The sequence below is a fragment of the Arachis hypogaea genome, chromosome 8, assembly GCF_003086295.3.
Source record: "Arachis hypogaea cultivar Tifrunner chromosome 8, arahy.Tifrunner.gnm2.J5K5, whole genome shotgun sequence".
Lineage (NCBI taxonomy): Eukaryota > Viridiplantae > Streptophyta > Magnoliopsida > Fabales > Fabaceae > Arachis > Arachis hypogaea.
The window spans coordinates 39321837-39382784 of NC_092043.1; the positions used below are offsets into that span (position 1 = coordinate 39321837).

General features: G+C 32.8%; 6 protein-coding genes across 18 annotated transcripts in view; 4 read left to right on the forward strand and 2 right to left on the reverse strand.

Annotated features, from left to right (window-relative positions):
• LOC112707392 (plant intracellular Ras-group-related LRR protein 6) overlaps positions 1 to 2230 on the reverse strand; it is a 7182-nt gene extending 4952 nt beyond the window's left edge. For both annotated transcript variants that reach the window (XM_025759108.3, XM_072201277.1), the window contains exons 1-6: positions 1716 to 2230; positions 1581 to 1644; positions 1350 to 1486; positions 640 to 726; positions 446 to 521; positions 1 to 21 (exon numbers count right to left, since the gene is read on the reverse strand). The exon at positions 1 to 21 is cut by the window's left edge and continues 54 nt beyond it. In XM_025759108.3, coding sequence (XP_025614893.1) covers positions 1 to 21; positions 446 to 521; positions 640 to 726; positions 1350 to 1486; positions 1581 to 1644; positions 1716 to 1780 — 450 coding nt within the window. In that variant the 5' untranslated portion in view covers positions 1781 to 2230. The remainder of the gene's footprint in view (positions 22 to 445; positions 522 to 639; positions 727 to 1349; positions 1487 to 1580; positions 1645 to 1715) is intronic.
• Positions 2231 to 7214: 4984 nt separating this feature from the next.
• Positions 7215 to 12459, reverse strand: LOC112707393 (sodium/calcium exchanger NCL1). The gene is made up of 9 exons (XM_025759110.3): positions 11824 to 12459; positions 10892 to 11083; positions 10588 to 10763; positions 10098 to 10243; positions 9736 to 9997; positions 9432 to 9580; positions 9010 to 9262; positions 8430 to 8711; positions 7215 to 7557 (listed from the first exon to the last, which is right to left on the reverse strand). The coding sequence occupies exons 1-9, from the start codon at positions 12272 to 12274 to the stop codon at positions 7309 to 7311; spliced, it is 2160 nt and encodes a 719-aa protein (XP_025614895.1). The 5' UTR covers positions 12275 to 12459; the 3' UTR covers positions 7215 to 7308.
• A 6151-nt stretch (positions 12460 to 18610) lies between these two features.
• On the forward strand, positions 18611 to 21872 carry LOC140174731 (uncharacterized). Its single transcript, XM_072200236.1, has 5 exons — positions 18611 to 19292; positions 19681 to 20333; positions 20423 to 20510; positions 20624 to 20782; positions 20890 to 21872. Exons 1-5 carry the CDS (start codon positions 18611 to 18613, stop codon positions 21870 to 21872), a joined length of 2565 nt encoding a protein of 854 aa, XP_072056337.1.
• Positions 21873 to 32381: 10509 nt separating this feature from the next.
• On the forward strand, positions 32382 to 36632 carry LOC112707394 (nuclear/nucleolar GTPase 2). The gene is made up of 11 exons (XM_025759111.3): positions 32382 to 32822; positions 32931 to 33064; positions 33215 to 33344; positions 33548 to 33708; positions 34088 to 34189; positions 34299 to 34403; positions 34565 to 34693; positions 34890 to 35030; positions 35175 to 35275; positions 35363 to 35420; positions 35763 to 36632. Exons 1-11 carry the CDS (start codon positions 32585 to 32587, stop codon positions 36147 to 36149), a joined length of 1686 nt encoding a protein of 561 aa, XP_025614896.1. The 5' UTR covers positions 32382 to 32584; the 3' UTR covers positions 36150 to 36632.
• A 4923-nt stretch (positions 36633 to 41555) lies between these two features.
• LOC112707395 (MLO-like protein 11) lies at positions 41556 to 48756 on the forward strand. 2 transcript variants are annotated; one of them, XM_025759112.3, is made up of 16 exons: positions 41556 to 41758; positions 41934 to 42877; positions 43272 to 43329; positions 43444 to 43679; positions 43779 to 43895; positions 44092 to 44152; positions 44249 to 44343; positions 44833 to 44907; positions 45101 to 45186; positions 45519 to 45568; positions 45859 to 45899; positions 45999 to 46169; positions 46281 to 46316; positions 46611 to 46678; positions 46772 to 46832; positions 47746 to 48756. In XM_025759112.3, exons 2-16 carry the CDS (start codon positions 42752 to 42754, stop codon positions 48142 to 48144), a joined length of 1680 nt encoding a protein of 559 aa, XP_025614897.1. In that variant the 5' UTR covers positions 41556 to 41758; positions 41934 to 42751; the 3' UTR covers positions 48145 to 48756. The 2 variants fall into 2 exon arrangements, with proteins under 2 accessions (XP_025614897.1, XP_072057379.1); XM_072201278.1 differs by lacking the exon at positions 41556 to 41758 and having other exon boundaries at positions 41781 to 42877.
• A 2411-nt stretch (positions 48757 to 51167) lies between these two features.
• On the forward strand, positions 51168 to 57455 carry LOC112707396 (putative nuclear RNA export factor SDE5). Of its 11 annotated transcripts, XM_072201284.1 has the most exons (13): positions 51393 to 51511; positions 51740 to 51823; positions 52291 to 52842; positions 53556 to 53620; positions 54134 to 54211; positions 54540 to 54577; positions 54687 to 54901; positions 55344 to 55429; positions 55642 to 55698; positions 56070 to 56137; positions 56239 to 56342; positions 56429 to 56496; positions 57172 to 57455. In XM_072201284.1, exons 3-13 carry the CDS (start codon positions 52317 to 52319, stop codon positions 57292 to 57294), a joined length of 1428 nt encoding a protein of 475 aa, XP_072057385.1. In that variant the 5' UTR covers positions 51393 to 51511; positions 51740 to 51823; positions 52291 to 52316; the 3' UTR covers positions 57295 to 57455. The 11 variants fall into 11 exon arrangements, with proteins under 11 accessions (XP_072057382.1, XP_072057383.1, XP_072057389.1 ...); XM_072201281.1 differs by lacking the exons at positions 51393 to 51511; positions 51740 to 51823 and adding an exon at positions 51168 to 51326 and having other exon boundaries at positions 53556 to 53581; XM_072201282.1 differs by lacking the exons at positions 51393 to 51511; positions 51740 to 51823 and adding an exon at positions 51168 to 51326 and having other exon boundaries at positions 53556 to 53581; positions 57175 to 57455.
• Positions 57456 to 60948: the final 3493 nt, after the last annotated feature.

Sequence of the window (60948 nt, forward strand, 5' to 3'; positions counted from 1 at the left end):
TGCAATAAGATTGTTTGATCCCTGGAAAGAAGAGTATCATAAACTCCATGTCATCAAAGAGCATGAGGATGCCAAAATTGCACTAACTTTGGTAGATTAGTGCAATGCTGTTGTTACTACATTAAAAGTTCCATCTTCAATCATACACCCAAAATACCATACTGTTCTTAACTCTTTAAATTACAGCATGTACAGAAATCTCATGGTTTTTTCATTGTTAACAGTCAGTGTATGCTTTTAAAATTCAATACACACAAACATGCACTCACAGAAACGAAGTCCAATTATAAAAATCAAGAAAGATAAAGCCAACAATATTCCAAGTTTGAATTCACAATAACCATAATTTAGGCAATCCATCTTTCATGTTGGACCCAAGTAGCATAACCTAACCATCCAACTTAGATCCACATTTAGTTTCAGCAATTAGCAACATGACAATTACCTTTAGGTCGGACAATTCTAAGCATCTGCCAAGTGAGCTTGGAAGTTCCTTGAGCTGATTGTTTGAACAATCAAGCCTAAAAAGAATCATACAAAAAGATTACTGATTCTTGTAACAAAGGTAGATCAATTACAAAGGAGATCACAGGATGTGAACACTTTCATTTCTGCATAAGGAAAATGAACACAACGTACTTAACAAGTGATGTTGCTGAGCCAATTTCCTCTGGTATTTTAGATATCAAATTGAATGAAACATCCAACAGCTTCAACTGGGGCAGCCTGTCAATCAGAAACAACAGACAAGTTTGGAACTTGAAAATTGCAGATGCCTGCAACGATCTTAACCAAAAACAACTAAAGAGAAGGTATCCACCTACTCTAGGAGTAAGTCTTGTTACATATGGAATAACTGTAATTAAATATTCAATACTATCACTCTATGTGTACATTGTATTTATGATTAAGCATACAAAATTTTAAATTAAAAAATATTAGGTGAAACAGCCATACATTCTAATCTAATAATAGATATTTACTTAAACTTTCAAAAATGTTCCATGTCAAAACCTCAAAACAAAGTGCCACAATGAAGTATCCCCTGTTCAACTGATATCTATCACTATCACCTTCCGATACCTCCTTGGATCCATTTTGGATTATTTCATGCACTACTTGATCCCGTGACAATGACATGTAAAGAAGAACATTCAGAGTAATAAATCACTTTAAGTCATGAGATTCCATATGAGCTATATATTTACTGATCAACCACCAAATCGTCGCCGAATCAACTAAATTGATTTAATGCCCATATAAACTAAAACACTATTCAAGGTAAAGTAAATATGGCAAGAGATTTCCTCGCAAATAACTAAGAAATGAAGAGATTTGTAAGAACTCACTCTCCGATAGCAGCCGGGAGCTCAGAAAGCCTGTTGTGGCTAAGATTCAAGACAGCAAGGCAAGGCAAGTTGCGAATATCATCCTTCAAAGATTCAATGCTATTGTGAGCCAAAATCAGCTTCTGAAGCTCCACAGCCTGTAACAAAAACAACAAGAACAATGTATAAAACAGATTGCAAAGCTTCATTCACAATCCAATGAGAGAGAGAGAGAGGTGTTAGTGGTGCTACCTCCCACCACTTGTCGTCGCCGCCGAGGCCGTCGAGATTGCGATACACCTCATCGGGAACGTGTCTGCAATAATCGCGAAATCAATAAATGAATGGATAGAATTGGGAAATGGAGTGAGGGAGTGAGTTAGTTACCGGAGGTTGCGATTTGAGAGGTTGAGGGAACCGGAGGCACGCGCCGCCCTCAGAACCCGATCCATTAATGATCCTATCCAATGTTTTCAGATCCGATTCACATAAAAAAAAAGGATTATATTATATGTTAGGTTGAAGAGTGATATCGACGGTTTCACAGTCACTGCTCGCTACTCATTACTCAGCTTCACCATCACCATCACCATCACCATCACCATCACCGTCACCGTCACCCTAAGTCCGTAACCTTCACCATTCTGCTGCTACAAACAAGATGCAATCTTCGCTCTTCACTCTACTTACTAAATTCCAAAATTTCAAACTACAAAGTAATTATAATTAAAATTGAAATAACAGCTATTAAAATCAAACCGGCGATCAATCGAACCAAATTACTGGGTCATTGAAAATAAGCTAAATAATATATAATATATAGTATATTTTATACAAATATATTTTTTTTAACATTTGTTTTCATGGACGTGCAGAAAAGCGGGAGATGTAAGAGCAAGTCCAATGTTAAATTAAAATGGAGTCTCATTTATTATTGGTATTTTTTTTTAATAAATTTATTGGTACAATAAAAATAAGATAAAGTATATTTTGGCAAAAAATTTTAAAAATATCCTGCTAAGTTTTATTTTATTTTATTTTAATTTTATTTTAAAAGTTTTTAATTTGTATCAAATATATCTTTGACGACTAAATTTTCAAAAAATTTAAGATCAATCTAACAATAATACATGAAAATTATGTTTGATTTGCTTGTGTTGATGGATTATTTTTATGAAATTGTTGTTGAATCGGTCTTAAATTTTTTGAACAATTAGCCGTCAGGAATATATTTGATGTAAATCAAAAATTTGCGATCAATAAATTTGTTGGTATCTAAGGAGAGATTAGAGCTTCTTCCTAAGTCTTAGTCAAATTTAATAGTATTAAAATCGCTGCCTATACACCAAGACCCAATTATAAGGTAAGCAAATTCCTTTAACATAGACCAAAGATCCTTTCTGATAGTTGGGTTAGGGCTGCCATATATAGCCATAAGGAACCAAAGTCCCTCTTTATTCCAAGAGACCTTGTAATAGATTAGTTGCTTGTAAATGTGTAGCACTTGGACATTTCAGACATCTTTGTCTAGAGATACCAAATACCTCGAGAGAATTATTCTGCCTCACTGATGGTCCAAATGTTAAAATTAAATATTTTAATATTTTTCTATTTTAGAACCTGAAATGTGGGCTTTAAATAAGCAAATAAACAAAGTATGATATCTAAAGCTCATATCTCTAATAATGGTAGAGAAACTTTTAGCTGAAACTCCTATACTATTTCACCGTAAAATATTTTTACTAATCATTTTGATAAAAAAATAAAAAAAGATACGGAGGCATAAAGCCTTAGCAATTTGATGATCCTTCTGTAGTTCTCATAAGGTCAGCAAACCCTGTCACCATATAGTTACTTGGTTGATCTTCCACCATATGTTCAGATCCTGAATTGTTATGATAGGAAAGGTCTCCTGGATCGAAAGAGTGATTTGTGATAGGTTGAGGATCAACTCTCGAAGAGGATGAAACTGCTTGAGGTGTCATTCTTTCTTCGAAAATAATACTTTGAACTTCTCCGGCAATGGATACATACCCTCCCTCTTTGTGGACTTTTGCTTGTTCTTTTAGCATGTAGCTAAAACTCCTCCAATAGTCTTGATGATCACCTTGTTTATCTATTTTTTATTGTTGAACTATCTCCTATGAGGTTGTGGCTATGTTTGAGCTGGCCTTAGAGTGGTTAACTTGATTTTTTCCTTTTGAAGTAATTGGTGTATTCTTCTTAGACTAATTTGCTAATTTCTCGCCACTTTAACTTGTGACAGGTTACTAATTTTTTTATTTTTGGACGTTGGAGATACGGTCCTGATTTGTTCCAGATTTTTTATCTTGATTCTTCGATATTTTTTTTCCTTTCATGGAGGGATTATTGTTGTTTCTTAGGGGTGAGCACGGGTAGTGAGTATCCGATTACCCGTTCGAACTCGAACTGAATCAATTAAATTGGTTCTAGAACCAACGGGTAATCGGGTCCAACTCGAACCAAATCGATGACTTTTGTTAGTGATTGGTTCGAGTATCGATTTTGAGGGTGTGGAACTCGAATATATATATATATATATATATATATATATATATATATATATATATATATATATATATATATATATATATATATGGCTTTTAGTGGTTTTTAGTGAGATTATTTACTATTAGGTGAAAACTCAAGTGAAGTTCACTTCACGTGATAAAGTTATACCTAAGAGCCGTTAGATGAAAATTTAGTCAAATCAGTCAAATCATCTAACAGCTCTCAGGTATCAACTTCACGTGAAGTCGACTGCACCTGAGTTTCCACCTTACTATTAATATGTTTGGATTTTAATGAGTTTAGTTTTTAATGTATTTAGTGTTTAACATGTTTAGATTATTTATATTGATGTTACATTTTATTATACTTGTTGAATTTTTAAGATAAAAATTTGATTTTTTTTTATGAATTTCAAAGTTATCAGATACCCAATTACCCGAACCGATCCAATCTATTCTTAATCGGTTTGGTTTGGTTCGGATACATGTACAAAAAAACGTAAATCCGAACCAAACCGAACTAATTATATTTTGATCGATTCGGTTTTAATTTCACCTTGAACCCGAACCAAATTGATCCGTGCTCACCCCTATTGTTTCTGCTATGATTCATTTGGTTTGGTTGGTATTTTCTTCCTTTAAATCAGATAACACATTAAAGTGAGATGGTTGATCTGTTGCATATTCTTCCTTTTTTGGCTCCTGATTTAATTGCTTACCTCTTCTAGTATTTTTCCTAACCACCATCCAGAAACCAAAAGGAGAACATTGTTGCTGATCCTCAATTGCCATGAATTGTGGTGTATCTTTGCTAATATCTTGGCCATTACTTTCCTGATTTGCAGTGAGATTATCGTTCTCTACCAACTCTTTTCCTATCTGACTTTGATTTTGATCCTCCTTGGCATGTGGCTATTCTAGCCGATTGCTGGTGGAGTATTCTGGTGGGTCTGTGGGTTGGCTTTCTGGTACAGAGACTGCATTTGTGCCCGATATACTCAACTCTGGACAATCTTTCTTTCTGTGGCCATATCTCCCACAGTTAAAACAGATTAGATGAAGACCTTCATATTCCAGGTCAAAGTCCTTACCTGGAGCAGAGAAAGAAGGAACTAGTTGCTGCCTAAGGTCCACCTCAACACAAATTCGAGCGAATTTTTTTCTGGAGTGTATAGACGTATGGCCGTCGATTTTCAGCATAATGCCTAGAGAGTTACCCACTTTCCATAGAAAATATTTATTGTAGAGTTTTGCTGGTAGATTTGGAATGCGAACCCAAACAGCTACCTTTTGGATTCCCATCTCATGAGGGAAGAACAGAGGTCTCCACCTTTGGACTAAAAGATAGTGATCAGCAATCATCGAAGGCCCTTCAAAGAGAGCGTAAGCATAGTCCTCATGAGCATAGAAACGAATTAAGAAAAAGTTTTCTTCCAGATCTGTTACGTTGATGGTGCCTTACTTCGCCCATCTTCTAGTTACCCATCTCTTCATGAAAGGGAGACTGATTTTTTTGTCCAGCAATTTCATAATAAGAGAGAATTTTCATGGCCTACACCATTCATCGTATTTCTTTAGGGACACTTCGATAATAGGTTTGGGATTGAAGGGAGCTAAGGTTCCTCTTTAAATCTGTCCTTCTCGAAATCAGATTCATAATTTTCAGAAACCATCTGAACAATTTTTTCAGGATTCAAGCAGTCTCCAGGCTGTTAGCCATCACCATATCCTTATAAGAAGCTTTAGTATTCTTATTTTGATCATTTGATTTATTAAAGGCCTTTAAATTCTTTGCCGTTTCTATTTGCACACTCTCCATAGTTGAGTCTTCCTCTAAGATCATTTCGATTACTTCTTTATAGGAGCACCCTCCTCTTCATTTTTTTAGTACTCCTATCTTTTAGGTCCTCCTTCTCTTGTTAGCGCTTCTTAAATTCGTTCAGAAAATTTTCAGTACGCATAATGTTTTTTAAAAATTGATGCAAATATAATTTTTAAATGAAAGATAGATGTTTTAGAAATAAATACCATTAAACTAATGTAACAATGACAAATTATTATATGGTAATCCTTTTTCTTTGAACATCTAATAAGAAGGAGCATTAATTTATTTTGATAAAATAACATTAATATAAGAGTAATTATTTAAATTATTCTCTAAAGATTTAAAAAAAATTTACATAAATCAATTCTCAAAGTTTTATTTCAGTAAACAATAAATTAGTTTTCAGTTTATTTTCTGGCAGAATAATTACCCAAATCAATTTTCAAAAATTTTGAAAATAGACATTTTAGTCCCAAAAAAATTAATACATAGATTAATCTCCAATGTTTTTTTTTTCCGTCAAATATAACAATTTTCCGTCCAAAAAAGTAAAATAAATTATTATTATTATTATTATCATCATCATTAATTACACAATAATACTATACCATAACTTTTTGTATTTTTTGGATAAAAATAATGATAAAATTCTTATATATATATATATATATATAATAATAATAATAATAATAATAATAATAATATTCAATAAAATTATTAGAGATTATTCTAAAAAAAATAAGATTGAAATCATTTGATATTTTTGTATTTAATATAATCAAAAGATGTCATATTTTAAAAACATGTTTTTATTAAAAGAAAATATTTTAATTTGGATTTCAAAACATCATTATTTACTTTAATTGTTTTTAACGAAAAGAGTGTATTAATATACTAGTGTTATCGTCTACATACACAAAACTAAGTTAATAATAATAAATGTCGACATATAGTAAAAGTAAAATGGATAAGGATTGGTATGTCTGATAGAGAAAAATATTGGAATTGATCTGTGTATTAATTTTATCAGGACTAAAATGTCCGATTTTAAAATTTTTAGGAACTAATCTAAGTAATTATTCTGCCAGAAAATAAACTGGAGACTGATTTGTCTGTTGAGATAAAATATTAAAAATTGAGTTATGTATTAATTTTATGTGAAAACTAAAATATCCACTTTTAAAAATCTTTAGAAATTGATTTAATTAATTTTTCATATAAAGACTTCGAGAAAGATGACCATTTGAAGCCAATTATTCGCTATCATTCGAATCTATTTAAGCATCTCGTTTTGCAAGGAATTCAATCATATCATCTACATTTCTTTTTATCAGATTAAATCGTACCGTATAAGATTATAATCATATTTTTTTGCATGATCTAATACTATTTTCCAATTCTTAGCCACATTTATTAGCTCTGCACAATATGATATTATGTGATTGTCTTTTAATACAAAGCTACTTTAATCTCAAATTTAATATATATATTAAATTAGATAAACGAATCTAACATGCATTGTGGGATACATTTGACAATTCATTCCACTTAATAATACTTGCTCACGAAACCATAGTCAGATAGTTTAGTTGGTCTCACTCCCTAGACTCTAATAGTTCGTTCACTAAACATAGTTGAAGATATCTTTGAGAACAAAAACAAAGAGCAATGATATGAGGTATAAAAGATATGCGGGGATTGATGTCCAAAGAGGGAAAGTGTGGCGGAAACTAGCAGCAATCCCCATGACGGCACAAACAATGGCCACAACAAGAACATCTGCTGAGAATTCCCAAGTTATGTCCCTCACATATATCAGAATAGATATCACCACAAATCCAAGAATGTTGTTCATGAACACTGCTCCATATATCTGCATCCATTTACCCGAATTTCTAATATAAATATCTAGAATTAATAGTTAAATTAGTCTCTAAAAAATAAGATATTCTTTAAATTTGTCCATGAAAGATTTTTTTTAATTAAATTAGTCATTCAAAAATTACGAATTAATCACATTTGTTTTCCAATCACCCCATTAACAATTTTCTTCAAAGATTGATAATATATAATACCTGATATGTCTAATTGGATATCGATCAAATATATTTATAAAAATTTATTAATTTAGTCATTTTTCTCAATTACAAAAATCTTATTCTTAATATGACCTAGTAACTAAAGTGATAGATTTTCGTAAACATATTTAGTTAATGTCTAATTGACATGTTATGTGTCATGTATGCTATCAATTAACATTTAATATCATCAATAGTTGACGAAAATTATGAGTTGAGTAACGGAAGGACAGATGTGATTAATTTGTAATCTTTGAAAAATCAATTTGATTGAAAAAAATTTTTAAAGACAAATTTAAAGAATGCATTTTTTTTTGGGACTAATTTAACTATTAACCTTAACTATCTGGTTATAATTGTGTATTTACCATTTTGACTAGTTCACATTTATTGTGAATGATAAAAAAGCAAAAATATTTGAGAGACAAAAAAAAAAAATAATAAGTGCAAAAGTTTAAAGTTATTTTGTCTTACATTCTTTAGTCATCGCTTATCTTATTTTATATTTCTTTAATTACTCTTGGAATATTGAATAATATTAAATGTAATAAGTGTGTGATTATGGATATTACATGCATAAAATTAAGAATATTAAATCAAATAAAATAATTTTAAATTATTATCTTTCCAAAAAACTTGGGATAAATGGTATAAGAATATTACTAACCTCATATATTGTTTGCGAAGTGTTACTACTCTTCTTATGGCTAGCTTCTCTGATTGCAGACGTTGCTTCTCTAAAATTTGTAGCCAAAGGTACTAAAATAAATGAGATGAAAAAAGAAGAAATCCCTGCTTCTTGGGAGAAGTTCTGAACACTTGCTATTAGAGGCTCTGCAAGAAGGGACAACATGGTAATTCCCAACACCACATATCCTATTGCCTCCATCCATGCAGATATTCCTTTGCTTTGGTTCTGTTCCATAACCTTCTCAACATCTTCCCAAGTCTAAGCCACAATCATTTCGGAATGGTTAACGTTTTTGCCAATCAAAAATTGCTGGACAACTAAAATCTCAAACTAGTCAAAATGTGAGATTAGTTAAGATGGTAAAGAATAAATTATCATTTGTATCATGAAAGATACATGGACTGACAAATGTACCTAAATAAAAATAAAACGACAATTATAATTACGGAAGATGGCCTCCGTGTGCCAAAAGTATCCCGACATTACAATGGTTTTAACATAATGAAAGGAAGAATGAAAGCTTTAAGTTAGTTTAGTAAAGGAAGAGTGAAAATACTTGATGGGTTCCATGAGATGAAGTTTTTGAGTGAGCAGTTTGGCTGGAATTGGAGTTTATCCATTTTGTAAAACCATCAACAAATTCGTCCTTACTGATTTCATTGTCTCTATTAATATCAAGATCTTGGACTAGTTTTGTAACCGCCTCCTCCACGTCCACCACATGACTAAAGTGAATGTTCTTCACCATTCTTTCCAACTCAGATCTCGAAACATGGTTATCCCCATTGCAATCAACTTCCTCAAATAGCCTGTTGTAGTTTGCATCAATTTGGAATTTTAGTTTTTCAGTTTTTGTCTTGCACACATGAAGTGAAAATACAACAAATTACAGTATACAATCTCTTCCGTCTAGAATAACCTCAAGCGACGGGTTATTCTTAGACGAAAAGTATATGCCAAACAATTGCAGAAACTGACCTTCTGATAGCTGCTTTATCAGCTGTGCCTTCATCATTTAGGAGTCTGCCAACCACATCATTCTGAACATGCTTTAAGACTTCGGATATAAGATGTCCCTTTAATTCTCTTTCCTTTCTCACATGTTCAATCCATGGCTTGATAAATGTCTATTCAGAATATTATAAGGATATGCATAGTTAGCAGATTGACTGCACCTGAGTTTCCACATAATCCGAAAGATTCTAGAAATAACTTTCTGTGTTGTCTCTAAAAAAAACAGAGGACAAAATAGTAATATGACAAATTGTGCATTATGCATTACCTGATACACTTTGTTGAGTGATTCTTTTGGGAGGTATTGTCTATCCAAAGCATGTTTTGTTTGGTTAATGTATTCTGTCAAGCCACTCACAAATTCTTCCTTGGTTATAATTTGGTCACCATTTCTGTCAAAAATCTTCAACATGTCTGCTATCTGTTCTTCTTTGATGTTTGTGTCTGTTAATTTGTTCTTGAGCAGTAAGTCTTTTACTTCTGATGCTGATAAATCCTTGCCCCCATGCTGACTAATTTCATGGTATAGCCTGCATAATCAAGAAGATAGTTACAAAAGTAATTCTGTTATGATATGTATAGATGCTAATCAAATTGATTCAAGAAACTGTTCCCTGAGATCTGACTCACCCACTTATGGCAGTTACATTGGGAGTGCCATCCTCGGCCAGAATCTTTTGTAGAGTTTGCTTCTCCACGCGTTCCAAAATCCTTAATATTAGATCATCATGTTTTATGTACTCTAATCTTGTTTTCTCTATATGAGGTTTGAATATCTGCAGAAAATGTAAAAAGTATTTAATTTTCATGACAGTATAAGTAAAAGAGTTTTACATACTCATTTAACAGTATATTGCTACATCAACAAAAATAATTAATTTTTAAATTTATTATTTAAAAAATTATCTAAATACATAAATTTAATTAGATAATTATATACTGTCATTATATTAAAATTAAAATCATATAAAAAATATCTCGTCCATGTTACTATCAACAAAAATATTTAACTTAAAGGACTATTTGATTGACAATGTAAAACTCATTCTGGTAATTCACAATGATAAAGTGATTTTAAGGAGGTAGTCTAAAGGCTAATAGAAAATGTTGGATGAGAAACCTGGTAAATGAAGTATGAGATTAGAAAGATGATAGCTATGGTAAGAGCAACTATCAAGGTCACATAGTGTGAGGTGTGGAACAAGTTGGGAATCTGCATTATGAAGAGTGGAATAACTGATAACGCCATGATTCTTGCCATCTTTCTAGTCTCTACGTCCATACTGATTCCATAACCTATGTAATTCTTTTATGTCAATTTATGTAACTCCAGAGGAGAAGAAATTGTTCTGTTTTTTCTGTTATAAGACAAAATAACAAACATTATGAACTAAAAAGAACTCTGAAAATAACCAAGATGATACCAGTCAATGAATTTTTTATCCTTTCCGTTGTTGAAATCGTTCCATCAAAGTCATTCTTCAACTTTTGCTTTCCAATGATGACACAGGTTCCCCACACAAGAGTGAGAAGCAAAATGGAGGAACCAGCCAACAAGCCAACTCCAGTTGAAGCAGACTCTTGTGCACTCTCCTTATCACTTGAAAGCCCAGTCACTTATATAAAGAAACATAATCCACACAAAAAAATGAAGATTAGCTAAGTACTGCATTGAAAGATACAATAATTATATATCTAACAGGCTTCTTCGTATATAATTATTTATAGTCCGATTTTGTAAATATTTTAGGAGGTAAGAAAAATGTTAGAAGGTCATTAGAATTTATTGTTTTTAGTCATTATTTAGCCATCAACTCAATTCTTATATTTTAGTTCTTTTAGTATAATAATCTAATAATATATATATTTTTTTAAAGTAAAAAAAGCTCAACACAACATGATAGAGTAACAAAGTAAATAACAACTGGCTACTCAATCATAAAACAATTTCTAGTTATCTTCGGCATAGCCATTAACAACCAAAAGATTCACCACCACTCCACTCATCAGCTAGCAAGAAGGACCTGTTTATGATTTTCACCACGCTTGAGCCTTGATTCCTCAAAAGTCTATCATTGCGATCTATCCAAGTTGTCCAGATAACAGCAAAGAAGCCAGGCAACCACCTCTAATATATTTTATCGCATAATTTTAAACATTAATAGCTAACTGATGGTTAAAAATAATAAATTTTGATGGTCTTCTAACATTCATCAAATAATAAAAATCGAACTATAAAATCTTTTAGTACCAGAATTTTGATAATTAAATGCCAAAATCTGAAATCACATAAATTTATATATCTAACCGTTCCAAATAAAGAAACATACATGAATTAAAAGGAAGAAAATCATACCAAGAAGAATCAAGGACTCAGGAAGTGCACCAAGGATATCAAAGGCACTAGCACCAAAGACACCAGGTCCAAGAATCTTGAAGATTTGTTCACCACCAGCAGCCAAGTATGATTCACCATGGAACAACAAGTACTCATACACCAATATCAGGAACAAGTGGCCAAAAATGTTGTTGGAACATGGCAAGAACCCATACATTTGTTTGCAGTACTTCCCTGAAGGAGGAGGCTCAACAACAGAAACCTCAAATTGTTGGTGTTTGAGGTGTAAGTAATTAGTGTTTGCATGTTGAGGATGAACATGATGATCAAGAACTCCATCAGAGACCAATAATAACCCATCAGAGGGATTGTTGTTATTAGTGTTAAGAGTGCGGCATTCAACAACATGATGATCAAGTGTTACAGTTACAAAAATAATAAGAACAACTTTTGAAATAATGCTTCTCATTTTCTTAATGTAGAACAGAGTGAGGACTAAGAGAAAATTAAAATTGTGGTTGGATTGACAAATAAAAGATAAGAATGGCTGCACTATATTATTATTATGTTCAGTTCTTCAATTTATTGAGTCTTCTTTTTTAATTGTGTGCCAGTTGTTGTTGAGCATCTCCATTTATTTATTTACATTAAAAAACTGAGGATTCCCTCAAGACCTTGGAGTTGGAAAAGCGAGGAAAAAGGAGAGGACATACAATTTTCATAAAGATGATTATATTGATAAAAAAAAGAATAATTAATGTGCACTTGTGACATTTCTTTTATAAGAAATTGTACCACTAGTTTTGAATTTTGATAAGATATTACTACGGAGTATTAGTATTTGCATTGTCAACTAATGTCAAGCATCATATAGCATTATAATATGGGAAAATTTTAAAATATTCTAAAAATACCAGTTTTAGCTATTGATCTTAATCATGAAATTATATATTATTTATATATAATTAAAATTAACGGATAAAATTACATAATATATCTGAAACTCTTCCTATAATATAATGATTGTTTGCGACTTTGCCGTATTATCACTTTGGCTATTAAATACTAGGGGTGAAAATATAGGCCAAGTTTTATTTTTAATAAGATTGATATGTAATGTAGTTAATTAGTCTAAACATAATTTATTAATTATAAACAAATTTTTAAGTACTAAATCTAAACTTAGTGTATTATTAAATTTGGTTTGGTTTAAAACTTGTCATAAAGTTTGATATTTTTTAAAAAGTATTTTTTATTACAAAAAAACTACTTATATGCAATATTTACAAATAATATCTAAATTTTTAAAGGAATTAAAATATGCAAAAATATACTTAGAATAAAGTATAACATAATTAAAAAATTTAATAATTTTTATAATTATGAAAAAAAATGTATATTTATTTATATATTAATAGGTTTAGATAGGCTTAACAGGTCAATTAAGTTAATTTGTTAGTTTGATTCTAATTTGTCAGTTTGATTCTAATTTATTGTTGAGTTAAATTAATTGATGATGACAAATATTATTTTATTGGGCTAATTATCCAATTAGCATTGATTATTTCTGATTAAATGTTGCAGGCCAAAATTCATTGTAGCAGCAGCCCAACATGGAACAAGCTGAATCTATCTTTGTGGGCAACAATTTCAAACAAAGCCCAATTGCAAATAACAAAGAAATCAAAGTAACCCAAGTCCGAATTCATCTCTCAAGCCAATCCTTCCAATTTGCTCCCAATAAAGCAACGTTCACCTTTTTCTTCTTCGGTCGGAATTCAGAGAAGTGAGAGAGAGCTTCGTTCCCAAGTCTTTCATCAAAGAAGAAAAGAAAGAGAAAGGTTAAGTAAAAGGTTGAGGTCTAATCACTAAAATCAACCCATCTTAGGCTAAGGCAGAGGTCAAAGGTAACTTATTTTCTCTTGCATGCATATTGCTTTCTTCTCTTCTTCCCGAACTCTCTACCACTCCAAATTGGGATAAATGAAGAAAGTAATCTCTGTTAAGCTCTGCTGCAAATCTATGGTCAAATTTGTGTCTTGGGGACCAAGTAACATTTCAATAGTTCAGATCTGGGTTTACCATTGAAAATATTTTTCTTTGCTGTCCTAAGGCTTTTGGTCAAGAAAGGAGGTCAGAACCAAAGTTTCTAATTTGAAGATTAATGGAAGAAAGTGAAAAAGTAAGTTGGTGAAGCTCACAACTCGAGGAGTTGACCTAGAGAGTAACTCAACATCATGCAAGGAGATACAAAAGAAGATTTTTTTTATCATTTAGAAACCAAGGAGAGATAACCAGTATTTTTGAGATTAATGTTCTAAGAAGAGTTCTTTGAAGAAGTTCATCAATTTGGATAGTGCTTCCTAGTTAAAGGAGCATTCCACCATAACGAGGAACTAAATCAGATGCAAGCAAATCTGGTTTATCACATAGCAAAGAGGCTATTGAAGCATTAATCTTCTTCATGTTTTACAAATTGTAATTTTCTTTTTAATGTTTATCTTTCTGTAATTTTTTGAGGTAAAAGACAGAATGAGAGAATTCAAGTAAAAGCCTAAGAGTTGAAAAAAGGCAGAGTGATACACTTGAGTGAAAAGCCTAGAGTGATTTCATACTTTTTTAGGTTGATTCTGTGTCTTGTATCCTGTACCACTGATGTACCCCTTTCTTAGTTGGGTGAGCACTAAGAGTAAAGAGTTAGGTATTAGCATAACCAAGTTAAGTTAGGTTAGAACTTGAGAGTGAAAGGATTGTGTCAATCATGTAGAATTGGTGTATGTAATACTTTAACTATAGTAAAAATTCCACCACTGTTGTGGTAGAGATTGGATGTAGGTTGCATTGCACAAGGCAACTGAACTAAGATACATGATGGTGTCAACTTCTCTCTTCTCTTCTCTGTTCTGTTTTCTGATATTTATGAGATAAAATGAAATTATCTCATAAATTTTCTGCTGCTGAATTTAAACAGAATCAGACAAAAAGTTTGTTTTAAAAGGTTATTTCATTAAAGTTAAAGAAAGTCATAGATTCAACCCCTCCTTCTCTAAACCTTCTAAAACCTTCGTTTATTAATAAATTTAGAATTTTTTGTGAAAAAAAACATAACTTCAAACCCAACATTATTATGTATTACCAAATTGCCCAACCTACTTTCATACCCACTTTAAATAGTGTAACACAACTCAAAATAACATGTTAATATAAATAGTTATTATACATTATATAGTTATAAACTTTGTTGTAAATTTGTTATAATACTAGAAAATTATAAAGTAATAGATAATATAATATGTTTATTAATTTATCATTATCTCCATTCAATGTGTATAATACAATAAAATTAAAATTAATTAAATATTTTGAAAAAATTGAAACCCTTCTTATTGGATGGCCGTGATACTTCCCAAAAATCGAAATTCTTGATCAATGGAAGAACAATATCACCATCTTTTTTCAATAAGATACCAAAGTGGATGATTGACTCATTCCATAAAAACGGAGGGGGACTGCGAACGCATTAAGAAAGCAAGCCCATGAAGCGCCAGGGAACCATGCATTCCTCCCGGGCTGGGCTCAGGGACAGCAATCAGCCGCTTGACTCCTTCATGCATGCTCCACTTGGCTCGGGGGGATATAGCTCAGTTGGTAGAGCTCTGCTCTTGCAATTGGGTCGTTGCGATTACGGGACCTCTCAGTAGGATTCGAACCCAGATGCAGTTCTGACCATCTGTCAGAGAAAAAAGAACGATTGGCTCTCTTTTTTATTTCTATTTCATTTTTGAATCCAAAGAGATGCATATTCTTTTTTTCTTTTAATCCTTTCGATTACTCGTTCGAGAACTACGATCTTTAGCTATGGAATTGAATCATTTCCTTGAATAAAAATAAAATAAAAAAGGAACTTCATGTTTGTATCACAGAAAGTTTAACGAACTCACTATTTGCTAAAAATTGCCTCTGTAACGTGAAGAAATCGCTAATAACAAAAAAATATCATTCCTAAGAGGGATCCCCTCTTTTTTGCTTCGTGGGAACCCTTATCTAATTTGTAAATATAGTTATCCAAATTTGTCCTGCTACTGTCAATTTCGATAGGGATTCAAAAAATGATCTCAAATTCAAATATCAGAAATTGAATAGTTATTTTATAGTATTTTAATAACATCTAATATATTACTCAAAAAAAAAACAAAAGTTAGATAATATAGTACTGATTTTTTTTTCTTTGAAGCTTACTGTCATTATTATTTTATTAGCATAACTAGATCATTTACTGAAATTAATTAGAGCAATTGTATTTAATTAGAATTCAGTTACTGTTAATTAATTTTTTCCTCCAAATTTCACTTTTTGCTTGTACTTATATATATACATACAATTAGAATCTAGAGTAGAATAATTAATTCATTCCTTTCTCTTAATTATTTGGTCTCTCTCTTCCTCATTCATTTCAAGCAATTCCATCTTCTAATATAGTATCAGAAGACATTTTCAGAACTTTCGCAACCTCCATTTCTTTTTAGAACATTCTTCTTCCTTCTTTCTTTCTTTTCTCTTGTCATAAATTCGCAATCCTCCCAAATAATTTCATTTTCACAGCAAACTATATAGGTATAATGATTATCAGCCCTGAAATCATATTAAAAGATGTTTTTTATGTACCTGAATTTTCTGTTAATCTATTGTCAATTTCTTCTTTTCTAAAAAAAATATAAATCACAATCACATTTGACCACAATTTCTTTGATATTTAGGGCTCCATTTCATTGAGGAAGATTGAGAAGGGTGACTTAAATAATGAACTTTACATTCTGAAGCTTGAGCCACCTTCCAAGACCAGTACACCAGTTTTAGCTCCAATTAATGACATTGTTAAAGTCAATTTCTGTCAATTTGACCTTTGGCATTTCAGATTAGACCATGCATCAAATAAGATCTTGCAAAGCTTATTGCTACCCAATAAATTGTTCAATTTGTCCTTTGGCAAAATTTAAAAAGCTTTCTTTTGAGTCAATAGCAGCATGTATTCAAATGCATTTGATTTAATTTATTGTGATATTTAGGGATCTTATCATGTGCCAACATATAATGGTTACAAATATTTTTTGAGGATCGTTCATGACTGCACCAGGTTTACTATATTTATGTTTTGCATACAAAAGTGAAGCTACAGGTTATCTCACATAGTTCTATACATTAATTGAGAGACAATTTAACATTAAGAATAAGTGCATCAGATCAGACTACAAAAGAGTTGGCCATTATTGATTTCTTGCAAAAAAAGAGAGTCCTCCACCAGTTCTCTTCTCCATACAGACCTCAACATAATGCAGTGATAGAAAAGAAGCACCAACACATCCTCAATGTAGCAAGAACACTCTATTTCCAATCAAAAGTCCTTATTTGGTTTTGGAGAGAGTGTGTCACCACAATAATGTTTTTGATCAATAGGACACCATCAAAATTGTTCAATTTTAAGTCACCATTCGAGACCTTGTTCAACAAACAACCAGTATATGAAAGGTTGAGAGTCTTTGATTAATTGATTGCTTGGCCTATGCAACTACTAATTCAAATGGAAGACCAAAGTTTAATGCTAGAGTTGATCCATCTGTGTTCATTGGTTAACCACAAGGGATACAAATGGTACAATTTAAAATAAAACAATTTTTTGTATCCAGAAATGTTGTTTTCCATGAATCCATTCTTTCATTCACTAACAAACCCAAGTCTGACCTCGATTCTGATCTATTCAATGAAATAGTGCTACCAAGACCTGCTTCAGACCCTGAACCCACCCCTAACATGCAACAAATTCCAAGCATTCCAGAAAATATAGCTAGCCAACCCTTACCACCACCACACCTAAATCAAACCATACCTGGTCCTGAGTCCCAACACTCTCTTAGAAGATCTATCAGAACCCATCAGACCCCACACTATCTTCGAGACTATGTCTACTACACCAACACTCCATATCCAATTTCCAACCACCTAAGCAACCACAGACTTGACAAAATGCTTATCAGACCATCATTGTCAATGTGAAAAAAATTCCTAAACCACAATTCTATTATCAGGCTGTGAGACAAAACTAAAGGCTGATGGCTCTCTTGATAGGTATAAAGCCTGTTTGGTTGCCAAAAGCTACACACAACAAGCAGGGATCGATTTCAAAGACACCTTTATCTCTATGGAAAAGATCTCCACAGTCAGGGTTTTCTTGAGCATAGCAGCTGCAAAGAGTTAGAATCTTCTCCAACTAAACATAAAAACGTGTTTCTGATGGGGAATTATTCGAAGAAGTTTACATGGACATCCCGCTTGGACATCCACCAAGAAATATGTGCAAATTAACCAAATTACTTTATGGTTTGAAGCAAGCTTCATATTAGTGGTTCAATAAATTATGTGCAACATTACTCTAGCATGGGTTCACACAATGTAAAAGTGATTACTCACTGTTTTTGTTTGGCGTGTTGAGGATAAATAAGAGATGAAACTAGCTGTAGTGTGAGGCATGTGATTAGGAGTTAGTTATGCTGAGTTGTCAAGTTTGTTAGAAGGATAATTAGTTGTTAGAAAAATATGTTTCAGCTGTGACTATAAATTCAAGAGAAAACTACTCTGTAATGTAGTTTTTCAGAATCAATGAACTCAATTTCTTGTTCTCTTCTCTTCTCTTCTCTCTTCTCTTCTCTCTGCTCTCTACTCCCTTTCTCTCTCACTCTTTGCTCTCTTTTCAGATCTAACAGAGTTTTCTGATACCTTCTCATGGTATCCGAGTGCTAGGTTCTGATCCATGGCACTACCAAGTGAAATTCCAGCTTCCGCAATTGTGAACCCTAGAACAACGATCAACACCATCGCGTTCAAGCTCGATGAAAACAACTTCGTTCCATGGAGACGTCAAGCACTGGCCTTCATAAAATCGAATAAACTCAAGGAGCATCTCGATCCAAGAAAAGTACCGAGGAGATATGGATTTGAACAAGATCGATTGACAAACACTGAAACGAAGGAGTTTGAAGCTTGGGAGCAAGAGGATCAATTCTTAGTCTCGTGGTTCTTTGCCTCAATGGATCCAGAATTTACTCATCAGTTGGCTGAGTGTGAATTTGCTTATGAGATCTGGTTCAAACTGGAAGATTATTTTGTAAAAAGGATGAAATCAAAAGTAAAGCACCTGAAAACACAAATTAAGACCATCAAACTTCAAAGATCTGTAATTGAATATATGTCCAGGATAAAAAAGGTAACAAACTCACTTTCTGCATTAGGTGCACCTCTTACTAGTGAGAAATTTGTCGAAGTAGTAGCTCAAGGCTTAAATGAGGATTACAGTGCTTTTATTACTATGATAAATTCAAAGGCTGATGAAATAACTGAGAGTGAGGTGGAGGCATTATTAGTAGGACAAGAAGAATTAGTTGAGAGATTTAAAAAGAATGTACTTGGCACTATGCATGTAAATTTGGCTCAAGGTTTAGAATCAAAACTGCAAGAACACCACCACAATTACTCTACATATTCACAAACATGGCATTACTCATAGGCTTAGTTGTCCTCACACTCACCAACAAAATGGTAGAGTTGAACGGAAACACCGGCACATAACTGAAATGGGTTTAACACTATTCTCTCAAGCCTCTTTGCCCCTAAGATTTTGGGATCAAGCCTTCTTGACAGCCACTCATCTCATTAATCTACTACCCTCATACACTACAGATCAGAAAACACCATTTGAGCTCCTCAATCACAAAGAACCAGACTATTTGTTTCTCAAAACCTTTGGATGTGCATGTTATCCACAACTTAAACCCTACAACACTCATAAATTTGATTTTAAAACTCACAAATGTCTTTTTTTAGGTTACTCCTCTCATCATAAAGGGTACAAATGTCTCTCACCTTCCGGCAAACTCTACGTTTCTAGACATGTCTTATTTGATGAATCCGAGTTTCCTTATCAATCTCTCTTCTTCAATCAAACTCCAAAACTGAAATCTGTTGTCCCACACCTCCAAACTATCACATCTGCACCATTGCACCTCATTCCATCCCACACTATTGTCCAACAAAACCATCTCAATGCCCAAGCCACATCTCCAATTAGTACTTCCAACACCACTAGCCCTCTCATACATGAAACACCTGTTCCTAACTCAGATGCCAATTTACACCGTCAAATACTAGACCCTGCACAACAATCCCTTTCCCAACCATCTTCACCGTCCTCCACACCCTTAGCTCAACCTGAGTCTTCTGCCAATATTAGTGCTGCTCATAACTGTCAATTAACTGATGATACTGCTATGACTACTTCTACTTCTGTGTTTCCCTCAAGTAATGCAGGGTTAGCTGAGCAGCTAGAAAGAGGACATGTAGCTCTGCCCACTACAGCGCCTACTCGAACGCATCCTATGGTTACTAGAAGTCAGGTTGGAATTTTTAAGCCGAAACTGTTCACTGCACTGGTTTCGGATAATGTTGTAGACCTCACACAAGTTGAACCTTCTTCAGTGGTACAAGCACTAACCTCCACATTGGAAAGCCGCAATGGATGAGGAGTATGCAGCACTTTTGAAGTGCAAGACATGGAACTTGGCTGAAGAGTCACCAACAGTTGAACCAATTGGATGTCGCTGGGTATTTCGCATCAAAAGACAGCCATATGGGACAATTCAGAAGTACAAAGCGAGGTTGGTCGCAAAGGGATTTCATCAGTGAGAAGGTTTGGACTATGATCAAGTTTTTAGTCCAGTTGCCAAGCCTACAACAGTACGCACATTGCTGTCTATTGCTGTTTCAAAAGGATGGAGAGTGAGGCAGTTTGATTTCAACAACGCATTTCTCAATGGAGATTTACATGAGAAAGTGTACATGGTGCAACCTGAGGGTTATGTACTTGGTTCTGGCCTTGTGTGCAAATTGGAAAAGGCCCTATATGGCTTAAAACAGCTCCAAGAGCCTGGTTTCTGAAGCTAAGCAGCACACTTAAAGGATTTGGCTTTGCAAGTACAACCTCAGATCCTTGTCTCTTTGTTCGACACAGTAAAGCTTCAACAATCTATTTTCTAGCATATGTTGATGACATACTGATGACTGGCACTAATCAAACTGAAGTTGATGGTCTGATCCAACAATTAAATAAAGTGTTCACTCTAAAAGACTTGGGGGAAATGAATTTTTTCCTTGGAATTGAAGTTGAAAGAACTAAAGCTGATATTCTAGTGCTAAAACAGTCTAAATATGTCAAGGATCTGTTAAAGAGAGCTGAGATGTTAGAGGCTAGACCCGTTACCACACCAATGGCTAGTACCTTAAAGCTTGATACAATAGGTACAACATTTGATAAGCCCTTTTTGTACAGATCCATAGTGGGTGGGCTGCAATACGCCACCATCACTAGGCCTGATATTGCCTTCTCCGTGAACAAAGTGTCCCAATTCATGCATGCTCCCCTGGAACAGCATTGGAAGGCAGTAAAGAGAATCCTTCGCTACCTGGCCGGGACAATTGAGTTTGGGCTTGAAATTCACAGAAGCAGCGACTTCAGAATCTTAGCATTTTATGACTCAGATTGGGCAGCAGATCCTGTGGATAGACGATCAACAACAGGGTATTGTATATTCCTTGGGGTGAATCTCATAAATTGGTCAAGCAGGAAGCAAACGGCTGTAGCCAGATCAAGCGCCGAGGCTGAGTTTAGAGCCCTGGCTGATGCCATGACAGACACTATGTGGCTGCAGAAACTCCTCCATGAAATGCACATACCGGCTGGACTTCCTCCAACATTGTTTTGTGACAATCAAAGCACAGTGCTCATGAGTCAGAATCCAATTCTGCACAGTCGATCGAAACATTTTGAAATTGATCTCCACTTTGTTCGACATAGAGTTGAGGACAAGCAGGCATATGTAGTCCATATTCCATCTCAAGATCAAATTGCAGATGTTCTTACCAAGCCAGTGAGTCATGATGCCTTCTTGAAGATTAGATGCAAACTAAGACTAGTTGACCAAGCCAAGCTCAAGTTGAGGGGGAATGTTGAGGATAAATAAGAGATGAAACTAGCTGTAGTGTGAAGCATGTGATTAGGAGTTAGTTATGCTGAGTTGTCAAGTTTGTTAGAAGGATAATTAGTTGTTAGAAAAATCTGTTTCAGCTGTGACTATAAATTCAAGAGAAAACCTACTCTGTAATGTAGTTTTTCAGAATCAATGAACTCAATTTTCTCGTTCTCTTCTCTTCTCTCTGCTCTTTACTCCCTTTCTCTCTCGCTCTTTGCTCTCTTTTCAGATCTAACAGAGTTTTCTGATACCTTCTCATGGTGAAGGTCCAACAACTACTTTTCTCTTGGTCTATGTAGATGACATCATCATAGCTGGACCAGACAATGACACTATCAAGAGAGTTGAAGCAAAATTGAAGGCAATCTTCAAGTTCAAGGTGCTTAGTGACTTGAAGTTCTTCCTTGGTTTGGTGTTGGCAAAATTCAGCAAGAGAATTTTTTGTTTAAACGTAAATACACACTTTTACTTATAAAAGACACAAATTTCTTGGATTGCAAGCCTGCTTCCTCTCCCCTGGTTGCAAATTTAAAACTATGTGCACATGAAGAGTAGACCTTAGCAGATCCATCTCCCTATCACAGACTCATACTCAGATTGATGTACCTTACAATCTCCAAATCAGATATCATTTTTGCTATCGCCAAACTAGCTCAGTTCATGTTTGATCCTCATGTCCCTCATCTTAATACAGTTCACGAAATTCTTCAGTACCTTAAAACAGCTCCTGCACAAGGCATTTTATTCCCAGCAACGAACATGTTCAACCTGTCTATTTAAGCTAATGCTGATTGGGATAGTTGTCTTAGTACAAGGAGATCAACAACTAAATATTGTGCCTTCCTTGGTGATTTGTTAGTGTCATGGAAAAGAAACAAATAAAAAATAGTCTCTAGAAGTTCCATAAAAACTAAATACAGGACTATCGCGAATACATCTTGTGAAATGTGTAGTTGTTTAGATTGTTAAGGTTTTTTCACATTCACATCGACGCAGCCATGCTTTTTTGTCACAATATTTCAACAATTCACATGGCAACTAATTCTATTCTGCATAAACGTTTTAAACATATAAAAATGGATTGTCATCTCATTCATAAAAAAAGGTGACAAATAATACAATAAAGCTAGGATACATTTCTAACAAGCACCAATTAATAGATATTTTAACGAAGGCATTTCTTCCCCCTCATTCAAATTTTTTATGGCATATATGACATATATATTCTACTTTGAGGGGAGATATTAGTATAGCTGGATTATTTAATGAAGTTAGTTAGAGTAGTTATATTTAATTAAAATTCAGTTACTGTCAGTTAATTTTTTTCTCAAAGTCTCACTTTTTCTTTGTACTTGCATATATACATACAAGTAGAATTTGGATCAGAATAACTAATTCATTCCTTTCTCTCAACTCTTCGGTCTCTCTTCCTCACTCCCTTCAAAGCAATTCTATCTTCTAACATAGTTTTTCAATTTAAAATTGCATGAATTTAATTTTTTAATATACGGATGTTGTTGGTATCTAGAAGTTGGACTAACATAAGAAAAAAATTGACAAATGGGTGAACACTACTCCGAGGTGGGTCTTTGTTTTGGCATTGAAATTGAAATGGGGTTGGGTGCTTTTTGCATTGTGGTTTATTATTGTCTTTTTGCTTGTATTACTAAAGTGACGGCTATTTATACTTGCATAATAAAATTATCTTCATATTTTATTGATTTAATAGTAACTATTAATTCGTATACTATATTCAAATTGAGCACTTTAAAATGTTACCTCATACACAATAGTTATCTAAGCTAAAGTTTACTATAGTGTGTTTTCTTTAGTTTCAACAAGGATCATAATGAGTATGATTTTCTTTGAATAATGATATACCAAATGTTACTTTAGAAAATAATATAAGATATTTATATAGAGATTATGTTTATCTTAGACTGATTTCTATCAAATAGTTCAGTTTGTTAATAGGTTATGTAATTTGTAATGGACACTTGTATAGTCGTTACTTCATTTGCAATGTTAGCTTTTGCTTGCAACGTGTTATTTATTACCAAACTCTATATATTAAATTATATTCTTTTTCTTATAGTCTTTATTGGTGTGACTTTATAGAGTAAAATGGGCTAAATAAAATATATAAAATTTTGATTTGACACTCGAATTTTAATTTAGTTTTTAAAATTTTAATTACCTTAATTTAATTCCTAAATTTTTTAAATTTTAATCACTTTAGTCCTTATGGTAGTTTCGATCATAGAGTCAATTAAAAAATTTAAAAACTAAATTGAGGTAATTAAAATTTCAAAGTCTAAATTGAGATTCGGACTTTAGAGATCAATAAAATAAAAATATAATCATCCTAGATGTATATTATTAAAACTATCTATTAATATAGATTATAAAATATATATTAGAATATAAAATATAAATTAAAAATAAAATAAATTATATATATTTATATAAAAATTTACAATAACTAGTTTTAATAATTAATTTTAATGTATAAATTATATTTTTAATAAAAATATTATGGGCCAAATCTTTAAATACAGTATTTCATTTTGCAATGTGATGTGTAATTATCGAAGTCTATAGTCTATTAAATTACATGTCTTTCATAATTCTTACTGGTATGATTATATAGAGTAAAAATGAGTTTAAGGAAGCAATCAGCTTTGCTATTAAGCTAAAGTAACAATGATATAAATTAGAGAGAATATTCATTTCGATTTTTTATAATTTTTTTAAAAGATCATGAGAATTTAAAAAAAAATTCTTTTTTGTTTTTGATCTTTAATTTTGTTAAAATTAGTTAATCCTTTTGTTAATGTTTTTTTCTTAATTTATTAGATCGTGCTTATGTGGTACGTTAATTGGTTGATATGCTTATTAAGTACCAATTAGGATTGACAGAACTTTTTTTAGTTGGAGGCCTAGTTTTCTTTTGGGATAACTGTTATGGGTCGTTTAAAATTTTTCTTTCTCTATTTTTTGTTATTTTTTTATATACATTGAATAATTTTTTGTGTAAAAACTGAGAAATATTAGTAATTTTAAATTTTTTTACTTATAGGAATTGAATATAATATTTACATATTAATAAGAATGACATTACTAATTAATGTTAAATAAGACAAGTTTTAATTAATTTTGGCTAACTTTTTTATTACTAAACTTTTTTGTTGTTATTTTTATTAGTCTTATCCATTTATTATTAATTATTCTAAGGGAAAGTCTAGGGGGCCAGCAATTCTATTGAATTTTGGCCAGCATGTAATTAGTAGAGAAATGTGAGCCATTGGATGAAATCTCATACCAATCTCACACCATCAAATCATCATTGATGGTTAGTTGATGGCTAACAATCACAAAAGTTGCTGTCCCCCTAGCATTGCTCTTATTCTAAAATTTTAAAATTTGAATCTTTAATGTTATATCTACATGATTAATTGACTTATATATTTTTATTTATTGTATTTATTTTAGATAAAATATTATATCAATTTTTTTATTATTTATTATAAAATAGAATATACACTTTTTCTAATAATAATGAATTTATATGAATTATGGTGATTAATTTAAATTGGGTATACCTAAAACTTAACATAACCCAAATTCCATTAATATAGTATCTTAATAACTTTTTTAAACAATAATGAAAATATTAAAAAAAATACATCCTCTATTCAATTTTTATAAATAAAAAATTTAAAAATCACTAACATTTCTCAATTCTTACACAATAAATTTAGTTATTGTATATAAAAAAACATAACAAAATAAAAAACTTAAAAAATCCTTGATAATTATCCCCAAAAGACAACGAAACCTCTAATAAAAAAAAGTTGTCAACAAGACCTTGTCAAGGTCAATGGAAGAGAGGTTGATCTCGAGTGTTAGAACTTAGAATTGAGCCTTTAGATTCTCCGTTAGCTCGTCCATTCCCTCAACTACCGACTCCTCCAAGCTAGTATATTATTCCCTCGTCCTTGCCAAATCCTCTTTCAAATTCAGCTTCTCCCAAAAAATACAGGTATAGCTCTCTTCGACCTTCTTCTGCAACCTCTCGGCCATATAACAAGCCGGCTCGGACTGCTTCGCCCTTTCACGAAGCTTTGACAGGTCAGGAAAAAAATTTCTTTATCGACTTCCAATTCTGACTTGATCACCCGAAGAGAAGCAATTTCAGCCTGAAGGTCAGTCACCTCCCTCTAGATAGAATCAAGCGGAGTTACTTCTAATTATTTCAAAAAGACTGAGCACACCCCAGCAGTCCGAATATCTCCCAAAAAAAATACCTCCAAATATTTTTTAAGAGAAACATCATCCATATTTATATGGCTATAAAGAAGGATAAACTCCTCACAAAAGGCAATCGCATTGAAATCTTTGTCGTGGACGCTGCCCAAATTAGAGGAAAGAGTTTTTCGTTCTCGAGAACCCTGGTTAGAGAAGGGTGGCACAGGGAGAACAGTTTAAGGCAGGGGTTCTGTGTTCAAAGGTGGAAGAGAAGGGAGGACAATTCTTGAAGATTGAAAAGAAGATGAATCCGACTTTGAAAGCGAAGAAGTGTCACCTGACTTACCAGCCTCCTTCAGTTGGATGGCCCGAGGCCCCGAGTAGCGACATTATTTTTGGCCTGCCAAACTCTGTCTAACGCATCTAAACCGTTGGTCATCTTCATTACAAAGGACAAAAACAATAAAAGAAACTTAGGTTTCATAACTCAGACACAACTAGTAAAAGTGTTCGTCAATGAAAAGCTAACTACCTAATTCAGTACGAACATAGCTTCGCTTTCCTATAAAAGAAAATTTTGGTGTCAATATTAGGAGTTCAGCTCCAACACTCATGAAACAGGGCTATTACATACTCCTCTATTTCGTCTAAGTTCTTAAGATTGTATTTGATAATGTTAGGGATCTCCTCCCAGTATAGGCTAAACACATGCTCATCTCTTTCATTTAAGAAAAAAGGTCGGACACCCTCCCCAGATCGAACCTTAAAAAAATAGTTCTTAAAATCATAGAACAAATAGTTAAAAATAGAGAATACCTTCCTCCCCTGAACAGTTCGGAAAGAAATCCAATACTACTTTTTAAAACTAAATGGTTTGGTAATTTGGAAAAGGTAAAAGAAAATCTTGGAAGGCAACGAAAGATAAAACTTCTAACTAATTAGCTGATAGATTTTCATGAAAATGTAGGAGTTAAGTTGAAGTTGAGAAGAACAACTCTACAAATACGAAGGATTTCTAACTCAAAGTAGGAAAAGGGAATACTTACCCCCAACCTAGTAAAAAAGCACTCATACATGAAAATGAAATGACGCTCCAATTTATTAAGTCAGGAAAAGCAAATTCTATCCTCAGGATCGGGGGCCACTATTTCATATTTTTTCTCATCCTCTCTTTCTCTACAAAGTCTATGTTGCCTACAAAATGTCTCTATATACTTCTTATCAACTACGAGGACAACAAAAAGAACAATAATGTCTACCTAATCTAAATCAAAAAGAACTTTAGTAGACGTGTAGAGGACTACTGAGCGAGACATAAAAGGTTATATCTACAAAATAAAAAGAAATTCATCACTGATGGTTTATCAGTGGTTAAGAGAAGAGGGGTTGAATCTTAGCCCCTTTTTTGCTTAATAACTCCTGCTGTCCTTCAGAACACTTTAGGATATATTTTTGTTTTTGTCTCGTGCCTAGCCAAGAGACTTTTTCGTTTTGTCTCGTGACCAGTGAGGATATATTTTTCAGTTTTGTCTCCTATGCAACAGAATCAGAGATGGAGTAGAAGAGAGAGAAAATTACACCAAGATATATCTTGGTTCAGCTGCTAAGTGCAATGCAGCCTACATCCACTCTCCATCACGACCAATGATGGAATTTCATTATAATCATCTTTGATTACAAACATCAATTCTCCCTAAGAACTACCCTTCCTATCTTGGACAAGTCCAGAATCTATTCCCAAAACTGAACTTAACTTGGTAACCCACCAAGCTTTCAAATGCAAAGTGCTAACCCAACTTGCAAGGGGATTCTCACATAATCATGAAACACAACACAGATGTACAAAGGACCTCTAAGGACATCTATGGCTTTTTCTTTTAATTTTGTATACTCTGACTTTTTCCGTTCTGTGGCTTTTTCATACAAACCTCACTGTTTGTCTTTTTTCATGAGACTCAATACAGATAAAACTAAACAGAAAAATACAACATGAAAAACATTGAAGGAGAAAAACTTCTGTTAGCTTGGGTAGATATGAGAACTCTGTGCTTTCACTCTTTTCTTCTTTCTTCAAGCGCTGGCTGTTGTCCCTTATTTATAGAAGGGGAAGCCTCCAAGGTTGAAGCCCTTGAACCGAGTTAAACTTCTTCTTCTTCATGCAAAAATCGGTTCGGCTAGAGAGAGAGGAGAGATAACCGAATGTAAAAACTAACATGCAATTACCTTTGTGTCTTCCCTTCACACCAAACTTCATCAATCCGGGCCATCCATCTTGACTTGCACTCCAAGAAGGATTCCTAGCCCTTGATGCGTTCCTGATGCATGACAGCTCCTCCTGCTCCACTTTTGCTTTCTCTTTCACGTAGACTCCTTAGTTACCTTCTGTGATGAGTGAACACAAAGCAGAGACGAGCCATGCCTCTGAGATCTTCTTCCTCTGACTAAGATCATCTTCCTCTGACCGAGATCATCTTCTTCCTTTTTTGGTATGGAGAGCATAATCTTACTTCACCAAATCTTATCCCTTTTTTGGTGAAGATCTTAGCCACAACATACTTTTTATTTTCTTTTTCTTGCCATCATTACAATAGTCTTTAGCTTGCTTCTAGCTTTTTCTTCATCACTCTGATAGCTTGCAAAGACTTCCATATTTTCTGTGAAGTGACCGAGAGTGAGAGGAGAGAGTAGAGAGAGAAGAAAGAGAAGGAAGAAGATAATTCAATGGATTTGAACAAATAAATTAAACTGAATTAATTTTCTTCCTTTTTTGCTTTAGGTAGCGTGCAGCACTTAATGATAGAAATCAAATCAATTGCTATTTCTCTCTCATGGTTTCAATGCAATTAAAGCAAGCTTAATAAATTTGAAATCCACCACATGATGGAATCCGTTGGAAGCATTCCTTGCTTTCTTTTGTTTTCGGATCAAGCAAGCTAGTTTCTAGCAAAAACATTAACTTGGGCTAATAATAATTTTGTCTAGCCCAATTAGCAAATCATTGTTTCAGCTACAAGAATAAAGAAAATTTTGTATCAATGCTGAAAACATTTTTAATGGGCTTGCTGTATATTTCTTTTCTTTTCGGTCCAACAAGCATAACAATTCAGCCACAGCATATAACAGTTTTGTAACCAAGGCTGATCCTTCTTGACACATTGGACTAGCAATTTTTGGCCCAATAATAGAGTCTGTATAACAAAAAATTATTAATTAGTAAATGTGAATTAAAGATCAAGTTAATAATTTTGCAATTAATTATGTTAATAATGTTTGATCATCATTTATTAGAGTTTTCCAAACTCATCAGTCACCACAAAAATTTATGAGTTACAAATCGGGAACAACAACACCAACAATTGGACACTTAGAGAAGTCGGACCATTCCCAACGATGAGACATTCAAACCACCCTAAGCAAAAACACAAATGAAGCAATTCAAAATCAGCATCATTCCAGGGACAAGGAAAAATTCTTAGTATTCAACAACAAATCCAAATTCTACAAATTCTTGCAAGTTTTCACAAATAATAACGAAGGTTCACGATAATCAAGACGATGAGCATAAATAAAAAAAATGTTTTCACTTCTATGAACATGTATCAAGAAGCCATATCTTTAGGAAAGCAGTCTTTTGCAAGAAACATCAAAACAACAAACAAGGAATATCAATCGGAAATGGCAAAAAATAAAAGAAAGAAAAAACTAACTTTACTGAAGAATAGGAGAAAGTAACTATGACGGCAGCACAAGTGAGCAATCCCCAAATGTTTTAGACAACATGAAACAGAAAATCAAACTAGAATTGAACTCCAAAATAGAGAAATTCTAAAAAAAGATCAATGAAAACAAAGAGCAAGAGAGATTTCGAGAGAAATGACGCAAGTTTTCAGAAGTTGAAGCGAAAAAGAAGAAAGAGAAAGTAATTATGTTATATATAGCCACTAGGGGTAAAATGGTACATTTATCCCTCATTTAATGGCAAACACGATTATCAAGGTAATTGAAAATATGCGCTAATAATTATAAAAAGACGTAACGTTTAAATTCAAAGACACGTCGAGTACCCGACTTAGCCCCAAGAAAGTCGGTATACCCGACATGATGAACTAAAAGCTACAGAAGATCAAGATCAACTTAGAGATGCTTGAGCCCAACCTAAAGAAGCTCGGTCTCAAATAGGGACACTGTTTTTACCCTAACCCACAACTTAACCAGGTCCAAAATGGATAAAGCCCAAACAACACTCTACTATTCAGATCTTCATTACTACTTACCCAACCTTATAAGAGGTCGGACACGGCGACATGGGCCTAGCCCTACTTATCTAAATAAGTAACTAACTCTTTCAATATCTCCTATTAATCTAAAAGGGAGATCTCAACAACCTCCATAACCAAAGAAAACGAGTATCCACCATCAAAGGTGGAACTACTCTAAGAAGTGGTTATTAACTCTACATTTACGCTTCTAAATACTCCGACACCCTCAGGTATTCTTCGAACTCCACCTTACTAAAAACCTGCCTAAAACTCTTACTAACTTAAGTATTAGAGTCCCTTGTAGGTACCATCCTCTACCTCCTCACGAAGAGCTCGGATGGCGGCATTTCGACACCAGAAGACGTCGGATGCTACTTCAAAAGGAGTCCGGACCTCGTGTTCACGCCCAAATCCATCTATTTTAGGTAAACCACGGAACATATCCTTTCTGTCCTATTCTTAATATCTTGTCTTATCCTGTTTTTGAAACCAAATACAGCCAAACTGATGGAATAAGAGCATGAAGAAGAGAACTCAGATCCATGAGCAAGTGTGTGTCTTGCGCTTGAATTCACGGTAGAGAAAAGAGTGACTTTAGAGTCACTAAAAACTAAAAAGAGTAAAGTATTGGTTTTGTCCCCAACGTCTAGGGTAAGTCCTATTTATGTTCTTAACATTTAAATCGTCCTATTTGTATCCCTAATGTTTGTAAAAGTGATTCAATATTATCCTGCTGTCAATTACACATCATGTGCTTTAGTTAGAATTTTAAAAATCTCTTCTTGAAGTTAGAATACAAATGTTTGTCTCAGAATTGATGATCCACTTCGGATAATAACTCATTAAAAGTTGAAACTAATCACTGTAACATTTACATAATTCACTGTTTTAGGGACATAATTAAACCTGAATACAAATTTTGGGTACAATATTAAAATCGAACATATTCAAGTGAGACCTAATCGAGAATGAATACATCTAAGTGAGAATAATTGAAAAATACAATATGATCTATTAGTATAATTGACGGAAGGATAACATTGAATCACTTTTATAAACGTTAGGGATACAAATAAGACGATTTAAACGTTAGGGATACAAATAGGACTTACCCCAAACGTTGGGAACAAAAACAATATTTCACTCAAACTAAAAATATAAACAAAAATTATAAAATTACAAATCAAACGTACTCTTATTTTTTGATAATCACTACAATTGGATTTTTTTTTAATATTTTTAAATTGAACATTTTAATACCTAATAAATTTTTATTTATTAAAAGTCTTTTATCATTATTTTTATTGGATAAATTAATCTTCTACCGTTTCAAAGGAACTAACTTGTCTTATAGTAATATTTTTTGGACTTAATTGTCTTGTAATAAAATTTGTTAGAAATTTATTATTCGAATATACATATTAAAAATTTAATTGAAAACAACAAAAGACCAATCTATTCATTGAGAATAATTCTTTAAAAGTTATAGAAAATAAAAATTTTGTTGGAATCAAAACGCTTCAATAAAATTTCTTAGATTGTGTTTGAATTTAAACATAAAATAAAATAAGACATTGAGAATAAGATATAAAAAATAAGAATATAAAAATTAATATTTTATATTTTATTTATTGATAAACTAAACATAAAAAAATCAAGTCATAGAAATTTAATTTTTACTATTTTTTTATGCAAAAAATTAAAAGAAAATATAATAATAAAAAATTAATAGAAATAATAAAAAATAAAATAAATTAGTGTTAATATATATTTTTTTTTACAAAATATACTAATTTAATATCTCTTTTTAATCTGTGTATTGAATATTCATATTTCCACGATTAAACATTTCACCTAAATTAGATTAAAATTTTTGGTCTTGCTCAGTTGCTTGGCCCTCGTTGGATTTTATATATATATTGGTTTTTTATATATATTGTTTTCCTTTTTTTTGGTAAGGACATATATTGTTTTTTCTTTTTCTACATAATTCACCTTGGGCCGCATTTAAAATCCTGCATTTGGATTTAGGCCCAAAAGAATGTTAAACAAAGCAAAATTGTCCCCAATTCCCACCACCATTTTCCACAGTCAAAACCCTAACACTCAGCTGCATTTCGCGGCACAGTTCGCTTTCTGTTATTAACAGGTAACAACCAACGAACTCTCTCTACATCGGTCCGAAAGAGAGCATCAATGGCGAAGAAGAAGGAGAAGAAAGTGAACGTGTCCGGGAAGCCGAAACACTCCCTGGACGTGAACCGCAACAATGGCGCCGCCACCAAGGAAAACACCCGCTCCGCCTCCACCGTCCGCCGCCTCAAGATGTACAACACGAGGCCCGTCCGAGACCGCAAGGGCAAGATCCTCAGCCACGATCTGCAGTCCAAGGACCTGCCCGCTACTCGCATCCAGCCTGACCGCCGCTGGTTCGGTCAGTCCCCAACTTCCACAATTCATCGGCTACTCGAACCTATCTCTCGTCGAGGGTATTTTAGGGTTTTTAACATGTTTTCGTGTTTGTGAATTTTGTGATGTTCAGGTAACACTCGCGTGGTGAATCAGAAAGAGCTTGAGGTCTTCAGGGAAGAGCTGCAAAGCCGAATGTCAAGTAACTACAATGTTATTCTGAGGGAGAAGAAGCTTCCCTTGTCGCTCCTCAGCGATCACCAGAAGGTTTCTTCAGCTGCTTAATCGTTCAAAAATTACTTAAATTAGCGATTTTTCTTTTTGTTAAAACTTAAGTCATTTTCCAAGCTTTGGTAGATTTTTTTTTTTGATGAAAAATATTCATCGTTTATATTGGGATTTTACGTGTGAATGTAGCAAGCAAAGGTTCACCTTCTTGATAGAGAGCCTTTCGCGAATGCATTTGGGCCAAAGACTACGAGAAAGCGCCCAACCCTCTTGGCTGCTGATTACGAGTCCTTCGTTAAGAAAGCTGATGGTTCTCAAGGTATTGAGAGATGATAATTTTTCTTTGTAACTTGATTGTATTGGCTGCTTAATGGAGGATTTTTGTGCTGTTTTGTGCTTATAATTGAGTATTCTTTAGTGAAAGTGAAGAATATTGACTTTTTGTTTCCATTTTTGGAATGGTTGGTGTGTTTGATTGATCATTTTTTTTTATCCCCAATCAAATGCATATCTGTTTTACAGAGGCTTTTGAACAGAAGTTTGGTGCTAGTGGATCTTCAGATGCTAATGAAGAAGATGGATTTAGGGACTTAGTGCGGCATAATATGTTTGAAAAAGGTCAAAGTAAACGTATTTGGGGTGAACTCTACAAGGTCATTGATTCTTCTGATGTTGTTGTCCAGGTAGAGATTCAGTCTTTGCCTAGATTTCTCTGTAAAACATTTTGCATTATAGTATGTTTATGCCTGATACATTTTGATGTGACTTGCATGCATTTCTTTACTTGAAATAGTATGGGTTTGTATCATATGTTTGAAAGAATGTGTTTTATGAATTATGATGGGCATTTCTGCTGCAAATTTGCATGGACCTTCTGTATCAATGTAATATATTGAATTTTAGTAGGTTTTTAGTGTTTGTTTAAAGCTAAAGTCCGTGGTAGGTTGGATTTCTTTTGACTTCAAGATTCCTTGCTGTTGCATTCCTACTATGCTTTTCTTTGGTTTATGAAAGCATTCATGTAACCTAATTCTTTTGTTGAAAAAATTGTGTCCTATTCAGGTTCTAGATGCTAGGGATCCACAAGGCACAAGATGTTACCATTTAGAGAGGCATTTGAAGGAACATTGCAAGCACAAACATATGATTCTTTTATTGAACAAGGTTAGTTCCATATGTCTGTAACATTTTTCTATGAGTTGCATTGTTGCTGAATACAAATTGCTGTTATATGCAAAACAATACATTATCCAACATTTTTATTTATTTTCAGTGTGATCTACTTCCTGCTTGGGCTACAAAAGGATGGCTTAGAGTTTTGTCAAAAGAATATCCAACTCTAGCATTCCATGCAAGCATTAATAAGTCCTTTGGAAAGGTAATTCCACTATACGGAATCTTTATTTTGTTTGTTCTGTTTATCTGCTATATGAATAAGAAATAAATGAGGTTGCATTATATGCATTCCCCTACACTCCTTCAACTATTCTGCATTTGCAGTTTCTTTGTTGTTTGCTTATTGATTATCATTGTCTGTAGGGTTCACTTCTATCAGTTCTAAGACAATTCTCTCGATTGAAAAGTGACAAGCAAGCTATATCTGTTGGATTTGTTGGATATCCAAATGTTGGAAAATCTTCAGTGATCAATACATTGCGTACAAAAAATGTAATTGTTCTTTCTCCGTTACTGCATCTGAAATGCTTGTTCTTTTTTGTTAATTACGCAGTCATAAATAATGAGAGAATTGAATTTAGAATCGTTATTTCCCCATATTGATTCTCGGGGAACAAATTAGAGTTTGTGCTATGTGGAGTGAGCATTTTAGTATTTTCATTGACGTTGTTCTTTTGCTGTGTCAAAGGTCTGCAAGGTTGCTCCAATTCCAGGGGAAACAAAAGTCTGGCAGTATATAACACTTACAAAGAGGATCTTTTTGATTGATTGTCCAGGAGTTGTTTACCAAAACAAGGACTCTGAAACAGATGTTGTCCTTAAGGGCGTGGTATGGTTTTCATGATTTCTCTTCCTAGCACAACAATATTTCACTCCTGCTTGTTATGGTAGTAGAGCTTAATTGGCATTCAGTTTTGCATATTAGTTAGTGGATACGTTGGACAACCATTCTCATCATTTAATTTGTTTTCAGGTACGTGTTACAAACTTGCAAGATGCTGCAGACCATATAGGTGAGGTCTTGAAACGTGTGAAGAAGGAGCACCTGAAAAGAGCGTATAGAATAAATGAGTGGTATGGATCTATCTACTTAAGATCGGTTTGTGCTATTGTTGTTTATGCACATAACTCTTGGTTCTCAAAAATATCCCTTGTTATCAGGGTGGATGAAAATGACTTCCTACTTCAGCTTTGTAAATCAACGGGAAAACTTCTTAAGGTAACATCTTGAGTGGATCTAGATTCTTGATTTTATAGTAGAATGTTATTTTGTCATCAACTTGTTATGGAGGCCTGATGATCTGCCCTATTAATATATTCCATTCGTTTTCAATATGCTTAAGAGTTGAATATTCAAATATTTGAACCAAGCAACACTTGTTTCAACTCAAGGAGAATGTGTTTTGATTCAATGATTTCTCTCCCCTTCCATGATTACGTAGTGTTTAATGTTCCATTTGGGATTTTGGGTATCCCAGCAATTCCTGAAGCTGTTCGCCTTTGGAAGACAGTGATACATAGTACACTTAAACTGTTTCTAATGGCTGTTTCCACTTTCCAGGGTGGGGAGCCTGACCTGATGACCGCAGCAAAGATGATTCTTCATGATTGGCAGAGGGGAAAGATACCATTTTTTGTTCCTCCTCCACGACTAGATGACTTACCTGAGGAAACCAATGTCAATGGTGTAGACATAGATGAAGCAGTTGATGCCAACCAGGCATCTGCAGCTATGAAAGCTATTGCAAATGTTCTATCATCCCAACAACAAAGAAATGTGCCTGTTCAAAAGGACTTATACAATGAGACTGAGTTGCAAGGAGAAACAGCCGACCAACTTCAAAATATGGAGGATAATTCAGACGAAGAGAACTCAACGTCTGACAGTGACACATCTGAGCAGGATCCAGCTACTGATGCCCCACCTGAGAAGCTTCCTTCTACATAGCAGGTTCCCTTCAAACGAGCCAAAGTTCCAGTTGCAGTCGTAGCCTTTGTGGAATTATGTATCAAATCACAAGTTGCTTGAAAATCTGGAAAGAGCATGCCCCTTTCCCTTCATTTTGATTCTGTTTCCTTGCATAGGCTGGTACTTATGTTGGGAGTTGGGACATCATCTTCTGCGTCACATATACACATGTCAAATGCATCAGTTTTGTTCTCAGCTGTTCTGTTTGGTCATGTAAATCAAAGCTCGAGTGAAAGTCAACGATGATTTTGGTTCATATATCATAGTGAATATTCTATTATATAGAAAATAGGAAATTGCTGGATTTTGTTTCCTTGAGCAGGAGTTTTAGTGGTATAGTTTTGTAATTTGTATGGAAATTTTGTTTAATCTTGTTGCACATTTACTATCCTAATTGTGATTTGTGAACTAGGGAACATTTATTTATTTTTATTCAATTTAATATTATCATATTGCCATCCACGGGGACAAGTTTCAATTGATTTGCAATCATATCGACTTTTAAATGTTGAAACCATGTGAAGTGAATTTCTCACAGCAGTCACATATTCTTGGAATTCTATTCTAGAATATAAGCTTTGGCGATTGATTTTCCTTGCCCCATGTTCTTGATTCATTCACCAAATCCAATTATGTTGTCATATGACTCCTATTATGAAAAATCCTTGAGCCACAAAAGTTGATGTCTTTGTCCCAAATAAATAGTGTGTCCCTGCATGCTAAGTGATGCACTCAAGGGTGGTGGATAAATTGCACGTTCCTTGTTTGAGCCAAAAGCTGGCTTGATGTAAAATTTCGTCTAACATTGAATGTCTACTAATAATAATTCAGTAGATATACTGATATAGATTACTAGGAAGACAATGCAGCTGCGGCTAAGCTAAGACTTTAAAAAGATTTGTGCAATAAGCCAATAATTGAGAAAATCAGTTGGAAAAAGTAGGCCAAAGCTACGGAAACAGCCTGGAGCTGACCATAGTCATAGTAGGACAGTGTATAGGATTTATTTGGTTTGCAATTTTATTGTTGATCTTTTTTGTTTCTAAAATTTATAAAAAAAAAGCTAAGGAAAAATTAAAAAAGATAAAAAAATAAAAAATAAACGCAAAACACAGATTATTTAGGATCTATTGTTTGATTAATCTCAAACCATTAATAAGTGCATCTTGGAAGCAGTAGATTCTACATTGGATGTTGATCCTCAAAATAAAGGAATTCTCTTAGAAGTATCACATGCTAGCTATCATTTTTTTTAATTATTTTATTGGTCTCTATAATTTTATCAAATTTTTAGAGAGAATACTGCGAAAGCTTATAAATGATTTTTCTTTTTTGCAAGTGTATTCCAAACTCAGATGAGAATAAATATTGCAAACGAATAGGCATATATTCCCCAATCATGAAAATAAGTTTTTTCTAAATTTTAAGACGTTGTCTTAGGGAATAAGATTTTATATACTTGAAACAAAAAAATTGTAAAATACTAATTAATATGGATAAATTATATTATAAATAGTAAAAATTCATATGCAGTTGTTTTTAATCTTTATATAAAGTTGATAATAAAAATAATTAGATAATTTAATAAATTTGACTAAATTATTATTTAATGATTATCAACTATTAATTTTATACAAAAAGAACTGTATGTGAATTTCTCCTTTATAAAATTACTCTTAAGACCTCCCTTATAAAATTACTCTTAAGACCAAACTATTAGAAAGAAAAAAAGCTTTGTTGAACATTGGTACTGTGGGCTGATTCAAAGCTACCATCACCAAATTGCGACAAATTTTAATGTGTTGGATTTGCTATGCAATTAGTCACCAGTTGTGTTGGATCAGTGGCTTTTCTATTCAAGCGACATCTCAAATGACATGGACATCTAACCAAAAAATTCCAAAATAAAATAAAGAAAAAACAAACTATTCTTTTTCTTTTGCGTTAAAAAAAAAACTACTTTATGTTGTTGCTACATACTTTAAGAAGAAAAAAAGAATGATTCACTTCTTTCTTATTTTAATTTTGTGTTCCCCCTCCTCTTTTTAGACTTTTTACTTTTTAGCCTTGCTATAAAGTCATAACTCATAATTTGATCTTTACCTAAAAGATTTTGTGTATAATGTGTTTTTGCCTTTTATATTGGTATTAAAATTTGCAATGATTATTTACTAAAAAAGAACAAAAAAAAAAAAAAAATCACGAACGTTAACTTTTGTCAATCAGCGTTCGGAATAAAGCTCCATTTTGCTAAACTTGACTTTAATCTTTTTTTTTTTTGATAATACTAATCTTGTTTATTCTAGTACCTCAACTTCGTACACATAAAATAATATGATTCTAGCTCTATGTGATAAAATAATGGTGTACACCAGAATTATATAAATAAACAAATCATTCAATAATGGTGTTACCATCAGAATTATACAAATAAACAAATCATGAGAATGAAGTTAGTCTTATATTTTAAGTTTAATTATTATTCAATCAGTTTTTATAATTTTATTAAATTTTAATTAAATTTTTATATTATTTTTTTAATTGAGTCTTTATATTATATTAGATTTTGTAATTAAATCCTCATTATAACAAAAATATTAGAATTAATAGAATATTCTGTTAAATGTTAAACATATTCATTTTGTTTAATAAAATATTCTGTTAATTCTAATATTTTTATCACAACAAACACTTAATTACAAAATTTATTATAATATAAAGACTCAATAAAAAAATATAAATATCTATTAAAAATTCAATAAAATTATAAAAATCAACAAAATAATTAAATCTATATTTTATCTATTAAAATAATAAAGAAATTGAACTTTGTTAAATCCAATCTCACAATGGTTTTAAGTGAATTTCAATTAGAAATCTGGGTTTAGATACCAGTATTAAAATTCATGTTATCATAAACAACACCATCCGTATAAAATTAATCCTTTTGTATAAAAATAATAAAATAAAAGACACGTTCTGTGAGAAAAAATAAAGTTTAATTATTCCATTCGTTTTATAATTTTATTAAATTTATAATTAAATTTTTATATTTTTTAATTAAATTTTTATATTATTTTTAATTTTATAATTAAATTATTTTTAGACTAAAAAATATAAAAATAATTGAATATTTTTTATAAATTAAAAATATTTATAATTAAAAATTTAATAAAATTATTGATCATATATTTTTTTAAAAAAAATTAATTATACAAATAAAATAATTTAAAAATTTAATTAAAAAATATATAAAAATTTAATTAAAATTTTGATAAAATTATAAAGGTTAGAAAAATAATTAAACTAAAAAATAATCATACTCTAACTTTATCATTTCACATGATACATGATAGCGATATATGTGACACCGACATATTTGAATGTTTATATGATGGAAACGTTGGAATCAAAATCGACTAGTAATAGTAAGAGCCTTATCATCACCGAATTGACATTATTTTCTTTTGCTTTCTTTTTTTTTATGATTTTGAATTTGATATCTTTGACCAATTGGGATCATCTGGGTAGTTTATTTCATGTGTGATTCATGAAAAAGATCAAACTTATGAGGCATTTATTTACTATACTTTTGTAATATTTATATTATATATATTAAAAGGGTACTATAGTCTATATAGATTCGTTGATAGTGGTGGCAACAAGGACAAGTTGGATTATACAAAAGAAAGAAAGATAACGAGGAAACACGTGCATGCTCCATGAAGATTCAGTTTATGTATATTTTGAGGATACCTTATATTATATAGTTATATCTCATATTATATTATATCCTTGTAGACATGAAAATGTTGTAGTCTTATATTTTATTCATTACATAATTTAATACGTACGTTATTCTATTAAAAAAACTACAATGGAAGAAGTACCAAAATAGTGCTAGCTTTAATTATGACTACATCATATGCATGTTTCATGTCATATTTTGGTTTGTGTAAACTCTAAATTTTCTGTATTATATAAAGATAAAAATATAGAAATAATCAAATACAGAAGAAGTTATTCATCTTGATTAAAACATAAAAAATAGCATACAAACGAAAATTTCATATTGTGAAATATATATAAATTTTGGATATTTTCTTAGTTTTTTAAAAATTTTCTAAAGTGAAAAGACTAATAAAATTAAATAAGAGATTAATTATCATTAACATGAAAGTTTTATTATTTTATTGTGATTAAATATGTATTTTTTTTATCATTAAACAATTTTATATGTTGTCAATTAATATTTTATAATAAAATAATAAAAAATACATATTTTTTTTTATTCGTCCGTATAAGCAAGTATCGGGGGTTTGAAATCTATTAGTCAGCAGCAAGCCCTTAAATGGAGCTCAGATCTACGACAATCAAACTTTGATCTGCTGGGTTGGTTGGGGAATACCATGACAACCAAAAAAATATATATAATTTTTGACATGTTCAATTAAACACTAACCAAATATATTTATGAAATTTTATCACTTTAGTCTATTTTTTCAATTATATAAATTCTAATTTCAATATAATCTAATGACTAAATTGATAAATTTTCTTAAACATATTTGTTTAACGTCTAATTGGACATACTAAGTATCATATATGACGTTAGTTAATATTCTATATCATCTTGATAGAAAGGAGCCAGTGATAAAATGACAAAAATGATTAATTAAAAGTTGACTAATCTTTTAAAGATTAATTTGACTATTAATTCAAATTAAATTCTTACGTAGGATTTAAAAAAGATAGAAACTCACATCCAGTTATTTTTATGTGAAATTAATAATTAAAAATTATTAAATAATAATATAATTAGAATTATCAAATTATTTAATAATTTTTAAATGTTAACTTTACGTAAAAATAACTGCCTGTATGGCTTTTTACTTTTTAAAAAAACTTCTTCCAATGTAAACAATTTAACAAAAAAAAATTGTAGTAATTGATTTAGTAATTTTGAAGTGACACGAAAATAACTTGATCCAAAGAAAAAATCTCTTTCTTTTATTTTTATTTATGGTTCTAAGAATCATACCGATTTGATCGGTTCAATCATATTAATTGAAAATCAATTATCAGATAAGTTCAATTCAAATAAAAATTTAGTGGATAACAAATCTTCAAAGAATAAAAAAACTGGCAAAAAAATATTAACCCATGAAACCAGCTCAGTTTTTTGTTAACAGTTTTACTTGAATATAATATAAGAAAATTTTTAAGTGTATCAATATATCGGTATTTTAAAAATTTTTAATCGTTATATAATATGTATAATTAAAATCAACAATAAAAAATTACTGTATATCGATATATTTGAAAACTTCCCGAAAATGTAATGATGTGGATTGTATTTTGCATTGCATGTTAGGTACATTACATAGTTTGCAATTGAGTTGGCAGGGAGAGAGACAACTGTGGCCCAGTGAAGAAGCAGAGAGAAAGGAAGATTCATGTTACTGACATTGCATTCCGCATTGCCATTGCAGCTGTAATACACGCGCTTTGCCTTCCCCCTTTCATTTTGGAATCTTAAATGTTGTTTTTTCCGTTGAACTCATTCATTGTACTTTAGTTGTTATTAGGTAAGTTGTTTGGTTTTGCTACATTTTCATAGCTCTACTCTCTCTCTCTCTCTCTCTCTCTCTTTCAGCCTTTGAATTGTGACTGTCACTCATAGAAGAGAGAGAGAAAGAGAGGGAGATCTGTGAAGTTTTCATTGTTTTCTTTAGCTGATTTTCTCTTGTAATGGTGAGACAGGTTCCATTGTGTGAGTTTCCTAGGTTCCTGACAGTGTTTTAAGGTGGTGGGGTGTTTGATGTTGGAATAAAGCTGTGACCTTTTCACTATGATTTGAGGATGTTCCCTGACTCCTCTTGCCACTGTTGCTGAACCATGACAAAAAGGGTATCATCTTTTTTCTGAGATACAGAAATAGTATTCCATGTGTTTGATGAAATGTGAGCTTGATTTGGAAATTGGGTTTGCTCTAATAGTCTTAAAGGAGCTTCCTTGAAGAAAGAAGAAGAAGAAAAGAATCTCCCTTTTGTTGTTTTTCTTCTTTTGAAGTGATTGGATTGGTGGAAAACTAAAACAGGCCAAAAGGGTTTCCTTATTTCACCTTGTGTGTGGGGTTCTAAATTTGTTTTTTTAGACTTTTGAATTTATTTGGAGTGAAGAACCACTAAAGTTCCTTTGGGGGTGCTTTGCCTTGATTCTCTTTGTTGGCCATTGCCCTTGGTCAAACGTGGTAGACTGGTAGTTAAGGGTATCTTATATAATCTGTGTTGGAGACATTAAAAATAACAGGATCTTCCTTCTTTGTTATATCTAAATTAGGGATCAAGCTAACTAGCTGCTGATCAAAGACAGAACCAATTAGGATTTCTATTTGTGGGATTCAGTATTATCCCACTTAAGTTATAGTTTGATTAAGCACTGAATGTTTGTACAATTTGCATAGTTGATCTTCAATGAGACCTTTAAATTTAAGTCAGTAAAGTCTGAATAGGTTGGCCTGAGGTTTTTTAAGGCATAGTCATATTTGAGGTTTGGTCTGTAAATTTGGTTACTTCGATATGTCGGATAGTGTGCAAGAAGCGCGGTCGCTTGCCTTGACTCCTACATGGTCTGTTGCCACTGTGTTGACCATCTTTGTTGCTGTCTCTTTGCTTGTGGAGCGCTCCATTCACAGATTAAGTAACGTAAGTTTTCTTCTTAGAAGTTTTATTCGGTTTAGGATTGGTTTTGATGTTAACCTAAACTCGGGAGTTTAGACCAACTTGAATTGTGTAATCAACAAGCAAACTTGAAAGAGTTTGCTTGTAAAGTTGTAAACTTGATCAGGTACCTAAACTTACAAGTTTACGAGTTAACTTGAGAGTTTGATAACCTTGTTCTTTAGTTTAACAAAGATTTGCATAGCGAAATTGGAAGCCTGTTCAAGGCATTAAGCAAACGCAAGCTGTGGAGTAACAATGGAGGAGCTATTGTAGGACTTGTTTTATGAATTGGAATGAATAAGCCAAATTTTGTGTTCAGTTTTGACATGAGTTCTGATGTCTGTTTTTTTGTTCCTCTGGGCCTCTGGGGCTGCAGTGGCTGCGGAAAACTAATCGAAAACCATTGCTTGCTGCTTTGGAGAAGATGAAAGAAGGTACAATGCACTGAATTTTTCTTCACTGTGTTAATATTTTTGTTACATGTCTCTTTTTCACTATTCAACTCGCTTTTTTCTTTCCTTTTGTGTTTTGTATTTTGCTATCTTCAGAGTTGATGTTGCTTGGATTCATATCACTCCTACTAACAGCTACCTCAAGAATTATAGCCAATATTTGCCTTCCATCAAAGTTCTACAACAGTGCTTTTGCTCCATGCACAAGATCTGAGATCGATGAAGAAATGGAAGATAATGGCTCTGAAGGACGTAAATTATTGATGGCTTTTGCTTATCCAAGCTTAACTCGGAGGATGCTGAAGGGCATGAATAGAAGCTCCTGCAAAGAGGCATGAACAGCAGACCCCAATGTTTAACTTTGGCTATTATGATTATTCATTAATTATTGCTCCAACGTGTGTCAAATTTTCATTTGTTATGTTTCTCAGGGTTATGAACCATTCGTGTCATATGAAGGTCTAGAGCAATTGCACCGGTTTATTTTTGTCATGGCAATAACACATATATCTTACAGTTGCCTGACGATGTTGTTAGCAATTGTGAAGGTGAGAAATGTTTCAACATTAATTTGAATTTAAATGGCATTGAACTGAAATTTGATATTACAGAACACTATCACTTAGATGTTTACTTATTTATTTTGGTAACTATGTATTAATGTATGCAGCAAAACATCTAAGTGTTATAACTTTAGATTTCTGATTGGCATGAGAAATTAATAACACCAATAGTTTAAAGCAGATTCATAGTTGGAGAGTGTGGGAGGATGAGGCTCATATGGATCAGCATGGATCTTTGGCAGGTAAGCACAAAACTTCTTAATATGCATTTGTTGTTTGTAAGTGATTTTCTGTGTGTTCTGTCGAGAGTATATTGACTATTTCATGTATTGCTGTAGTAATCACAAGAGAGTTGACAATGCGAAGACAATCATCCTTTGTCAAGGTTCATACATCAAATCCAATGGCCAGAAATAGTTTCCTCGTTTGGGTGGTAATTACATAACTCTATTTTGTTTCCCCATTAACATTTGATTTCATTTAATGTATTTTGTCGAATGTCTACCTTTAAGTTCTTGAATTCGTGTGATGAAAAATGGCATGTCTGAAAATACTTTAAATAAAAATATTCTGAAACAGAAAGAGTTTGATAATCAGATGGTTAGCTGGGCCATAATTTGATCAATTTGCTTTGCTTAATATATTTTGCAGTTGCTATGGCAAATGAAGTAGTAAAATATTGATAATTCACGTTACCTAATTGCATCATTTCTCATCACTTTCAGCAAATTGTAACATCAAAGTCTCTCTGGTTGAATCTTTGATATTTTACCTTATACTCCCAACTGCTACATTCATACGTTATTTCGTCAATCTACTTATGTCAATTGCATATAGTTGTATATTGACTTGATAAACTGAGGTTTCATTTTGACAACTTATTTGGTACTACTAACTAATTCTAAGTTTAATCAAATTGTAGACATGTTTTTTCCGACAATTCGGCCGTTCGGTGGTTCGTGCTGACTACCTTACACTTCGCAAAGGATTTATCTTGGTATGTATGCAATAGATTATCTTGGTCTATGGTTTTGATTTAAAGCAACCTGAGTTTTATTTTACTGTGTAAATTAAATTCTTACTTTATCTCTGTTATGCAGTGCTTGGGTCTCTGAATTTTCTAGTATTCATGCATCGCTAATTTCTTTTTTGTACTCCTTTACTCAGTCTCTTTTCCTTATTTATGGCAGAATCACAACCTCACACTAAAATATGATTTTCACAGCTATATGGTTCGATCTATGGAAGAGGAATTCCAAAGGATAGTTGGTGTGAGGTTAGTAATGGTTGAGCATTTTTTGTTGTCATTATTGAGAAAGTCAATAGTACATGATCTGTTGTGACCTTTACATACTGTGTATGATTTTATTTCAATGTTACAGTTAGCTAAGAAATTTCTGGAAAAGAGTCTTCAGTTTTGCATTTTTAAGCAGTAGTTCAACTTTTCTATTCTGATTCATTGCAATAATCAATGTAAAGAGAAAAGAATGTACATTATTCGTATTAAGCATGTGTGGCATTAAGTTATGGTTATTTGTTTTTCTTTTCCACAAATTTATTTTCATGAAGTTGAGAGCTAACAGTGTCTGTTTGTAAAATCTCTTGCAGTGGCTTACTCTGGGGATTTGTTGTTGCTTTCATGCTTTTCAACATTAAAGGTAGTGTGTCTTATTTTTTTCTTTTTTTTCATAATCTTAATTTTCAAATAATATACACATTCCCTCCATTACTAAAATTGATTTGTATCTTTCTTTTGGCCAAAGCTTTCACTTTATTTCCATTTCTCTGTGAGATTACCTCAAACATAATTGTGGTCAGTTATTGAAGTAGTCAACCCAACTAAGAAGAATAACTTGCTGCTATTATATTGTGGTTTCACTATGTCTTTGTGTTGTCTTAGAATCTTCCAATTGCTAATTCGTTTATCCTTTTTCTCGGTTTACCGCAGGATCAAATCTCTATTTCTGGATAGCTATCATTCCTGTCTCGGCAAGTTATCTTTGTTATTTTCTTTCTTTGTTTTAAGTTATTTTACTTTGTTGAACACTTTCTGATTACCGTGTCTTTTTATTTCGTGTTTATGAACAGCTTGTTCTTTTGGTGGGAACAAAGCTCCAGCATGTTATTGCAACGTTGGCATTGGAGAATGCCGGAATAACTGGTTACTTCTCGGGATCAAAGTTGAGGCCTCGCGACGAACTTTTCTGGTTCAATAAGCCTGAACTATTGCTATCCTTGATCCACTTCATTCTCTTCCAAGTAAGCAACAATAGTTTATCTGCTACTTTTGTGTTATTTCTAAATGAAATTTGTTTGTTTTTTCCCTCCCAACTCTAGATGCGTGTTCATTTCCTGGTTTTGTTTTCGCAGAATGCGTTTGAATTGGCTTCATTCTTTTGGTTCTGGGTACTTCTCTACTTCCTTATCCATCTTAAGTCATAATTATTTCCTTCAACAAATAAGACAATAACTAGCTATATATTTTCGATAAGCAAATGTTATAGCCTTATTCAAATTTTCGATGATAGACACGTTGATTTTAGTATTGCTTAAAAGCTTCTTTTTGGCAAGTTATTGCCACCTTTTTTCAGGGTTATCAGAATGAATTACTTTAGATATGATGAATCACTCCATAGAATAAGATACTGAAGAATGGCATGAAGTTCTGTATGTACTAAAATGTCCTTTTTGTTATTGCAGTGGCAGTTTGGTTATAATTCCTGCTTTATCAGGAATCACATGCTTGTGTACTTAAGGCTAATCTTAGGGTATGCTGAAACCATGAGATCCTTAATTCCATTTATTTAAGATGTTAAAAAAGCCATGTGCCATTTTATACCTTTTCTGTATAAACTTTGTAGGTTTGCAGGACAGTTTCTCTGCAGTTACAGTACCTTGCCACTCTATGCGCTCGTTACACAGGTAATCCACGACCTAAATCGGTCGATTTCTGTTGTATGTTTTCTGCTTTCAGGATTTTGTTGGTGGAAAATAGTGGAAAACAAGAAAATTTGTTTTCCAAATTTTTTAACCTCCATTATTTACTTCACAAAATTCAAAAAACAAGATAACATAAGTCATGCTGACCCTATAGATCTGTTTAATTCAAGAAGATATTTTCTACTTTCATTCTTCAATATTCATTGGCAAAATATCAGATTGTTTTCATTCAAATTAGTTTTTGTGCATCGACATCATAGAAAGTTCCACATTATACTAAGTTGGCATTTTTATCCAATTTTGTTAGTGGGCATGTAAACAGTGAGTGAGAAATTAGTTCCTGATCAAACCAAACAAAATCATTATGATATATCCGACTATATGACATGTTTTCAGTTGTGTGTGTCTCAAAAAGTCAATGATGGCACACCTAATTCCAAGGCTTCATTATGAACCATGTGTATGTGATGCTTTTAAGGCATGGAGTTGGTTTAGTGAATCATTCAAGTTCAATTTCGATGTACTAAGTTAAAAGAATTTTATACTATTGTCCAATAAACTTTTTCTTTTGGATCACAATTCGCGTTAGTCGTAACGAGTGTAAAAGGAATTACTTTTACACTATGGTGAATGGTGTTTTTCAATGAAGAGTGAAGATTGTTCTTTTTACAATAGGAAAAAAAAAATATTTAAAAAATAAAGACATCATATGCAATGCACACTCCTTTAAAAAAATTTTGTTACAATATTCACTCTTCGCCAAATTTCATTATTCACCATAGAAATCCCCTTAAATATGTGTAACATTTTAAACTGCATAAAGTTAAATTTGAATCACTGGATTCTTGCCACTTTTATTTCTCATGCAATAAGATCTTTCTATGTTTATTTTCAGATGGGAACAAACTATAAGGCTGCATTGATTCCACAGAGGATAAGGGAGACAATCCATGGATGGGGCAAGGCAGCTAGGAGAAAGAGAAGGCATGGTATGTTTGCCGATGATTCCACCATTCACACGGACACGAGCACTGTACTATCTCTCGAAGAAGACGATAGAATGGTCGATATCCCTGAAACTGGTACTGACCATGTCACTGGAACTGAAGTAGAATTACAACCCGTAGCAGCTGCTACGGCTACTCCTTCGCCGCCAGCTGCAAATGAAGCCTCAAGTAGGGCTGCTACACCACTCCTTCGACCATCGGCTTCAATATCTTCGTCGGGACCATTCAGTTTGAGAGCAGAATCTATTCCAAGATGTTCTTCTATGCCAATGCCAAGTGGAAGGTAATGAGCAATGAATGAAAGGAAAAAATAGCAGCAGCAAAGAATAGTAAACGGGTACATTAATAACAATGGCTTCGTTGTATAATTCAGAAGCTAAATTATAAGGTGATTACTTTTGGTTACAAAAAAGATGCAATTTAGAGGGTTAGGTATCAGGTCTCTTTATCTCAGTGTTTGGTTTTGCTAATCATTGTGCTAAGGGCATAGGCTAAAGAATCTAGAGTATAATACTTTTGAAGGAAAAATAAATTTCCTAGAAGTTTCAAATGTGTTAATTGCCTTAGAAATTTTAAGAAAACTTACCCTTTATTTTTTAGTCTGCCCTTAGAGCAATTCTTTCCAAAACCTTTTACCATTTACTAATTTTGTGTGAGACAAATGTAGAATGGGGAAAGATTTGTGCTGTTGATGATGCCATGTTGCGACTTTGTGGAGTATATGGACCAAGTATATTTGTATATTTAACCCTTTTTATTATGTTTTGAAAGAATGTATATTAAGCTTTAATAGAACTACAAAATGGGAGTAAGCAATCTTGAGATTAGTGTTTGTAACTTAGTTTTTGTAACTTGGGAGTAAGCAATCTTGTATGTTAGTGTTTGGTTCAGTGGCAAAATATGGTGCTTAATATGGCTATTTGTTACACTTCTAAAAATTTATTTGTCCAAGTGAAAATAATGGATCTGACAAACGTATGGCGTTTGGTTTTGAAAACAAGACAAGAACAATATACAAAAGATAGAGACAAAAAATTTAGTATTTTTGTATTTTGTTTAATGATAAACTAGATCAAATTATGAAAGTCTAATTTATTCTCATTTTTTTATTAAAAAAATTTGAAAAGAAAATATAATAATAAAAATATTTTTTGACAGATAGAAATAGACTATCATCAGAGTAAACAGGCAGCTGTCGATTGACTTTTTTCTTTTTCAGATTGTAATTAGTTATGCTTTTGATGATGAAATTCAGAACATGGGCTTTCCAGATGCCCTCCTTTATTTTGTCCATCTTGAAAATTGGTACTAGGTGCACAGGAGAGATTTTGTTTATTGTGGTTGGCAGTATATAGAAGATGAAAATCCTCTTGAACATGAGGTGATCCTGTTCATTTCCAAACACCAATACTCATCATTTCATCCGTCAGACTTTTTTGAATCTTTCCCTGGAATCTTCTAAAACCTGTTTGTTCTCTTCAGAAAGCTCTTTATAACTGACTTTCTCAAGAAATAGATCTCCTACAAAAAAGAAAACAACTTAAACTGAAAATCACCTGAAATACACCAAAACATCACTCATATACACCCCAATACCACTCATATACACCCCAACATCACTCATATACACCCAAACATCACTCATATACACCTATATTTGTTTCTTGATTATATGATAGCAGAATAATATATTACAAAGAATGGAAGTATAGAGGTTTTCTGTAATGAGTTACCTGATGCGTTGAGGCGAAGCGCAGCCCCTATTGTGCTGGGTTTAACTCTAAACGAACCGTAGCTAGTTTCGAGTGTGTTTTTCCCCAATTTAAAGGAGTTAGCCAACTCCTTTAATAGTTTGTGATGCATCCTCATTGGCGGGATGTGCATCAGTCTACCGAAACCTAAATCCCGAACAATTACTCTCTTTTCCTTGCTCATATGTTCAAATTTTTTACTCAACAAATGGGCTGCACATTTTAAGTCTTTGGTTTGCTGTAAACAAAACAAAATTAAAGTCATTAGATTTAGATATATTTGTATTAGAAAAAATTGACTTGCTCTAAGACATATATTTGTGCTTACATTGTATTTTTTCACCTTGGTTTTTGCTTGTCATTTTTACTGCAATAAAAAAGAGATGCTGTCAATAGATAATAAATATACCAAAAAATCAGAGACATACACCCATAGATTAGTTAGATACACCCCATAGTGCAATGAAAATGAGATATTGCCAATCGATAAAAAATACACCAAAAAATCAGAAACATACACCCATAGATTAGTCAGATACGCTCTAATATCAGCCACATACACCCAAACCCAGTCTCATATCCATTTTTTTTTTAATTAAACGAAATTAAATCAGTTCAAGATCATATTCAATTCATCCAAACATCCATAAAATGACACTACAAGGTCAACCACAATTAGAATAGTAACTATTAGACTTCAAAACTCCTAATATATATATATCACTCCCATACACTTCTACATTTTTTGGATTATATGACATTATATGAGTTCAGAAATATATTTAAGTTCAAAAACCACTAGAAGTAACAGTCGCATGCCAAGTCCGAGATATACACCCAACAATCGGCCATATACACAAAAAAATTTGCTATATACACCCAAAAATCAGTTAGAAGAGGAAGAGTCTTTCATGTAAATATGCACAAACCTACTTAAAAAACATGTAAACATGCATAAAATATGTACCAAATAGATCAAAATACACGTTAAAGCATTCACTAGAAGCATGTAAAATAGCGTAAACGAAGAACAGTTTCATCATAATAGTAATATGAAATCTAAAACAAGAACAGTAAAACCTAGAAGAACCTAGAAGAAACAGAGCGAGAAATACTGACAATATAGTGTTTCGATTTCGAAATCAGAAACAAAAATGTGAAAAACCTTGAAGAATAGTAAAACAGTACGTTACCTTGAATAATGTTTTTTCGTTTTTTCTGCTGATTTTTTATGGAGAATTGTATCTTTTGTTCTTGATTTCTTCTACTTTTCACGAGGAGTTAGAACGTTTCTTCAAAATCGTAATTTATTTTGAATATGGCTTGAAAATTGACGGTTTGCGTTTTGTTTGAGGAAGAAGAGGAAGAATGTGTCATAATGAGTGTTTTGGAAAATGCAACCGTTGTGTGAGACGCTTGCGTTTGATGCTCCATCCTAAAGAGTGAGTATGCGTGATTTTTTTTTTTGGCTGGGCCAACTTGTATAGCTTGTAGGACAAAAAGATTTGTATGTGTAGCAAGTCTATTTTTATATAGTTAAAATGTAATAAAATTTTATTGAAAATAAAATTTTCTGAAGATCTATTTTTTTTGTCGGATAGATTGGACAATCCTGATTCTAGGTAACCAGATGGATTGGACAACCCGATGCTAGCCCAACACACAATCAATAACATGCAGGAAGCAAAGATATTCCATGGAATTTCCTTTTATTATTGGTAATTTTCTCCGTATACTTTTACGTATGCTCGTGCATATATATGGCTTACATACTCATACTTGCAGTTACATACCTGCATATCAACCACTTTCCACTTAACGATTTGAGTGTTTTGGTCGCTTCGTATTCTTCCACCGGAACCATCACAACTCACAAGCTTCTGCTACCTAAAATAGTCAATAGGTTATAGGTTCTCCTTTAAACGCTGCCGTTTCATTCTCTTACATTTTCTTCCCTCTTTCTATTTCTTTTTTAATTGAAACTTGAAATTTTATATATCAACTCGCATTTTTGCGTTTCACTTGTTCTGTTTGTTTGGCCGCCGAGAAAATTAAGGAAAATTTAAGTAAGAAATGTTTGATGAAAAATCAAGGACTTAATGATACTAATATTTTCTATCACTGACGCCAGCATTTCCAAATTTGAGTTGCGTGAAGAATAAGGCTCCTGTATCGTAGTTTGCAGCGTAATCTCTGGAATCTTTTTTTTTTTAAGGTGATTATTATCATTTTCCATGTGCTTTCATTCTTCGCTTTTGCTTGTTAGATTGCTCGGAAATTAAAAGAAAATTGTAATGAACATTTGACGAAGGTTTGAAGCCTTACGTAATTGATAAAGTCAAATTGTAAGCTGAGTTTTTTTTTTTTTTTATTTTGTAATTTGTATGAACTTGCATTCTTCGGTTGTTTGGTAGCAGAGAAAATAAAGGAAAAGTGAAGAGACATATGATGAAAATCGAGAGACCTTAGCTGCTAACAAACACTCTAGTCTACTGCATTTTCATGAGTTACTTAAGAGAATAGTCATTGTAATCTCTCTCTTTCTTTTTTTAAGAAATTAAGTTTTCTTAGAAAAAGTAGCTCCACTGTGATCATTGTTGCTTCTGTTCAAGCTGTTCTTGACAGACATGCTAAGTGCATGATTTTCCATTTCTTTTTGCTTGCTGAGATTTTCTATTACAGTGGCTGGAGAGAAGAACATTTTGAAAATGCCTCCCTACTCTGATGCTGAAGAAAGGGACCTCAGTGTTCTGCTTGAATCTTTTGGTTCTTTATTTTCTCTGGAGGATATAGCAAGTGCATATTGTGAGGCGAAACGCAATGTTAATATGGCTGCTGAGATCCTCTGTGCCTCCTCTAATAGTGATGAGCTCAAGGGTACAATTTCTGAACCTGCTAAAGTGTCTTCTGCAAGTGAATTTCCGAATTCCCTTCATGGGGAAAGGAACTCAGGTGCAGTGAAATCAAAGCCTCATCGTGTATCACTTGGCACTGTCTCTGGTGTTGTTGGAAAGGAGTACATTCACCCGAAGAAAATGCCGACTCAAGGCGTGAAGAGCAAACCTTCGAAGATAGATGCAAAGGAGCTGCCAGAATCAGAGATATGGAGTGAAAGGGATTCACTGAAAATTGAAGCAGCAAAGGGCAGCATGAGGGATGATGTTGTAAACTTCCTCTTTCAGATGCTTGGAGATGGCTTTGAGCTTGACAAGGATAAGATACATGATGTTCTTGGTAAATCTTCACTCATCATAAATGGAGAATGAGTTTGATGCTTATTGCATGAAGACTAGTAGTAATGATTGTATTTTAACTATTTATACTCATTTTGCATGGCAAACCATATTGATTCCATCAATGGATGGCTATGGGTAAACTTGGATTTGGATCCTCTAAAGTTTAAATTTCACTTTAGAGAGTAAAGTGTGATCTCTCACCATTTATTTTATAGGTGGGGCCAAGAGTAAATATGAGAGAGAAACTATTTAAGGTAGAAGATCACAATTTACCCTCTAAAGTAAAAATTCAAAATTTAGAGGATCCAAATCCGGTGAACTTAGGTAATTGATGATGGATGAGCGGTATGGAGTTCCATGCAAAATGAGTACAACCACCATTTCTCTATTAGAACAGTGGGTTACAAGTTGTCATGATTGTCTTTTACTCGATGCATCAATTTGGGGTAACATCAACAGAGCTTTTGTCATATTTTCAGTGTCCAGTTGCTTTTTTACTATGACCTTTCATTTTCATTCTACCTATGTCCTGCTTTTGGTACGATAGCGCTCTGATTTTAGTCTAGACTTGACCATACTATATTTTGCAAATTTATTTCTTGTGCAACAGTCACATTTTTACAATTTCATTATATTAATAACTGCTCTTTGTTAATATTTTTGTTTGACTATGTGGTTGATAGATGACAAATTGATCTATGGTATTTGCAGGCCTCTGTGGATATGATGTGAAGAAGGTACACGTGATTTTACCTATTTGCATTTTGGACAATTTGGTAATCTCTTTTGGGCTTAGTTACATGAACACATACTATATTTTCATTGAAGTTGCCACTAAGTATCGCATTGCAAAGAGCATAATCTTTGACAGAAAAAGTTGTTTTTAACAAGCTTAGAAAATAGTACTATATGTAGTTTGTTCTGTTGGTAACTAAATAAGTACAGAACAACATAGAATAGGTTTTAGCTTTTATTTTCTTCCATATTTGATAATGTATCTCTTTAAAGTTCAAATTTGCTGAAATATTTTCTATTAAGCAGTGTACCTTGTGATGACACTGATTAAAATAGGACGTGCAAAGGAAGTGATTTTTGAGAGAATGAGTGGCAACATATGATATGTATTGTTTTGGTCAATAACTGAGTTGTAGAATAAGTCCAAATTCTACGATCAAATATCATTTTCTTATGATCATTTAGGTCATTTTCTTCCAAAATCCTCTCCATTATTTTAGTTAAGTGAAAAAATTTCTCTATGATACAAGAATTGATTTGGAGTCGTTATGCAGACAATGGAGGAGCTGCTTGACATGTCAGCTTCTACATTGGAGAAAGGTGATGACGATCACGGTCTGGCTGGTGAAAATGTAAGGATTCGGCTGAAAACCTAAAGTATTAAGTTATACTTGTATGGTTTGCATTATTTGATTGTCAATTGTGATTGGGATTATTGATGACCCTGCACCGGCATGGGCTAATTTCAGCTATTCTCGTGTATTCTGTTGTAATGCTTCTAATCTTTAAAATCAATCTACCCGCTTATTTGGAGCAAAATCCATCCTGTAAGAAGTTAAAACACATTATGCTTATTGACAATCCAATTGAAATTTGATGTGCCTTTTAGGTTTTAATATGAACATTCATTCTAGTTTTCTTATTTGGTTTTCTTTTTTATTTATTTGTCTCTTCTGACAGTTAAAAGATCAGCATCCAGATGTAAGCTCTGAATCCAGGTGCATCATTGTCAATGCTTGCTTAGTGTTTCATCTTAAGTAATTGCTTTCTGCTTTTTATATTTTTCATGTTCCAACGTGCTTTACTTCATGTGGACATTCTTTGCAGCGAGAAAGAATGCAATTCAATTGATAAAGTAGGGCTTCAGAAAGAAATCTTAGGATCATTATTTTCTTTTCCACAAAGGTCTGAAGAACAGCCAAAGCATAGGCTTCCAGTGAGATCAACCCCATATCGTTATGGTAGACGAGTTGTAAGAATTCCAGAAGATACCCCAAAAGTTCAGCAAAGTACTACTGTAGTGCCACAAGTTATAAAGGAAGGTGTGTTGACGATATATGCTTTACCAAAATTAAGAAATGATGAGAATATAATAAAAATCTGGTATTAGTTCAATGATTATTCTTTGGTGTTTCCAAGACTAGGACCCAGACAAGATAAATATCTCTAAGAATTTCATATGATTAACTGAGATGCTTTCGTAGATGGAAAATTAGTTTCGTAAAATAATAACGTATCCTTCAAGTCACATGCCACACCATATCACTCACAACATATACGTTAAGCTTTGTGCCAAGATCTTAGGTCAACTTACTCTTTCTCATGTTAGCATTGTGGTTTTGTAACATTGCTGCAATACACGAACGACTCTTTCTATGCAAAATCCTTTTCTTCTGTATTGATTCATTGAATCTTGTTTCTGAACTCTGTTTAAATGTATTTATTCTGTTGTCAATTCTCTTTGCCACATTACTTCAAATGCAGAGAGCGACGAAGATGAGAATAGCTATAATGTGCTGCGTAGAGCAGTGAGGGAAAATTGGGCTACCATGAAAGAATACTACAGTGCTGTAAGATTCTTTCCTTTGCTTTTCCTTGATATTTCTGGACACACAAAAGTAAAAAATGTTTGTATGTAATGGAACTTGTGGACTTGCCAGGATCAATAGTTGCGATAGCAGCTGCCACTGTTTTCATATAGGAAGATGTCATGGCCTTCTTTTCTGCAGAAAATGCTAAATGCGGTTGGTAAGTAGTGTTAATTATCTCGGCTGTTTTGTAGGCTGTTGATGCATTTGCTAAGGGTGATTATGCACGGGCAGACAGACTTATGGAACAGGTATATATGAATCTTGTGATATGTTCGTTTTTATTTTGTCCTTTTCTTGCATTTTATTTTGAATCTGGTATTTTCGGATATCTCCTGTTAATAATTCAATTCTTTCTTGTGTCACTGTGTGTGTTTGAGTGCACGCTTTAGAGGTTTATAGGATGCAATTATATACAGAATGTACGTTCAAACTGTCTTGTTCTTTTTCAAGGTGTCTAGTTTGTGTTCTATGGGTACTTTATTAGTGGCTATCTCAAGGCAATTGGGTTTTATTTTCATATGCCATTGGAGCTATATGTCAGTATCATAGATGATATTTACTCATCATCCATGCATTTGTTGTTGATATTCGATTGTTTACAATCTTCTTTAACGTACAGGGACACTTTTATAACAGAATGGCTCGAGAAGCAGATGAAAAATCTGCACAAAAGCTTCTTCAGTCTAGGTAAGTAGCCAAAATAAGTAAATAAAAAGCGATGTCTTAAATCATGTGTGCTTTGGTGTCTCATTGAAAGAGAAAAAGCATTTGTTGAATTTTGATGGCAGTGAATCCAATGATGATGCTATACCTCTTGACTTGAGCGAACATGAACCAAAGGAAGCCCTTCGTCTTGTCAAGTTTCATTTGACTACTCTCTCTGGCATTCATTGTAAGCTTAGGCAACTAACTCTTTCCTTCCAAGTTATTTGATTTTCAAAGGGGTTTCATGACTTGGTACTTGTTTGGCATTTCCAGCAATCAAGTACCTTAAAGTCATAGTTGGGACAGGAGATGAAGATAAGAAAGGAACAAGGAAAAAACTGGTAAGAACTTGATAAATTTTCTCAATTTGAGAAGTGTCTAAGTAGACATGAACTTTTGGAGTTCAAAAAATATTTTTGCTAATGAAAGAACTTATCACTCTTAGCTTCCTACACATTTTGGTGAAATTAATCTCAAATTACTCAACTTATAAAATATACATTGTCATCCTGAGGTTCAAGTAACATTATATTTGATATTCTTATATTTTGAAAGGCGTAAGACAAATTGTTTGACAATTAAGTATTAAACTCTCCTAAAAAGAAATTTGGAAAAAAATAATTTGCTTGAGGTGAATTTCATAAAATTTTGAAAAAGTTAAGTATAATTTATAATTTAGTGTCTCTAAAGTGATGTGAGGACTAATATATCAAGTTTTGCCTATTATTTGATTGGCATTGATAAATTTATAAAGCAGCATCATTTTAATATTGATAAGTTTTAAAATGTTCGATAATAGTGCTATCATGCCATAAGGGAACCTAAAATGCATATGATAAACTCATATACATGCATGATACGCGTATATCTTAGGAATTTTTAAACCTCCTAAACCAAGTTAAATAATTCTTTTACGAGGTAGATATTGAAAATTGTTTCATTTTTGACGAAAATGCTTTGTGGAGCATTTTGCTCAATCGATTAAAAATTAAAGATATTCGTAATTTATGTTGTAGAAGATTATTAAGCAGCTGAGCACGAATTCCATTCAATGGACCGAGGAAGACAACGGTAGGATCCTACGCCTCAAAGTGGACGAGATTGATCGTGAGACCTTGAATTTTGCCCAAAAGAATTGATATTTATGAATTTAGCTTAGTCCTTTAAAACTTGAAAAAGTATATTGATATCAAATTGTAGTCTTTCGTAACCGATGATATCAGATTATTGTTAAAACATTCAGCTAGTGTTTGCACAATCAAATCAATGAACATGACAAGGTCATGTACTTTTTTGAACATGTGAGAACCCAGATTCTATGCAAAAAATAAGAGAGTTCAACTTGATAACTAATTATTTTTCAACTAATATCAACTAACTTTTTTAAAATTATATTTTTATTACAAATTTTACCTTAAATCTTAAAAATAATATCTTCTAAAGTAAAAAAAAAAAATAGTAAATTAAGAAAGTAAAAGTCTAATTACTCTTGAATCAAAGTTGTGAAATTCACACATAATAGAAGTTATAAATCCTAAATTCAATTTTAAATACTAAATCTTAAAAAAAAATTAAAAAATTAAAAATAAAAAAATTAACTAATATTAATTAATTAAAAATTAATTCTCTATGCATGTTACCAACTTTTTGAAAAAAGAACCAATAACTTTACAGTTTTACTTGGAAATCGATTAGGATTGTAGACAACTAGAGTCACCTAGTTGAAAAATAGGTTTGTTATAAAAAACAAAAACAACTCTATGTTGTAAAATAATTAAAGAAAAAGTAATAAAATAAAGTATAAATAGAAAAGCACTACTATTAGTATTTACCAATACTATTATACTACTATAAAGATAATATGTTAATATTATATTAGTAGTATACGAAGAGAGAAAGTGCTTTGTAGTAAGAAAGAAAGAGAGAGAATATTTGTTTTATTATTGCTGTGTATTGTTTCGACTCATAGCCCCCATTTAATATTTATACATGTATAGGGTTCATATTTTCAACCTTCATTAAATGTAAATTCTTTCTTGGTAACATGAATACTAAGTCACCCATGATATTAATGGGCATCCATATCTTTTGTGCTTATCACAACACTCCCCCTTGGATGATCATTTAGGATTATGCCTCGTTAAAACCTTACTAAAGAAAAACCCAATAGGAAAAACTTTAGTGAAGGAAAAAGAGTATAAAATCCTTTATGATCGGGACTGCCTCATTAAAAACCTTGTCAAGAAAAATCTAATGGGAAAAAACATGACCAAGCAAAAAATAGCACAATCTCCCCCTCTTGTCGACATCAGTTGATGTCTCGAAATCGGCGCATCCCAATCTCATGCACCAATCTTTCAAATGAGAATTTTGAGAGTGACTTTGTAAATAAATCTGTCAGATTATCACTTGAGCGGATCTGTTGGATATCAATTGTCCTTTAATTTTGAAGATCATGAGTGAAGAAGAATTTGAGAGAAATATGTTTTGTTCTATCACCTTTGATGTATCCACCTTTAAGTTGAGCAATACATGCTGTATTATCTTCAAACAGGACAGTTGGAGCTATCTTTTGATCAATCAGTCCACATGATGACAGAATATATTGGATCAAACTTCTCAGCCAAAAACACTCGCGACTAACTTCATGTATCGCTAGTATTTCGGCATGATTAGAGGATGTTGCAATCGTCTATTTCGTGGACCTCCATGATATAACTGTACCACCATATATGAATAGGTATCATGTTTGAGATCTCCCTTTATGTGGATCAAACAAGTATCCAGTATCTGCATAGCCAACTAATTGTGACTTGGATCCATAGGGATAAAATAATCCTATATCAATCGTTCCATGAAGATATCAAAAGATTTGTTTGACTCCACTCCAATGTCTTCTGATTGGAGATGAACTATATCTTGCTAGTAAATTCACAGCGAATAATATATCGGGTCGTGTATTATTAGTAAGATACATTAGCACTCCAATGGCACTAAGATATGGTACTTCAGGACTAAGGATATATTCATTTTCTTCTTTAGGATGGAATTGATCTTTTTCCACATCTAAAGACCTTACGATCATTTGGGTACTTAATGGATGTGACTTATCCATATAAAATCTCTTCAAGATCTTTTCTGTGTATGTTGTTTGATGAATAAAGATCTCATTTTTTGTATGCTCGATCTGTAGGTCGAGACAAAATTTAGTCTTTCCAAGATCTTTCATCTCAAACTCTTCTTTTAGAGTTTTTATAATTGTTGGAATCTCTTCAAGAGTTCCAATGATATTTAAATCACCAACGTACACAGCAATTATAATGAACCCTGATGTAGATTTCTTTATGAAAACACATGGACAGATATCATCATTCTTGAATCCATTTTTGGCCAGATACTCAGTAAGACGATTATAATACATTCGTCCAGATTGCTTTAGACCGTATAAAGATCTTTGCAATTTAACTGAGTATAACCCTTGTGAATATTCATTGGATGGTTTAGATATCTTTAGTTCTTTAGGGACTTTCATATAGATATCCCGATCTAATGAGCCGTATAAATAGGCTGTTACCACATCCATTAAATGCATATGCAGTTTATGATATGCAGATAAACTGACCAAATAACGCAATGTTATCGCATCCACTACAGGGGAATATGTTTCTTCATAATCTATACCGGGTCTCTGTAAAAAACCTTGTGCTACAAGTCGAGCTTTGTAGCGTACAACTTCATTTTTCTCATTTCGTTTTCTCACAAATACCCATCAGTATCCAACAGGTTTTACATCTTCTGGTGTATGGACTACAGGTCAAAAGACTTCACATTTTGCAAGTGAGTCTAACTCAGCCTTCATGGCTTTTTCCCATTTTGGCCAATCATTTTTTTGTCGACATTTTTCGATTGATCTTGGCTCAAGATCCTTATTTTCATGCATGATATTTAATGCCACATTATACGCAAATATTTCATTGACAATTGTCTTATTCTGATCCCATTTCTCTCCTGTAAAGACACAATTTATCGAGATCTCGTTATTTTCAGAATTTTTAGGTACCTGAACGTCTTCTGGCGTTAAAATTATATCAGAATTTTGGACAACTGCATTTGTCTTTACTATGTATTTTTCAACAAGAATAATATTTACCTCTTTTTTCTTTCGATTATTTTTGTCTTTGGAACCGATAGGCTTGCCACACTTCTGGCGTGTATTTGCTTCGGTGGCAATTTGTCCAATTGGGATATCAATTCGAATTGGGGCATTTTCCGCTGGTATATAAGATTTGGTTATCCTCTTTGTATCAGAAAATACATTAGGAAATTCATTTGCTATTCTTTGCAAATGTATAATCTTTTGAACTTCTAGTTCACATTGCCTTAATCGAGGATCTAAATGCATCAAGGATGATGCATTCCAATTAAGTTTCTTTTCAGGAAACTTATTCTTTCCCCTTCATGTTGAAAATTTTGATTCATCAAAATGACAATCCGCAAATTGGACTTTAAATACATCTCCCTTTTGTATCTCAAGATACCTCACTATAGAGGGAGAATAATGTCCAACATATATCCCCAATTTTCTTTAGAGTCCCATTTTGGTGCAATTAGTTAGTGCAATGGGAACATATATCGCACACCCGAATATTCTTAAATGGAAAACATTTGGCTGTTGACCAAAATCTAATTGCATAGGAGAGAACTGATGGTAACTCGTTGGCCCCAATCGAATAAGTGTTGCGGCATGTAAAATAGCATGCCCCCAAGCTGAGGTTGGGAGATTTGTTCTCATA

Bases quoted from the DNA above. Each gene is read 5' to 3' on its own strand.
- LOC112707393 (XM_025759110.3), bottom strand. From the start codon at position 12,274: ATGAGAAGCATTATTTCAAAAGTTGTTCTTATTATTTTTGTAACTGTA. The intron at 10,764-10,891 runs GTATCATCTTGG...AGAATTACATAG, and splicing joins GATAAAAAATTCATTGACTG to GTTATGGAATCAGTATGGAC. The intron at 7,558-8,429 runs GTTAGTAATATT...AAATGGATGCAG, and splicing joins CTTCGCAAACAATATATGAG to ATATATGGAGCAGTGTTCAT.
- LOC140174731 (XM_072200236.1), top strand. From the start codon at position 18,611: ATGGCACTACCAAGTGAAATTCCAGCTTCCGCAATTGTGAACCCTAGA. The intron at 20,334-20,422 runs GTACAAGCACTA...ACTTGGCTGAAG, and splicing joins AAGTTGAACCTTCTTCAGTG to AGTCACCAACAGTTGAACCA. The intron at 20,783-20,889 runs GTTTCTGAAGCT...TCTATTTTCTAG, and splicing joins AAAACAGCTCCAAGAGCCTG to CATATGTTGATGACATACTG.
- LOC112707394 (XM_025759111.3), top strand. From the start codon at position 32,585: ATGGCGAAGAAGAAGGAGAAGAAAGTGAACGTGTCCGGGAAGCCGAAA. The intron at 33,065-33,214 runs GTTTCTTCAGCT...GTGTGAATGTAG, and splicing joins TCCTCAGCGATCACCAGAAG to CAAGCAAAGGTTCACCTTCT. The intron at 34,190-34,298 runs GTTAGTTCCATA...ATTTATTTTCAG, and splicing joins TGATTCTTTTATTGAACAAG to TGTGATCTACTTCCTGCTTG.
- LOC112707395 (XM_025759112.3), top strand. From the start codon at position 42,752: ATGTCGGATAGTGTGCAAGAAGCGCGGTCGCTTGCCTTGACTCCTACA. The intron at 42,878-43,271 runs GTAAGTTTTCTT...CTGGGGCTGCAG, and splicing joins CCATTCACAGATTAAGTAAC to TGGCTGCGGAAAACTAATCG. The intron at 45,900-45,998 runs GCAAGTTATCTT...GTTTATGAACAG, and splicing joins TAGCTATCATTCCTGTCTCG to CTTGTTCTTTTGGTGGGAAC.
- LOC112707396 (XM_072201279.1), top strand. From the start codon at position 51,305: ATGGAATTTCCTTTTATTATTG. The intron at 51,327-52,290 runs GTAATTTTCTCC...TTTCTATTACAG, and splicing joins GGAATTTCCTTTTATTATTG to TGGCTGGAGAGAAGAACATT. The intron at 55,699-56,069 runs GTATATATGAAT...TTTAACGTACAG, and splicing joins CAGACAGACTTATGGAACAG to GGACACTTTTATAACAGAAT.